General features: G+C 43.6%; 1 protein-coding gene across 1 annotated transcript; it reads right to left on the bottom strand.

Annotated features, from left to right (window-relative positions):
• Positions 1–35,156: 35,156 nt before the first annotated feature.
• On the bottom strand, positions 35,157–71,786 carry LOC148138311 (uncharacterized). Its single transcript, XM_087981624.1, has 2 exons — positions 71,618–71,786; positions 35,157–36,043 (listed from the first exon to the last, which is right to left on the bottom strand). The coding sequence occupies exons 1-2, from the start codon at positions 71,784–71,786 to the stop codon at positions 35,157–35,159; spliced, it is 1,056 nt and encodes a 351-aa protein (XP_087837750.1).
• Between the last annotated feature and the right edge of the window lie 303 nt (positions 71,787–72,089).

Raw genomic sequence — 72,089 nt, 5'->3', positions numbered from 1 at the left:
GAGAGGTGACCTGATCGAGGTATACAAGATAATGAGAGGAATGAACAGAGTCAATAGCCAGAGTTTTCCCCAGGGCAGGATTGGCTTGTACAAGGGGTCATAGTTTTAAGATGTGTGTACAGTTCAGTTCGTCACATTACCAAAAGGATGTGGACACTTTTGAGAGGGTGCAGTGAATGTTTACGGGGATGTTGCCTCATATGGAAGATGCTAGCTGTGATGATTGTTTGAGTAGCTTAGGTTTATTTCCAATGGAAAAAAATAGATTGAGGGGTGACTTGATTGAGGTTTACAAAATCATGAAGGGTATACACAAGGTGGTTAGAGACAAACATTTTCCCAGGGTTAAGTATTCCATAACGACAGGTTACACTTTCAAGGTGAGAGGTGGAAAGTTTAAGGGGGATACACGCAGCAAGTACTTCACACAGAGGGTAGTGGGCGTTTGTTACGCATTGCCAGCAGAGGTGGTAGAGGCAGGCACGGTAGATTCATTTAAGATGCGTCTGGACAGAAGCATGAGTAGTTGGGGAACAGAGGGATACAGATGCTGAGGAATTGAGCGACAGGTTTAGATAGTACATATGGATCGGCTCAGGCTTGGAGGGCCGAAGGGCCTGTTCCTGGACTGTAAATTTTCTTTATATTATGAGGAAGGTACAGAGGAGACGTCAGAGGAAGGTTCTTTATGCCGAGAGTTATGAATCCATGGAGAACATTGCCAGTGGAGGTGGTGGAAGTAGATTCATTAGAGACATTTAAGTGACTGCTGGATATGCAAATGGATGGCAGTGAATTGAGGGGTGCGTAGGTTAAGTTATTTTATATTAGGATTAATTCTCGGCACATCATGGGCCAAAGACCCTGTTCAGTGCTATACTTTTCTATTTCTATGTAATGACAGATATGGTTCTTTTATCACTCAACCGAATATTCGTGATGAAAGACAGCAACCACATCTATCAGTGTAGTTGATAAGTCATGAACAAGGTATCAAGCATCTGTCAGTTAGTTACTTGGACATAGAGTCATAGAGTCAGAGAGATATAGAGACGTACAGTATGGAAACAGACCCTTCTGTCCAACCCGTCGATGCCCACCAAATATCCCAAACCAATCTAGGCCCACCTGCCAGCACCAGGCCCATATCTCTCCAAACCTCTTCTATTCATATACCTATCCAAATACCTTGTAGGCTTACCAGCCTCCTCCACTTCCTCTGGAAGCTCATTCCATACATGTACCATCCATTATATGAAAGATTTGCCCCTTAGGTCACTTTTATATCTTTCCCCGCTCACCCTAAACCTATGCCCTCTAGTTCTGGTCTCCCTGACCCGAGGGAAAAGACTTTGTCTATTTATCCTATCCATGTCACTCATGATTTTGTAAACCTCTTAATGGTCACCCCTCAGCCTCCGACGGTCCAGGGAAAACAGTCCCAGACTGTTCAGCCTCTCCCAATAGCTCAAATCCTCCAACTCTGGCAACATCCTTATAAATCTTTTCTGAACCCTTTCAATTGCATGCAATATTCCAGCAGTGGCCTCAGAAGTTTCCTGTACAGCCACAACATGAACTCTCAAATCCTGTACTCAATACACTGACCAATAAAAGAAAGCATACCAAACACCTTCTTCACTATCCTATCTACCTGCAACTCCACTTTCAAGGAGCTATGAACCTGCACTCCAATGTCTTTTTGTTCAGCATCACTCCCTAGGACCTTACAAATAAGTGTATAAGTTCTGCTAAGATTTGCTTTCACAATAGAACATAGAACATAGAAGAATACAGCGCAGTCCAGGCCCTTTGGCCCTCGATGTTGCGCCGATCCAAGCCCACCTAACCTATACTAACCCACTATCCTCCATATACCTATCCAATGCCCGCTTAAATGCCCATAAAGAGGGAGAGTCCACCACTGCTACTGGCAGGGCATTCCATGAACTTACGACTCGCTGAGTGAAGAACCTACCCCTAACTTCAGTCCTATATCTACCCCCCACTTAATTTAAAGCTATGCCCCCTTGTAATACCCGACTCCATACGCGGGAAAAGGTTCACACTGTCAACCCTATCTAACCCCCTAATCATCTTGTACACCTCAATCAAGTCACCCCTAAACCTTCTTTTCTCTAATGAAAACAGCCCCAAGTGTCTCAGTCTTTCCTCATACGATCTTCCTTCCATACCAGGCAACATCCTGGTAAACCTCCTCTGCACCCGTTCCAGTGCCTCCACATCCTTCCTATAGTATGGCGACCAAAACTGCACACAATATTCAAGATGCGGCCGCACCAGAGTCTTATACAACTGCATCATGACCTCAGGACTCCGGAACTCAATTCCTCTACCAATAAAAGCCAGTACGCCATATGCCTTCCTCACCGCACTATTTACCTGGGTGGCAACTTTCAGAGATCTGTGTACATGGACACCAAGATCCCTCTGCTCATCCACACTACCAAGTATCCGACCATTAGCCCAGTACCCCATCTTTTTGTTATTCTTCCCAAAGTGAATCACCTCACACTTAGCTACATTGAATTCCATTTGCCACCTTTCTGCCCAGCTCTGCAGCTTCTCTATATCCTGCTGTAACCTGCCACATCCTTCCTCACTGTCAACAACTCCTCCGACTTTCGTATCATCTGCAAACTTGCTCACCCAACCTTCTAACCCCTCTTCCAGGTCATTTATAAAAATGACAAACAGCAATGGTCCCAAAACAGATCCTTGCGGAACACCGCTAGTGACGGCACTCCATGAAGAAACTTTGCCATCAACTACTACCCTCTGTCTTCTTCCATCCAGCCAATTCCTAATCCAAACCTCCAACTCACCCTCAATGCCATATCTCCGTATTTTCTGCAGTAGCCTACCATGGGGAACCTTATCAAATGCCTTACTAAAATCCATATATACCACATCTACCGCTTTCCCCTCATCAACCTCCTTCGTCACCTTTTCAAAGAATTCAATAAGGTTTGTGAGGCACGACCTGCCCTTCACAAAACCATGCTGACTATCCTTGATCACATTATTCCTATCCAGATGTGCATAAATCCTATCCCTTACAATTCTCTCTAAGACTTTGCCCACAACAGAAGTGAGACTCACCGGCCTATAGTTACTAGGGTTATCCCTACTCCCCTTTTTGAACAAGGGAACCACATTTGCTATCCTCCAGTCTTCTGGCACTACTCCTGTAGACAAAGAGGACATAAAAATCAAGGCCAATGGCTCTGCAATCTCCTCCCTTGCTTCCCAGAGAATCCTAGGATAAATGCCATCAGGCCCAGGGGACTTATCTATTTTCACCTTTTCCAGGATTTCCAACACCTCTTCTCTACATACCTCAAAGCCATCCATTCTACTTATTTGTGACTCAGTATTCACATCGACGACAATGCCCTGTTCCTGAGTAAATACTGAAGAAAAGTATTCATTCAGTGTCTCCCCAATCTCTTCCGCCTCCACACGCAACTTCCCACTACTATCCTTGACTGGACCTATTCCTACCCTAGTCATTCTTTTATTCCTAACATACCTATAGAAAGCCTTAGGGTTTTCCCTAATCCTACCGACTAAGGACCTTTCATGTCCCCTCCTTGCTGCTCTTAGCTCTCTCTTCAGGTCCTTCCTGGCTACCCTATAACTCTCAATCGCCCCAATTGAACCTTCATGTCTCATCTTGAGATAGGCCGCCCTCTTCCATTTAACAAGGGATTCCAATTCCTTATTAAACCACGGCTCCCTCGCACGACCCTTTCCTCCCTGCCTGACAGGTACATAATTATCAAGGACACTCAATAGTTGCTCCTTGAACAAGCTCCACATATCATTTACACTCTTGCCTTGGAGTCTACTTTTCCAAGCCACACATCCTAAGTCATGCCTCACCGCATCATAATTTCCCTGACCCCAGCTATAACTCTTACCCTGTAGTACACACTTATCCCTCTCCATCACGAGAGTAAAAATCACCGAATTATGGTCACTATCCCCAAAGTGCTCACCTACCTCTAATTCTAACACCTGGTCTGGTTCGTTACCCAGAACCAAATCCAGTATGGCCTCACCTCTTGTTGGCCTGTCTACATATTGTGTCAGGAAACTCTCCTGCACACATTGAACAAACACTGACCCATCTAACGAACTTGAGCTATAGCTTTCCCAATCAATATCAGGAAAGTTAAAGTCCCCCATAACAACCACCCTATTACTGTCACTCATCTCCTGAATCACCTTCCCTATCCTTTCTTCAATGATTCTAGGACTATTAGGAGGCCTGTAAAAGACTCCTAACAGGGTGACCTCACCTTTCCTATTCCTAACCTCAGCCCAAACTACCTCAGATGTCAAGTCCTCATCCATCGTCCTTTCCACCACTGTAATACTATCTTTGACAAGCAATGCCACACCTCCCCCTCTTTTACCCCCACCTCTGACCCTACTAAAACATTTAAATCCTGGAACCTGCAACAGCCAATCCTGTCCCTGTTCTAGCCATGTCTCCGTAATAGCCACAACATCGAAGTCCCAGGTACCAACCCACGCTGCAAGTTCACCTACCTTATTTCGTATACTTCTTGCATTGAAGTATACACACTTCAAGCCACTTTCCTGTTTACAGACACCCTCCTTGGAAATCGATGCCATGTTCCTAACCTCCCTACACTCCAGGTCCTGCACCCTAAAGCTACAGTCTAGGTTCCCATGCCCCTGCAGAGTTAGTTTAAACCCCCCCCAAGAGCACTAGCAAACCTCCCCCCAAGGATACTGGTGCCCCTCAGGTTCAGGTGTAGACCATCCTGTTTATAGAGGTCCCACCGTCCCCAGAAATAACCCCAGTTATCCAAAAACCGGAATCCCTCCCTCCTGCACCATCCCTGTAGCCACGCATTTAAGTGTTCTCTTTCCATATTCCTTGAATCTCTATCACGTGGCACGGGTAACAAACCAGAGACAACAACTCTGTTTGTTCTAACTCTGAGCTTCCAACCTAGCTCCCTGAAAGCCTGTCTAACATCCTCGGCACTCCTCCTACCTATGTCGTTGGTGCCAATATGGACCACGACTTCGGGCTGCTCCCCCTCCCACTCCAGGACCCGGAAAACACGATCAGAGACATCACGTACCCTTGCACCTGGGAGGCAACATACCAAACGTGAGTCTCTCTCGTTCCCACAAAACCGCCTATCTGTGCCCCTAACTATCGAGTCCCCAATTACTACTGCTCTGCTCTTCTTCACCCTTCCCTTCTGAGTAACGGGGACAGGCTCCGTGCCAGAGGCCTGAGCCCCGTTACTTGCCCCTGGTAAGTCATCCCCCCCACAAGTATCCAAAACGGTATACTTGTTCTTGAGGGGAATGGCCGCAGGGGGTCCCTGCACTGGCTGCTTCCTCCCAGTCCCCCTCACTGTCACCCATCTATCTGCCATCTTTGGAGTTACTACTTCCCTATAACTCTGATCTATGACCCCCTCTGCCTCCCGAATGATCCGAAGTTCATCCAACTCCTTTGTGCTTTTAAAGGGGGAAAAAACCTACCCAGGTAAGCTTACACTAACTGCTTCCGGGTCTCGGCTGCCCCTCTGGTCGTCGTCACTTCCCCCTGGTGCTCCCGCTCTTTCTGTGAAGAGAGAGTGAAAGAGAAAAAAAAAACACCGCTGCCCGCTACCGGTAAGCACTTTTAAAACCAAACGGTCTTACCTTCGCTGCTGCTCGCACTGGAAATATGCAGCACCTCACATTTATCTGAATTAAACTCCATTTGCCACTTCTCAGCCCATTGGCCCACCTGGTCAAAATCCAGTTGAAATCTGAAGTAACCTTCTTTGCTGTCCACTACACCTCCAATTTTGGTGTCATTTGCAAATATACTAATTGTACCTCTTATGCTCGCATCCAAATCAGTTGTATAAATGACAAAGAGTAGAGGAGCCAGCACCGATCCTTGTGACACTTCACTGGTCACAGGCCTCCAGTCTGAAAAACAACCCTCCACCACCACCCTCTGTCTTCTACCTTTGAGCCAGTTCTGTATCCAAATTGCTATTTTTCTCTGTATTCCGTGAGATCTCAACTTTCTAAACAGTCTTCCACAAGGAAATTTGTCGAACGCCTTACTGAAGTCCATATACATCACATCTCCCGCTCTGCCCTCATAAATCCGCTTTGTTACTTCTTGAAAAAACTCAAGCAAGTTTGTGAGACATGATTTCCCATGCACAAAGCCATGTTGACTATCTCTAATCAGTCCTTGCCATTCGAAATACTTGTACATCCTGTCCCTCAGGATTCCCTCCAACACCTTGCCCACCACTGACGTCAGGCTCACTGGTCTATAGTTCCCTGGCTGGTCCTTACCACCTTTCTTAAACAGTGGCACCACATTAAACAACCTCTATTCTCCGACACCTCACCTGTGACTATATATTATACAAATATCTCAGCAAAGGGCACAGCAATCACTTCTCTAGCTTCCACAGAGTTCTACGGTACGCCTGATCACGTCCTGGGGATTAATCCAACTTTATGCATTTCAAGACATCTAGCACTACCTCCTCTGCAATATGAACATTTTGCAAGGTGTCACCATCTATTTCACTACGTTCTGTATCTTCCATATCCTCTTCCACAGTGAATGCTGATGCAAAATACTCCTTTAGTATCTCCCCCATATCCTGCAGCTCCACACAAAGGCAGCCTTGCTGATTTTTGTGGGGCCGTATTCTCTCCCGAGTTACCCTTTTGTCCTTAATGTATTTTTAAAAACCCTTTGGATTCACCTTAATTCTATTTGCCAAAGCTATCTCGTTTCCCCTTTTTGCCCTCCTGATTTCCCTTTTCAGTATACCCCTACTGCCTTTATACTCTTCCAAGGATTCACTCAATCTATCTTGTCTATACCTTACACATGCTTCCTTCTTTTTCTTGACCAAACCCTCAATTTCATTATCAACCAGTATACCGAATACCTACCAGCATTTCCTTTCACTCTAACACAAATATACTTACTCTGGATTCTAGTTATCTCATTCCTGAAGGCTTCCCATTTTCCAGCCGTTTCTTTACCTACGAATATCTGCCTCAAATCAGCTTTTGAAAGTTCTTGCCTGGTATCGTCAAAATTGGCCTTCCTCCAATTTAGAACTTCAACTTTTAGATCTTGTCTATCCTTTTCCATTAAATCTCATGGAAGTATGATTTCTGGCCCCAAAATGCTTCCCCGCTGACACCTCAGTCAACTGTCCTACCGTATTTCTCAAGAGCACGTCAGGTTTTGCACCTTCTCTAGTAGGTATATCCACATACTGAATCAGAAAATTGTCTTGTACACACTAAACAAATTCCTGTCCGTCTGAAACTTTAACACTCTGGCAGTCCCAGTCTATGTTTGGAAAGTTAAAATCCCCTACCATAACCACCTTATTATTGTTACAGATAGCTGAGATCTCCTTCCAAGTTTGTTTCTCAACTTCACTCTGACTATTAGGGGGTATATAATACAATCCCAATTACGTGATCATCCCTTCCTTATTTCTCCGTTCTACCCAAATAACATCCCTGGATGTATTTCTGGGAATATCCCCCTTCAGTATAGCTGTAATGCCATCGCTTATCAAAAAAAACACTCGCTCTGCTCTCTTGCCTTCCTTTCTATCCTTCCTGTAGCATTTCTATCCTGGAACATTAAGCTGCCAGTCCAGCCCACCCCGAGCCTTATTTCTGTAATTGCTATGATCTCCCCGTCCCATGTTCGTAACCATGCCCTGAGCTCATCTGCCTTCCCCTTTAGGCCCCTTGCATTTAAATAAATGCAAATTAATTTGTTAATCGTACCTTGTCCCTGCCTGCCCTGACTGTTTGACTCATTTCTGTTCTCAACTGTACCAGTCTCAGATTGATCTCAATCATCACTATCTCCCTGGGCCCCCCCAACGCCCTCACCTTACTAGTTTAAAGCTTCCCGAGCAGCTCAAGCAAATTTCCCTGCCAGTATATTAGCCCCCTTCCAATTTAGGTGGAATCCGTCCTTCTTGTACAGGTCACCTCTAGCACAAAAGTGATTCCAAAGATCCAAAAATGTGAATCCTTCTCCCATACACCAGCTCCTCAGCCATACATTCATCTGCTCTATCCTCCTATTCCTGCCCTCAGTAGCTCGTAGCACCAGGAGTATTCCAGATATTACTACTCTGGAGGAGCTCCTTTTAAAAATTCCTGCTTAACTCCCTGGAATCACGCTTCAGAATCTCAATATTTTCCCTTCCTCTGTCGTTAGTTCCAATGACCTCTTGCTGGCCACTCTCCCCCTTGAGAATATTCTGCACCCTCTCTGAGACATCATTGAACCTGGCACCAGGGAAGCAATGCACATTCTGATTTTTCGCTTCTGGCCATGGAAACATCTGTCTGTACCTCGGACTAGAGAATTGCCTTATACAATTGGAAACCAACGTAACCCTCATTGCATTAGAGCCAGTCTCAATACCAGAAACTTGGCTGTTCGTGCTGACAATCCATCACCACCTACATTTTCCAAAACAACATACTTGTTTGAAATAGGTATAGCCACAGAAGACTCCTTCACTCGGTGCCTACATGTCTTAACTTTCCTGGAGTTAACCCATCTATGTGACTGTATCTGTGACTTTCCCCCTTCTTTTCACTGCCATCCATCACATACTGTTACTGTTGCAAATTCCTGATTGCTTCTAACTGTCACTCCAACCGATCCATTCAATCTGATTAGATTCGCAACCAATAGTATTTATTGCAGATATAATCCGCAGTTGGCCCAAATCCCGCTACACCCTTCGTATTCATATACCCATCCAAATGATTTTATATGTTGTAATTGTACCAGCCTCTACCACTTCCTCTCGAAGCTCATTCCAAACAGGCACCACCCTCTGCATGAAAACGTTTCCACTTAGTTCCCTTTTAATTGTTTCCCTCTCACACTCTAAACCTACGCCCTATAGTTCTGAATGGGCAGAAGTACGTTGTTGTTGAAAAAAAGAGTGAGATGTCACTGAAAGAAAATACAACTTCATTGCTGGTTCTAATGTTTAACCTGTAACTGACGCAATCAGAATTGTTCAGTCTTTCAAGTTTTCCAGCTCAAATTAGTAGCAATGTTTTGTATCTCAAAACGGGCTTAATGTGATGTCGTAATCTGTTTGTTCACCGAAACTAATTGCCCAATGTTGAAATATTTAGAGTCACAGTATAAAAGACAGGTTCTGGTAATGTATCAGCTCAGAGTTTGACACAGAGAGATTGCTAAAAGCACTGAAGGACAAGTCACTTGACAGTTGAAAATGCGTGCAAGCTTTCATGGTGTTGAGAAAATATGCTATCTGATTCTCGCTGTTATTGGTGTTCCCGGTAAGTTATTCTAAGCACACAGTGAAAAGAAAGAGTCAGCGTTCCAGTTATGTTTAGTTAAAATCGATTCAAGTTGATAATTGCACACAGGCATCTGACACCTACCATGAAGTAGCACAATTTTATAAGATTATTCAATTTTCACAAGTGAATATGAAGTGTTGTTTCTTTATAATTTACAGATTCTCTATATTATCTAGCATTGTCTCGAGTAGAACATTGCAAATGGTACAATTAGAAATCGCTGCATATATATTTCAGATAAAGATATTATTAGGTTTGCTTGTAAATCTATATTTATATATAGTGTGGATCAGAAAGTGAAGTGCAATTTCTGAGTCAGTAATGATATATTACAGTGACAATGCGTCTGTATAATACATCCTAGAATCTAAATTGTGTCCCAGTTTCTGTCACTGTTAGTCCCGTCATTGGCTACAGTGAACACAGCACCCTCTACCATTTCTGCCTATCCAGCTTTTACAAAACAGACAGGGAGGAGGCTGGAAGAACACAACAAGCCAGTCAGCATCAGGAGATGAAGAGGTTGACGTCGGGTTACAGCACCAACGAGAATTCTGCTCCTCGCCCAATTTACCCTTTTAATTACAATGCACTGATTTTGACAATCAAACCCGACGGGCACAGTTTTCTGCATACAAACGTATTCTCATACTATTGCTTTTAACTCCTATATTCGCAATCGATACATATATACTGCATGCGAGCGATCCAACGATTTCCTATTGCTGCTTCCTATTTGCAACGATTTCCTATCGCTGCTGACAATTCGGTAACAGCATTTTCTGCTCACGTACACGTTGCCTATACATTTAGAGAGAACAAAATGAAAATTCAGCTTTTAATTTTACGACTGTCCAATCAGTTTGGAATGCAGATTCTAAAGTGGACTGCTAAAGTGAACCATTGTCTTTTCCAGTCTAAATCGGACTTCCATTTTGACAACTCAAATGTATTAACCAAAACTAAGTATGAATGCCACAATAGTTGTTCCGTGAGCCAAATTATTTTCTTAGGTGGCCAATATTGAAAGTAAGCGTGAGGAAATAGTCAACAGAAAAGTTTTTTTTTAAAGCCAGTCTGTGTTGGTAATTGAAAATGGAAACAGTAATTATCATTGCAAATGAAAGTGGATGATGATGGTGTTCGGATTTACAAATTCATAAAATATAAGCATTTAGAAGGATGCAAAATAATATTAATATCATAGCGACATACCCAGCATGACAACCTTCCTTTCTACGTCACTGTTCATAAGTATTGGAGTCTACTAATTTTACTGCACATTTAAGAAAGCTGTTGCAGAATAACTACTTCTTATTTCTCTGATTTCAAGTTCAGTTTCTTTTATTGCCATTTTTTTTACCGTATCCCACCATCCATTTCTTTTGTTAAAGAGTTCTTGTATTCCACTGCATTATATAACATGGAGATCCCTTACAAATGGCATTGTCGGTAAACCCGAATCATTGATTTTTTTCTCTGTGCTGCAAGACACCAGGTGATTAATGCCCTCTGAAGTCCAATTGGTGATGAACAGACACTGAATCAACAGTGCTAAAACTATGAATATATAAAAGTCAACTTCTGATAAAACCATGGCTTGCAGAATTTTGTTGCAAGCATCGTGTTTTACTCTGATGCATACAAGGAGAATGTTTGATAATTCATTTGCAAAAAAAAAAATTCCTTTCACTCTGTTGCAGTAAATTTGCTGGCGATTGGTATCCTGTCCCAAGGAAAATGTGATCTTTCTACCTGCACAGCACGCTATCTGGTGGCTATGGCAATATCAGATCTGCTTGTCATTTTCACTGAGGTCATACTCTGGTGGATCAGTAATTACTATTTTCTGGAGTCCTTCCTTAAAATTACGCCTGTATGTAGTGTCATCATTGTCCTGAGCCGGGGAGCTACGGACTGTTCTGTCTGGTGTACCGTTGTGTTCTCCTTTGATCGAGTTGTTGCAATTTGCTGTCAAAAGCTGAATATAATTTACTGCAGGGAGAAAACAGCCGTCATGGTTATCACGACAACTTGCATTCTACTCTGTTTAAAAAACATACCTTTCTACTTTCCACAGGAACCTGGACAGATAATTGACAATGTACAATGGAACTGTTTTATGAAAAGTAGTTATTATACTGAGATAGGATGGATTGTATTTGATTGGTTTGATACAGTTCTAACACCATTGCTGCCATTCACATTAATTTTGTTGTTCAATGCTCTGATGGTCAGACACATTTTAGTGGCCAGTCAAGTCCGTAAGGCACTGAGGTCTCAGAACAAGGGAAATATCTTGGGTGATCCAGAGATCAAGCGCAGGCGGAAATCTGCAATATTGCTCTTCACAATATCTGGCAGTTTAATTCTTCTTTGGTTGACAACGGTCATAGAATTCATATACTATACCGTCAAAGGAATTGACCCAATGGACTACACCGATTCTGAGTATATATTTCAAAAAGTAGGGTGGCTGTTCCGTAATTTCAGTTGCTGCACAAATACTTTTATTTACGGAGTGACTCAGTCTAAGTTCAGAGAACAGGTAAAAGGTATGGTGACATATCTGATTGCCTCAATTGTTGCATCATTTCATAAATATAATTAAACCGAAGATTGTCCCAATGCCTCCATTGTGCAACACGGACTAAGTATAGCAGTGCACCTTTGGGTAACAGATGAAGACTGGGAGTAGGTAATTTTTAGGGACACGGAGGGAAGCAGAACAGCCCATGAATGACAGACATGTGGTCAGGAATGCTGTCTTTTTGCAAGCTGCAGTGATTCTATTCTTATAGACTCATAAACTCAAATCGTGCAGACAATGTCTTGTTTCCCCATTGATTCTGCACTGACGTAATGACTACTCGAACTGGGATAACCCCGATTTCTGCACTTGACAGTTATGGTATTTGAAAGACTCATTCTATTTTATTTTTTAAATTTGCAACTATTCCAGCCTGCATTACATTCTCAGGCAGTGCTTCCCAATTCTCACCAAACACAGAATGAAAATGACATTTTTTTGTCAAATCCGCATTGAATTTCTTGCCTCTTGCCCTAAAGCATGCCCTCTCGTGATTGAGCCCTCAACCAAGGGGAACAGTTGCACTTTATTCGTCTTGTCCATACCCCTCAAAATCTGATATACCTCCACCATGTATCCTGTCAGAATGCTGTGCTCTGAAGAAAACATTCCAAACTTATGACGTTTCTACTTATAACTCTATTTCGTCACCTGAGGCAAAGTCCTGATGGACACGCTCGGTACCTCCTCTCGTGTTATCACAGCCTTCCTGTAGTGAGGTGACCAGAACCAGTCGTGATCTCACAACCCTCTCTCCAAGACCAGAATAACCTTCTTGTCCTTACACTGTATGCCACCACTAAAGAAAAAAAGTGTCCCATATTCCTTCTTAACTATACTATTCACGTGTCTTCTGACATCAGAGATATGTGAATAATTATTGCAAGATCTTTCCGTTCCTCTAAACTACCGAACGTCCTGCCATTTATTAAATAATCACACATCTGTTTTGTTTTTGAATGTGCTTCACCCTGACCTTATCAGAGTTAAATATCATCTGCCAATAGTCTACCCATGTGATCAACCCATGTCTATCTTCCTGTAACTTCCAGCCATCTACATTGTTATTAACAACTCGTCTGCTAAATTTCCTAACATCTCTACATGTTTTCAACGATATCGCATGTGTATGTAACAAAGAAGAAGGGCCCCAGTGCTGATTCGAGTGATATATCGCTGGACAGCGGGCTCCAGTTGCACAAACAACACTTTACTAGTACTGTTCTGTGCTATTACTTATCCAGCTTCTGATCCATCTCGCCATGTTTCTCTCAAATCCAAATGTTTTAACCTTCTCAATCAATCTCAATTTGAGACATTGACAAAAAAATCCATACAAACTACATCACCTGGACTCCACCTCCCCCCAACCCCTCATCCACACCCTCGATCACATTTCCAAACAAATTCTAACAAAAGTGTTAAGCATGAACTCTCCCTGACAAGACCATGCTGCATGACCCGAATTGACCCATCCCATTCCAAATGGGTATTAACAAGCTCCTTGAGAACTTTCTTCAATCATTTCCATACCAATAACTTGAGATTCACCAGCCTTAATTTCCTCGTTCATGTCAATCACCCCTCTGAAAAAGGGGAACCATATTAAACATGCTCCAATCTCCCTCACAACTATTGCACCAAATTTTGTTATGCAGTAATAAACCCATTTAAGAATGAAAAGCTTTAAATTATTTTAACATGTGATTTTTAAATTTAGTCTATCAGGCACATTTTTGTCCATTAGACACCACTTGAACTTTCTCGGTTTCTGCCATCTGCCTGGTGTTCTCCATCAGATGACCCGAAAAAGACCTTTTCATACCTTGGTAAGTTGATCCAAGTGGACTGCCCTTAACCTGTAATAAGAAGTGATACAGAATGTGGAAATAGGTGTATTCCCTTTTCATCTCAACTTCATTCCAGTCAGTTTCGTTTCCCCATCTTTGCTGTAACAAAACGGTTCTTCTTAAAGGCGCAAATTACATGATGTGTATCTGTTTTGAAAATAAATGATCGCAACAACTCGACTTTCTCGATCGGATTGCAGTTTTTGACACTGTTCACGACACAACTCTCCTTCAAAATCCCTCCACAAATTAGTTCTGTTACTAATTTCACAGATCTAATGCCTCAAAATATATCCAGGCTTGAACTTCAATCTTATTTTATTTCTCCCTCGGTAATGAAATCTGTATTAAAGCAAATCCTGCAGTTGCTTCCAGGAAGATGGCGGTGGAACAGGGATTCTGAGCCGAGGGCTCGTTCACTGGCTCCAATTGTCTCTTCATTTCTTTTCTTTTTATTCCACCTTCCTTCTCGTTCTATCTTTTTTTAAATATTCATTTATACTTATCTCTCACTGAAGCGCTCGTTCGCTGTGATAGCATCAGCTGCAGTAAGTCAGCCCAGCACAGACCACTGGCAGTCAGTGAGCGAGCCAAGTGAGGACACGAGTGAGCCCAGCGTGTACACCAGTGGGCCCAACGTGGATTTCCTTTTGGATCAAGTGTTTTAAGTTAGCTTTTTAAAGTTCAAAATTTGGAATGTCAGACAACAAGATGAATTGAGACCCAGGGTCAGAGCCCAGCAGAAAGCAATGAGTGAAATCATATGTCAGCCACATTGTGGAGGAACCCATTGGATATTGAACTCTTGAAGCACATCCTGTGGGAGACGGGTTACACTTAGCGGTTATAAAATGCTCAATTCTGAACACGGGCAATCAATCCGATTGAGATTTCAGGGACATAGTGTGAGGATTGCTTGCTTAGGTGCTGGTTTCAGGGCCTGAGAGAGTAGTATCAGAAGGGAGATAGTGTGAGTAGTTCTTAATTTTGGAGTTTGGAGTTTGTTCGGAATATGGAGGGGGAAAGAATTGTGCGTGTGTGAGAGATAGACAGAGATATGCTCAGATATAGAGACGTGGATAGAGACGCTGACTTGATATGGTGGATAGGATTTGAACAATTTATTCCTAATTTATTGTTTGTCATTACTGAGGATCACAACGGTATGAGAGGAGGAGAATTCAGGTCTGTGGAATGCTCCTCTTGCATGATTTGATACATCAGGGACAGTTCCAATAGCGAAGTGTCCATGCATGCAGCAAATATGTTTACCTGTAGTTCCTGATTAACTAGATGGAACGGCTGGAACTGAAGATAGGCTCAATATAGAGCACCTGTAATACCGAGAACCTCCGGGACAGAATGCTTCGGGAGTTTGCAACACCACAATAAGGGCTATACAAGCAGAAATGTGCTGAGTGACCACAAGTAAGATGAGCATAGAGGACAGGTATCCCACTGTGAATCAAATATATCGTGTTGGATCATATTGGGGGATACAAAGTTATAAATCATACAACAACAGGTTATACTCCAACAGGTTTAATTGGAAGCACACTAGCTTTCGGAGCGACGCTCCTTCATCAGGTGATTGTGTCTTCATCAGGTGATCACAACCACCTGATGAAGGAGCCTCGCTCTGAAAGCTAGTGTGCTTCCAATTAAACCTGTTGGAGTATAGCCTGTTGTTGTGTGATTTATAACTTTGTACACCCCAGTCCAACACCGGCATCTCCAAATCATATTGGGGGAGGCATGACCTGTCAGGGGAAAGCAACAGCAGCCACGCTTGTGGCTCCATGTTTGGCTCTGCTTCACAGCAGGTGTGGAAAAAGAAGAGGAATCTTAAGTGATAAAGGTCACCATTGTAATGGGTACTGGTTCACTAATGCTTTTTAGGAAAGGAAATCGCCATCCTTATATGGTTGGGGTTACATGTGATTTCAGATCCAAAGGATTGTGGCTATTTCTCAGTTGCCCTCTGGGCAATTGTGAATGGTCAATGATTGCTGGTCTAGGCAGCAACACCTTCATCCTGCGAATGAATATTAAAGGACAATGGTCTATGGCTGCAGCAAGACTCTTGAATGGTTCTTTGACTCTCTTGTGCTAAGGTCGGGGATGTCTCACAGCAGCTGCAGGGAATTCTTAAGAGAATGGGTAACAGCCAGCAGTTGTGGTACAGGTCGGTAACAGCAATGAGTGTTTTAAAAAAAAAGTGAGATCCTGCAAGAAGATTTCAGAGAATAGGAAGTGCAATAAAGAGGAGGATTACTAAGTTTATAATATAGAGCCCAGAACATAGAACAGAGAACAGTTCAGCACAGTTAGGTCCACGATATGGTGCCGATCATTTATCTTAATCTAAGATCAATGTAACCTGCACACCCCTCAATTTACTGCCATCCATGTGCTTGTCCAGCAGTCGCTTAAATGTCCCTAATGTCTCTGACTCTACCAGTACTGTTGGCAGTGCAATACACACACACCATAGAACATTGCAGCGCATTGGATGCCCTTCTGCCCTCCAATGTTGCACCAACTTATGGAATCAATCTGAAGTCTATCTATCCTACGCTATTCCATTTTTGTCCATATGTTCATTCAGTGACCATTTAAATGCCTTAAAATTTGGAGAATCTACTATTGTTGCAGCCAGAGCGTTCCATACCCCTGCTACTCTCTGAGTAAAGACGCCACCTGTCCTATATCTATCATCCCTCATTTTAAGTCTATTTCCCCTTGCGCTAACCATCACCATCCGAGGAAAAAGGCTCTCACTGTCCACCCTATTTACCCTCTGATTATCTTATAAGTCTCAATGAAGTCACCTCGTAATTTTCATCTCTCCAAAGAAGCAGCCTCATTTCCCTCAGCCTCATCTTGAGACCTCCCCTCCATACCAGGCAACATCTGGTAAATCTCCTCTGCACCTTTTCCAAAGCTTCCACATTGTTCCCATAATGCGGTGACCAGCACTATATGCAATACTCCAAATGTGACCACACCGGAGTTTCACACCATCTAGAATTGATTGCACCTCCTCCTTACTGACGTCAACCCTTTCAAGTCTAATCCCGTCTCCACACGATCCACACACAACTGGCCACTTCTGTCTTTTACAGGCCCTATTCCTACACCTGTCATCTTTTATTCCACACATGCCTATGGAAAGCTTTACGGTTCTCCTCTACTCTACCTGCTGAAGACTTCTCATATCACTTCCTTGTTCTTCTTAATTGCCTCTTTAAATCCTTACTAGCTACTCTGTAAGTTTCCATCAACGCATCTGAACCATCTCGTTTCATTGTCACATAAGCCTCTCTCTTCCACTTAACAAGAGATAAATTTTCATCAGTAAAACCCGGTTCCCCAACCTTATCCCTTACTCCCTGCCTGACAGGGACTTATCTTTCAAAGACATACAATATCTGTTCCTAAAACCTGCTCCACATTTTGATTGTCCCCATTGCTGTATTTTGCTACCCCATTCTGTGCCTCCTAAGTGTTGCCTAATCGCATTGTAATTGCCCTTCCCCCGTCTATACCTCTTGCCCTGTGGCTTGTGCCTATCCTGTTTCTTCATTAAACTAATTGTAACCGAATTATTGTCACTCTCTCCTAAGTGCTCACTTATCACTGAATCAATCACCTGGCCTGGTTCATGACCAGGTGTCAGACCCAGTGTGGCTTCCCCTCTTCTCGGCCGTTTGACAAACTGTGTCAGGAAACCCTTCTGCACACATTGGACAAAAATAATCTATCAAAAGTACTGGAGTTATAGCATTTCCTGTTAATATTAGCGAAGTTAGAATCTCCCATATTGGCCACCCGTTTCCTTTCATTCCTGCCCAGAATCGATTTGCCAATCCTCTCCTCCACATCCCTGGAACTCTGTCGAGGTCTATAAAATGCTCCCAGCAGTGTAACCTCTCCTCTCCTGCATCTAACCTCAACCTATACAACCTCAGTAGACGAGCCCTCATCAAACGCTTTTTCAGCCACCATTATACTATCCTTGACTAACAAAACCATGCAACCCTATCTTTTAATGCCTTCCCTGTTCTTAATGAAAGTTCTCAATCCAGGGACCTGCAGCATCCATTCCTGACCTTGCTCTATCCATGCCTCCGAAATGGCCACAACACTGAAGCCTCACATTTACCAAGATTGAATTCCATTTGCATTGATCAGACCACCTGACCAGCCTTTATTATTGTACTTGTAGTGGAACGCTACAGTCCTCATTATTAACCTGCCTACCGATGTTTGTGTGCGCAGTCAACTTACTGATCAGCACTCCTGCTTTCAATTCTAACGACATTTTTTTTAAAACCACAAACAAAAAGAGCTCCAACACTAACGCCTGTCCGACTCCCACTGGACTCTGATGTCCAGTAAGAAAAGCATCCTTTATTCATGTCCTCTGCTTCCTGCCACTTCGCCGATTATGGATCCAAATGGACAAATGCCCTTGCTTCCCATGGGCTTTAAGTTTTGTGATCAGTCTCCGGTCTGGGATCTATGAAAGAAAAAACGTTGCTGAAGTCCCAGTAGACGGCGTCCAAAACGTGCCCTCATCTATGCCACTGTCATGTCATCAAATAAGACAGTCAGGGTGGTCAGAAATCACCTCCCCTTAAAATAAAATACAGACTGTCCTTGATTAACCCCTGCCTCTTCAAATGCAGTGTAATTCTGTCCCTCAGAAGTGCTTCCAACAGCTTCTTTACCACTGAGTTTAGACTGATCAGCCAGTTGGTTTCTGCTTCATCACTTCCTTCCTTCACGACTGAAGACACCAAATCGGTTGTTCTCCAGGACGTTGGCACATCTCCTCTGCCCAATGCAAGTGAAACTGTTTCCCTTTCTTCCCTTGAGTACACTCAACAGTATAGGATATATTTCATCTAGCTTTTAAGCCTGCCAAACCACTCAGAATCACCGCTGTGTCTGCGCTAACATATTTAATTGTATCACAGATATTTGCCTTAAATTCTGTACCTACATTGACTCGTGAACAACTATCCAACATATTATTCCACACCGACCCGCAACCCACCCATTTACCCCTTCACCTAACACTACAGGTAATTTAGCATGGCCAATTAACCTAACCTGCACGTCTTTGGACTGTGGGAGGAAACCCACGCAGACACGGGGAGAACGTGCAAACTCAACACAGTGAGTCGCCTGAGGCGGGAATTGAACCTGGGTCTTTGGCGCTGTGAGGCAGCAGTGCTAACCACTGTGCCACCGTGCCGCCCACATATATTCCGCTTTTATGGACAATTTACTGCTGTGGTTAAGGATATGCCCCATTCAATTTCCAGTTATTCTTTTAGCGCTAGTGTATCCTAAAATACAACTTTTGATTTTCTATCATTTGCAGCCGCCAGTAACATTTCATATCACTTTTTAACATCCTGAAGTTTCCATTTAGATACCCTCTTGCACATTTCATATTTCTCCTCATTCTTTTGCTGTTTTGAGAGCTCAGTATCTGTCATAAGCACCCATTTTGCTTTTAATCTAATCTTGTGCATACGTTAACATTCTGAGTTGCTGGTACATAATGTCTTATTCCTTTTCTTCTTGGAATGTTTCAGTCCTATATTCTGCATATTTCCTTCTTGATTGCATCCCACTGCACTGAGACAGATTTATATGAAGGTTTCTTAAAATGTATAAGCTTTATGATACTGTACAACAGGTAATCAAGAAACTGTTGGAATGTTAACACAGTTTAAGACAATGAAGTGACAGAGTATGAAAGTCTTATCGCAATTATCTAAGATACTGGTGAGGCACATCAGAAGTGCTTTGACCAGTTTTGGTTCTCTTAACTAGCCCAGTTTGATAACATCATGAAAGGCATCATTCCACTGAAGTCCATTCAGAGAAGGTTCTCGAGGAGAAATTCCAGTTTGGAGAGATTGTCTCCTGAGAAAAGTTTAAATAGGTCGGTTTAAGTGATTTTAATTGATGGAATTTGGAAGAATGGGAAGTGTTCCAATTGAAACATACAAGGTACTGGATCTCGTCCATTTCAAGTTGAAATGGTTGTTACCCCCATGGGAACGTCGAGGAGCAGGAAGCATTGTTTCAGAATAAACAGACATTTCTTTAAAACTGAGGACCATCTTCTCTCAGAGGTTTGTGATTTCATTCAATCTCTTGCACAGGGAGCTGTGTGGACAGAGTCTGTGTTCAGAATTGAAGATGAGATACATTTACTTTTAATAAGTAGGGGAGTCAAGGATTATAGGGAAAGAGCAGGAAAGTGGACGTGACAAGTGTCGGAAGAGCCAGGGTCCCATTGAATGGTGGATCAATCTCTAGTGACCGAACCTCATACACTTATTCACATTACTTTATGTTGCAGAATCTTTTGAAATTTTCGTATTTTCATTTGAATTAGACTCTAATCGCATGTTAGATTATGAGTAATGACAGATTTGGTTCTTTTATCACTTAACTGAATGTTCATGATGAAAGAGAACAACCACATCTCTCAGTGTAGTTGATAAGTCGTGAAAAAGATATCAAGAATCTGTCAGTTAGTTAGTCATGGAGTCATAGAGATGTACAGCATGGAAACAGACCCTTCGGTCCAACTCGTCCATGCTGACCAGATATCCCAACCCAATCTAGTCCCACTTGCCAGCACCTGGCCCAAATCCCTCAAAACCCTTCATGTTCTTATAGCCATTCAGATGCTTTTAAATGTTGTTCTTGTACCAGCCTCTACAACTTCCTCTGGAAGCTCATTTCAGACAGGCACCCTCTCTGTGTGAAGAAATTGCCTCTTCGTTCCCTTTTAAAGGTTTCCCTCTCTCACCATAAACCTATGCCACATAGTTCTGAATGGGCAGAAGTACATTGTTGTTGAAAAAATAAAGAGGGCGAGATGTCACTGAAAGAAAATGCAACTTCATTTCTGGTTCTAATGTTTAACCAGTAACTGATGCAATCAGAATTGTTCACTCTTACAAGCAATCCAGCTCAAATACGTAACAATGTTTTCTATGTCGACATGAGCTTAATTTTTTGTCGTAATCTGTTTGTTCACCTAAAATAATTGCCCAATGTTGAAATATTTAGAGTCACAGTATAAAGGAAAGGCTCTGGTAAGATATAAACCCAGAGTTTGACACAGAGACATTGCTGAAAGCACTGAAGGACAAGCCACTTGACACTTGAAATTACGTGCACGTTTTCATGGTGTTGAGAAAATATGTTATCCCTGTTATTTCTGTTCCCAGTAAGTTATTCTGAGCACACAGTGAAAATAAAGAGTCTGTATTCCAGTTATGTTTAATTTATACTGATTCTAAATGGATAATTGTACACAAGGATCTGACAGCTAATATAAAATAGCATAATCTTATAAGATTATTCAATTTTCGCAAGTGAATATGAATTGTTGTTATTCTATAATTTACAGATTCTCTGAATTATCTAGCATTGTCTCAAGTAGAACATTGTAAATTGTACAATTAGAAATATTTGCATATATATTTTGGTTGAAGATATTATTAGATTTACTTGGAAATCTATATTTACATATGGCGTGGATCAGAAAGTGAAGTGCAATTTCTGAGTCAGTAATGATACATTACACTGGCAATACGTCTGTATAATACTTCCTACAATCTAAATTATGGCCCAGTTTCTGTCACTGTTCTCCCCTCCATCGGATACAGTGAACACAACGTCCTCTGCCTTTTCTGCCTTTCCAGCCTTTACAAAACAGACAGGGAGGAGGGTGGAAGAACACAGCAAGTCAGTCAGCATCAGGAGGTGGAGATGTCGATGTTGGGTGACAGCACCAACTTGAACTTCTGATTCTCGCCCACTATACCCTTTTTAATTATAATGCACTCATTTCGACAACCAAACCGACGGGCACAGTTTTCTGCACACAAGCGTTTTCTTGTAATAGTGCTTTTAACTCCCCTATGTGCAATCGATACACATATACTACTTCCGATTGCTGTTTCCAAATTGCAATGAATTCTCATCGCTCCTGACAATTCGGTCACAGCATTCTCTGCTCACGTGCAAGTTGCCGATACATTTAGAGAGAACGAAATGAAAATGCAGCTTTAATTTTATGACTGTTCAATCAGTTTGGAATGGTGATTCTAAAGTGAACTGCTAAAGTGACTCACGGTCTTTTTCAGTCTAAATCCGACTTCCAATTTGACAAATGAAACGTATTAACCAAACCTAAGCGTGAAAGTCACAATATTTATTCCGTGAGCCAAATTATTTTCTTTTGTCCCCAATATTGAAAGTAAACTCGAGATTACACACGACAGAAAATGTTTTTTTTAAGCCAGTCTGTGTTGATCATTGAAAATGGAAACAGTACAATCGCTGCAGGTGAAATTGGATGATGATGGTGTTAGGATGGACAAATTCATAACATATATGCATTCAGAAGAATGCAAAATAATATTAAGATCGTATGCACCCGCCCAGCACAAAAACCTTTCTTTCTACATCACTGCTCATAACTATTGGAGTCTACTTATTTTACTGCACATTTATGAAATGTCACGCCCTATGCATGTATTCCAGAATAACTAGTTCCTATTTCTCTGATTTCAAATTCAGTTTCGACGAATGTCATTTTTACTGTATCCCAATATACATTACTTTTGTTAAAGAGTTTTAGTATTCCACTGCATTATATAATATGGAAATCCCTTACAAATAGCATTGTCGACACACGAGGATTATGGACATTACTCGGCGATGTTGGACAGCAGCTCATTAATGCCCTCTGAAGTCAAATTGGAGATGAACAAACAGTAAATCAATTGCGCTGAACCCACGAATGTATAAAAGTTTACTCCGGACAAAAGCACAGCTAGCCGACTTTTGTTGTCAAAATCGTGTCTTACTCTGTTGCACACAAGGAGACTGTTTGACAATTCATTGACAAAAAATATCCTTTTAATCTGTTGCAGTAAATTTGCTGGCGATTGGCATCCTGTCCCAAGGAAAATGCGATCTTTCTACATGCACCACACGCTATCTGGTGGCTATGGCAATGTCGGATCTGCTTGTCATTTTCACTGAGGTCATACTCTGGTGGATCAGTAATTATAATTTTCTGGAGTCATTCCTTAAAATTACGCCTGTATGTCGTGTCATTATTGTCCTGGATCAGGTAGCCACAAACTGTTCTGTCTGGTGTACCGTTGTGTTCTCCTTTGATCAAGTTGTTGCAATTTGTTGTCAGAAACAGAAAATAATTTATTGCAGGGAGAAAACTGCAGTTGTAGTTATCACAACAATCTTCATTCTACTCTGTTGAAAAAAAACATACCTTTCTACTTTCCACAGAAACCTGGACAGATAATTGACAATCCAGGCAGCATCCGAGGAGCTTCCTGAATTGCTGTGCTCTTCCAGCACCACTGTTCCAGAATCTGGTTTCCAGCATCTGCAGTCATTGTTTTTACCACCTAGATAATTGACAATGTACAATGGAACTGTTTTATGAAAAGTAGTTATTATACTGAGATAGGATGGATTGCATTTGATTGGTTTGATACAGTTCTAACACCATTGCTGCCATTCACATTAATTTTGTTGTTCAATGCTCTGACGGTCAGACATATTTTAGTGGCCAGTCAAGTCCGTAAGGCACTGAGGTCTCAGAACAAGTGAAACATCTTGGGTGATCCAGGGATCAAGCGCAGACGGAAATCTGCAATATTGCTCTTCACAATATCTGGCAGTTTAATTCTTCTTGGTTGACAAGTGTCATAGAATTCATATACTAGACCGTCAAAGGAATTGACCCAATGGACTACACCGATTCTGAGTATATATTTCAAAAAGTAGGGTGGCTGTTCCGTAATTTCAGTTGCTGCACAAACACTTTTATTTACGGAGTGACTCAGTCTAAGTTCAGGGAACAGGTAAAAGGTATGGTGACATATTTGATTGCCTCAATCATTGCATAATTTCATAAATATAATTAAATGAGGATTGTCCCAATACCTCCATGTTGCTACACGGATAAAATATAGCAGTGCACCTTTGGGGAGCAGGTGAAGACTGGGAGGAAGTCATTTGAAGGGGCATGGGGAGAAGCAGTGAAGCCCATGAATGACAGAGATGGGGTCAGGAATGCTGTCTTTTTGCAAGCTGCAGTGATTCCATTCTTATAGATTCATCGTTTCATATCGTGCAAAACAAGTCTTTTTCCCCATTGAATCTGCGCTGACGTAATGACTACTTGTAGTAGAATAACCCCAATTTCTGCACTTGACAGTTATGGTATTTGAAAGACTCATTCTATTTTATTATTTAAGTTTGTAACGATTCCAGCCTCCATTACGTTCCCAGGTAGTGCTTCACAATTCTCACAAACACTGAATGAAAACGATATTTTTCCTCAAATCCTCACTGAATTTCTTGCCCCTTGCCCTAAAGCATGCCCCCTCGTGATTGAGCCCGCAACAAAGGGGACCAGTTGCACTTCATTCGCCTTGTCCATACCCCTCAAAATCTGATATACCTCTACCATGTGGAAGGAAGCATTCCAAACTTATGCAGCCTCTCTCTATAACTCAATTTCGACACCTGAGGCAAAATCCTGATGAAAACCCTCGGTACCTCATTTGGTGCTATCACAGCCTTCCTGTAGTGAGATTACCAGATCCAGTCGTGACCTCACAACCCTCTCTACAACACCAGCATAACCACTTTGCCCTTATACTGCATGCCATCATTGAAGAAAGCAAGTATTTGATATGCCTTCTTAACTATCCTATTCACGTGTCTTCTGACATATGTGAATAATTATTCCAAGATCTTTCCGTTCCTCTAAACTACCGAAGGTCCTGCCGTTTATTAAATAATCACTCATCTGTTTTGTTTTTGAATGTGCTTCACCCTGACCTTATCAGAGTTAAATATCATCTGTCAATGTTCTACCCATGTGATCAGCCCATCTCTAACTTCCTGTAAGTTCCAACCATCTTCTTTGCTATTAACAACTCCCCTGCTAATTTTCCGAACATCGCTACATGTTTTCATCTATGTCGCATCTGTCTGTAACAAACAATAAGGGTTCCAGTACTGATTCGAGTGATATGTGGTTGAACAGCAGGCTCCAGTTGCTCAAACAACCTTCTACGAATACTTTTCTGTGCCACTACTAAGCCAGTTTCTGATCCATCTCGCCAAGTTTCTCTCAAGTCTATATCTTTTAAGCTTCTCAAACAGTCTCCCATTTGAGACATTGACAATACATTTGCGAAAATCCATATAAACTACACCAACTGGACTACCCCCACCCAAACCTTTGATGACATTTTATAACAAATTCTAACAAATTTGTTAAGCATGAACGCTCCTTGACAAGGCCATGCTGGATAATCTGAATTAACCCATCCCATTCCAAATGGGTATTAATTCGCTCCTTGAGAATTTTCTCCAATAATTTCCGTCCCACTAATTTGAGATACACCAGTCTTAATTTCCTCGTTCATCTTTATCACCCCTCTTAAAAAGTGGAACCATATTAAACATTCGCCAAATTCCGTAACACCTATTGTATCAACGTTTCTTATCCAGAAATAAACTATTTCAGAAGACAAACGCATAAATTATTTCAATGTGATCATGTTTGGTTAGTCTAGCAGGGACATTTTTGTCCATTCGTCATCACTTTATCATAGTCGGTTTCTGCCATCTGGCTGTTGTCTCCATTAGATGACCGAAAAGGTACTTTTCATATCTTGGCAAGCTGATACAATGGATTGTCCTCAATCCGTAATAAGAAGACACACAATATGTGGAAATAGATGCATTCCCTTATCATCTCAACTTCATTGCAGTCAGTTTCGTTTCCCCATCTCTTCTGTACCAAAACTGTTCTTCTTAAAGTCGGAATATGCATGATATGTATCTGTTCTGAACCTAAATGACAGCAACTCGACTTTCTCGATTGGTTTGCTGTTTTTGACACTGTTCCCGACATAACTCTGCTTCAAAGCCTCTCCATAAATTAGTTCTGTTGCTGATTTCACAGATTTAATGCATCACAATATATCCAGACTTGAACTTCAATCTTATTTTATTTCTCCGTTGGTAATTAAATTTGTATTAAGACAAATCCTGCACATGCTTCCAATAAGATGATGGTGGAGCAGGGATTCTGAGAGAGTGGCTCGAACGTATGTGGGGACTTCCTTCTCCAAAGTATGTGGGAACGCCTCATCTTCACCATGGATATCCAATCCCTCTACATCTCCATCCGCCATGACCAGGGCCTCCAAGCCCTCCATTTTTTTCCTCTCCCAACGTCCCCAACAGTACCCTTCCACTGACACTCTCATTCGTTTCGCCAAACTGGTCCTCACCGTTAGCAATTTCTCTTTAGAATCCTCCCACTTCCTCCAGACCAAAAGGGTAGCCATGGGCATACGTATGGGCCCCAGCTATGCCTGTCTCTCTTTGTTGGCTATGTCGAACAGTCCATCTTCCGTAATTACACCGGCACCACTCCCCACCTCTTCCTCCGCGACATTGATGACTGCATTGGCTCCACCTTGTGCTCCCGTGAGGAAGTTGAGCAATTCATCAACTGCACCAACACATTCCACCCTGACCTTAAATTTACCTGGACCATCTCTGACACCTCCCTCACCTTCCTGGACATCTCCATCTCCATTAATTACGACCGACTTGACACTGACATTTTTTACAAAACTACCGACTCCCACAGCTACCTGGATTACACCTCTTCCCACCCTACCTCTTGCAAAAATGCCAGCCCATATTCCCAATTCCTCCGCCTCTGTCGGATCTGCTCCCAGGAGGACCAGTTCCACCAGAGAACACACCAGATGGCTTCCTTCTTTAGAGACTACAATTTTCCGTCCCAACTGGTTAAAGATGGCCTGCAACGCATCTCGTCCACATCCCGCACCTCCACCCTCAGACCCCACCTCTCCAACCGTAACAAGGACAGAACACCCCTGGTGCTCACCTTCCACCCTTCGCATAAACCAAATCATCCGTGGACATTTCTGCCACCTCCAAACAGACCCCACCCCATGGAGAAATTGCCCTCCCCACCCCTTTCAGCCTTCCGCAAAGACCGTTCCCTCCATAACTACCTGGTCAGGTCCATGCCTCCCTACAACCCACCCTTCCATCCTGGCACTTTCCCCTGCCACTGCAGGAATTGCAAAACCTGCACCCACATCTCCTCCCTCACCTCCATGCAAGGCCCTAAACGAGCCTTCCACATCCATCAAAGTTTTACCTGCATATCCACTAATATAATTTATTGTATCCGTTGCTCCCAATGCAGTCTCCTCTACACTGGGGAGACTGAACGCCTCCTAGCAGACTGCTTTAGGGAACATCTCCAGGACACTCACACCAATCAACCACACCACCATGTGGCCCAACATTTCAACTCCCCCTCCCACTCTGCCGAGGACATGGAGGTCCTGGGCCTCCTTCACCACCGCTCCCTCACCACCAGACGCCTGGAGGAAGAATGCCTCATCTTCCGCCTCGGAACACTTCAACCCCAGGGCATCAATGTGGACTTCAACAATTTCCTCATTTCCCCTACCCCCACCTCACCCTAGTTCCAAACTTCCAACTCGGCACTGTCCCCATGACTTGTCCTACCTGCCGATCTTCTTTTCCACCTATCCACTATACCCTTCCGCCCCGACCTATCACCTTCATCCCCTCCCCCACTCACCTATTGTACTCGATGCTACTTTCCCCCACCCCCCACCTTCCTCCCACTTATCTCTCCACCCTTCAGCCTCTCTGCCTGTATTCCTAATGAATGGAGTATGCCCGAAACGTTGATTTTATTGCTCCTCGGATGCTGCCTGAACTGCTGTGCTCTTCCAGGGATTCTGAACCTAGCGCTCGTTCACTGTGCTCGATCATCTCTTCATTTCTTTTCTTTTTATTCCCTCTAACTTCTGGTTCTTTGTTTCTCTTTTTCTATACATTTATATTTACCTCTGGATGATGCGCGAAGTCAGTGTGGTTGCATCAACTGCAGTGAGTTGGCCCAGAACAGACTGTTCACAGTCAGTGAGTGAGACCAGCATGGACACGAGTGGGCCCAGTGTGTACGCGAGGGGGACCCAACGTGGTTTCCTTTCGAATGAAGAGGGTTGCCTTAGCTTTTTATGTTCATAATTTGTTAGGTCAAACAACAAGATGAATAGAAACCCCGGATCAGGGTAAAACATAAATCAATGAATGACATCACACCTCATGTGGAGGCACTCACTGGATATTGAACACTTGAAGCACAACCTGTGGGAGACAGGTTACACTTAGCGGTTATAAAATGTTTAACTCTCAACACGGGCAATTAATCAGATTCTCATGATAGGGACATGGTGTGTAGATTCGTTGCTTTGGTGCCGCTTTCAGTGACAGAGAGGAGAATTGGAAGGGAGATGAAGTGAATAGTTCTTCATTTTGGGGATTGTAGTTTGTTAAGAATATGGGGAGGGAAGGGAGTGTGTGTGAGGGAGTGACGGAGATATGCTCAGATATCGAGATGGCGATACAGATACTGACTTGGTCTGCTGGATAGGATTGAACGGTTTGTTCCTAATTTATTGTTTGTCGTTAGTGAGGATGACGGCGGTATGAGAGGAGGATAATTCGGGTCTGTTGAATGCTCCTCTTGCATTGTGTGACAAGTCAGGGACACTTCCAATAGCGAAGTGTCCATGCATGTAGCAAGTATGTTTACCGGCAGTTCCTGATTAACTATATGGAGTGGCTGGAGTTGCAGATGGGCTCAATATAGAGCACCTGCAATACTGAGGACTTCCTGGATGGAATGCTCAGTGAGTGTGCACCGCCACAATAAGGGCTATACAAACATACCTGCCACACCCTACAGGAGGATCGAGCAACTGCCCTAACATCAATTCCCATTGTTCTGAATTCCCAAGGAGATGATTGAAAAAACTAGTAACCTTACAAATCCAGCGGACAGAAATTTTTCGTTTGGTTGGAGGAGGAGGATAGGTGAGACACTATGTATGTAGTAAGGCAACTGCCCAGATATGTAACCTCACTTACTCAGCAGTCCCGTGTCCACTTCACCTATTCATGAGGTCAGTTTTTAATGAAGGAGTTTACTTTCCCAGCAGCCCCCCCGGCCCTCACCCTCACCGCACCCACTGCTGCATCTGTATTACATCCAGTGCCACACACGACAGAATGAAGGAACAGGTGGATAGGTCAGTTGGTCGTGTGGGTGAAGGGTGCATGGTGTCGCTCTTAGGATTTTGGATCATTATCGGGTGGGACTGGTACCTGTCAGACGATTCACACCACAGTGAACATGTGCCTAATGTACTTTCTGGGAGATTTGATCGTGCTGTTGGGCAGCTTTTAAACTAATTGTGATGGGTTTGGGAGAGTGAGGAGATATAAATCTGGATTCATACCTTAATGCTAATTCCACCATATGTTTGGCTCGCTGCTTCTCCATATTTGTTCTACATCAGGTTTTCCTGTTCTCGTACTCCACTATATCGGACCATCCACAAAATAATAGAAGGCTTTCCTGATTTCCTTGGGTTGTCCCCATTTTTTTTATGATCAAAGTCCCTTCCTTTCGAAACTTAGCTTTTCGGCTAAGAAGGTGGATACTTTGGCACGTTTTTCAGTAACGTCAGGGCCTTGAAGTATCAAGTTCCAGTGCACCAGGCAATTGAGTCTCACCATACTGTCTTTTATTTGGCCGCCCAACAATAGTCATGTCCGAGTATTTTTCGGTGAGAAATGTTGGAACCAGTTGTCTAGACCTGGAGGTATTCCTCATCCATGCGAAACCGTGCCGAACTGGGAATAAAAGTCACTGGCATAGGCCATTGCTCCAAGCCTCCTTGGTGCTCTGGAAAGTGCACAGTTGTGAGGGTAATATCCATGGCAGCTAGTTCTTGTGCGACTGGGTGTTTGGTGTTTGGTATCTGCAGTTTAGGACCTTTCCCAGGGCCTGTTCATTTATCTTACCTGTCTTACTCCTTCCATTAAAATAAGAATACTTCAGACAACCATTAATACCATGCTAATTAATTGTTCCTGCTTGTTCTTTCCAATGAATTACTCGATTTAATTTTTGAATTTTCCTCAACCAATTTACTTGATAACCTAGTTTTCTTGTTCCCATATCCCTGCCTCACTAGGATCATAGGATCACGGTGGCTTAGTGGTTAGCACTGCTGCCTCTCAGTGCCAGGAACCTGGATTCGACTACAGCCTAGGGCTACTGTGTGTCTGACGTTTCCATATTCTCCTCGTGTCTGCGTGGGTTTCCTCTAGGTGCTCCAGTTTCTTCCCACAGTCTATTGTCTATTGTCACCGTCCAAAGATGTGTATGTTAGATGAATTGGCCATGGGAAAATGTCCATAGTGTTCAGGGATGTGTAAGTCATGTGCATTAGTCAGGAGTAATGCTGAATAATAGGGGAAGGGGAATGGGTCTTGGACAGATACTCTTTGACCTACAATGCATCTCATCCACATCACACACCTCTGCCCTCAAACCCCACCCCTCCAATCGTAACAAGGACAGAACCTTGCTGTCCTCACCTTCCACCTTACCAACCTTCGCATTAACCGCATTATCCGCATTATCCGCTGGCATTTCCGCCACATCAAAATGGACCCGACCACCAGGGAAACATTTCCCTCCCCACTCCTTTCCACTTTACGCAAAGACCGTTCTCTCTGTGAATACCTGGTCAGGTCCACGCCCCACAAGAATCTTCTTCTGCCATATCTGGGACACCAGTACCCACCAACACCCCCCACCCCGTGGCTGAATATTCCAACTCTCCCTCCCAGTCCATCAAGGACATGCAGGTCCTTGGGCCTCCTCCATCGCCAAACCGTTACCACCCGGTGCCTGGAGGAGAAACGCCTTATATTCCGCCTTGGGACCCTGCCAGCACACGGGATCAATGTGGATTTCACCAACTTCCTCATTTCCCCTCCCTGGCATTATTCCACTCCCATACCTTCAACTCGGCACCGCCCTCCGTACCTGTCCATCACTGCCACCTCTGACCTTCTCCCTCACCTTCATCCAACTATCTCTTTCTCAGTTACCTCCCCCAACTCTACCCACTTCCCACTTTTCTCTTAGAGCCACTGGCCCACAAGCCTCATTGAGGAGAAAGTGAGGTCTGCAGATGCTGGAGATCAGAGCTGAAAATGTGTTGCTGGAAAAGCGCAGCAGGTCAGGCAGCATCCAGGGAACAGGAGAATCGACGTTTCAGGCATAAGCCCTTCTTCAGCATCTGCATCTCCAGCATTCCTGAACAAGGGCTTATGCCCGAAACGTCGATTCTCCTGTTCACTGGATGCTGCCTGACCTGCTGCGCTTTTCCAGCAACACATTTTCACTTCAAGCCTCATTCCTGATGAAGGGTCTATTCCCAGAATGTCGATCCTCCTGGTCCCTGGTTGCTGCCTGACCTGTTGCTTTTTTTCCAGCACCACACTCTCAACTCTGATCTCCAGCATCTGCAGTCCTCACAGTCTCCCTTAACAATCTGGTATGTTTCAATCAGATCACCTCCGTTTCTCTCTTCCTCTCTATGTTTCTCTGTCTCTTTCCTTCTGAGTGTGTCTCTCTCGGTTTATCTTTGTCTCAAACTCTCACACATGCACACACATACACACAGAGCCCATCTCTCTGCCTAGGTGGTAAAAACAATGACTGCAGGTGCTGGAAACCAGATTCTGGATTAGTGGAGCTGGAAGAGCACAGCAGTTCAGGCAGCATCCAAGGAGCTTCGAAATCGACGTTTCTGGCTAAAGCCCTTCATCAGGAATAAAGGCAGTGAGCCTGAAGCGTGGAGAGATAAGCTAGAGGAGGGTGGGGGTGGGGAGAAAGTGGCATAGAGTACAATGGGTGAGTGGGGGAGGGGATGAAGGTGATAGGTCAGGGAGGAGAGGGTGGAATGGGCATGTGGAAAAGGAGATAGGCAGGTAGCACAAGTCCGGACAAGTCATGGGGACAGTGCTGAGCTGGCAGTTTGGAACTAGGGTGAGGTGGGGGAAGGGGAAATGAGGAAACTGTTGAAGTCCACATTGATGCCCTGGGGTTGAAATATTCCGAGGCGGAAGATGAGGCGTTCTTCCTCCAGGCGTCTGGTGGTGAGGGAGCGGTGGTGAAGGAGGCCCAGAGTGTCCTCGGCAGAGTGGGAGGGGGAGTTGAAATATTGGGCCACGGGGCAGTGTGGTTGATTGGTGTGGGTGTCCCGGAGATGTTTCCTAAAGCGCTCTGATAGGAGACGCCCAGTCTCACCAATGTAGAGGAGACCGCATCGGGAGCAACGGATACAATAAATGATATTAGTGGATGTGCAAGTAAAACGTTGATAGATGTGGAGGGATCCTTTAGGGCCTTGGATAGAGGTGAGGGAGGAGTTGTGGGTGCAGGTTTTACAGTTCCTGCGATGGCAGGGGAAAGTGCCAGGATGGGAGGGTGGGTTGTATGGGGGCGTGGACCTGACCAGGTAGTCACAGAGGGAACGGTCTTTGCGGAAGGCAGAAAGGGGTGGGGAGGGAAATATATTCCTGGTGGTGGGGTCTGTTTGGAGGTGGTGGAAATGTTGGCAGATGATTTGTTTATGCGAAGGTTGGTAGGGTGGAAGGTGAGCACCAGGGGCGTTCTGTCCTTGTTACGGTTAGAGGGGTGGGGTCTGAGGGCGGAGGTGCAGGATGTGGACGAGATGCATTGAAGGGCATCTTTAACCCTGTGGGATGGGAAATTGCGGTCTCTAAAGAAGGAGGCCATCTGGTGTGTTCTGTGGTGGAACTGGTCCTCCTGGGAGCAGATATGGCGGAGGCGGAGGAATTGGGAATACGGGATGGCATTTTTGCAAGCGGTAGGGTGGGAAGAGGTGTAATCTAGGTAGCTGTGGGAGTCGGTGGGTTTGTAAAAAATGTCAGTGTCAAGTCGGTCGTCACTAATGGAGATGGAGAGGTCCAGGAAGGTGAGGGAGGTGTCAGAGATGGTCCAGGTAAATTTAAGGTCAGGGTGGAATGTGTTGGTGAAGTTGGTGAATTGGTCAACTTCCACGCGGGAGCACGAGGTGGCGCCAATGCAGTCATCAATGTAGCGGAGGAAGAGGTGGGGAGTGGTGCTGGTGTAATTACGGAAGATGGACTGTTCTCGTAGCCAACAAAGAGAGACAGGCATAGCTGGGGCCCATACGTATGCCCATGGCTACCCCTTTGGTCTGGAGAAAGTGTGAATTTCTCTGTCTCTCTGTCTCTCAGTGTCTATCTCTATTTCTTTTTCTCTCTCTCTGTCTGTCTCTCTATGTCACGCTCCATCTCTGTTTCTCTCTCTCTCTTTCACACACACACACACAGCCCACCTCTCTGTCTCTCTGTGTCACTCTCCGTCTCTGTTTCTCTCTCCATTTCTCTTTCTCTCTCTGTCCCTCACCCCCCTCCCTCCCCGCTCCCCATTCCCCCAATGATTACTCCCCATGTCTGTGTGAGTAGTATGGGATTTGGCAGGGTAAGTCTGAAGCGGTTATGTGATTTAATGAGTAGCATTAAATGTTGGCTGTGTATTACCTGTCGACAGAATTGATCTGTTTGTAGTAAGCAGCCTTTTCTGTTCAGTACAGACCCCTGCTCTGTGTTTGCTGGTGTCTGCGGTTTTTCTGAGCAGTAACTCGGTTGTCTGTTTCTCCTTTACTGATGTGTTTCAGTTCGTGCTGGCTCTGGGAATCACAGGGACTTGTTTCCCAGTGCAGTGTCCCACGAGACAGGACACTGCCATATCTCTGTCAGCCTCTGGGTGTCAGCTGAAGCCACTTCTGTCTTTGCTGCTCTCCCTCCAGCTCAAACCTATCACTTCACAACAAATCACCATCTGAAAGCCCTTCCACCCTTCTCCGTCCTCACAGTCACCCTTTCTCTCTCTCTCTCTCCTCCTTTCTCATTCACTCTCCCCCTTTCTCTGTCTCTCTCCTCCCCTCCCTCTTTGTCTTATTCTCTCTCTCTTCCTGTCTCTCTCTCAGCCATTCTCTCCCACTTTCTGCCTATCTGTCTCACTCTCTCCCACTTTTTAAACTTTCTCTCTCTCTTTCTCTCTCTATCTCACATCCCTCCACCCGACAAGTTCTCCCATTTTCTCTCCCCCTCCTCTCTCACACTCTCTCCTGCCTTCTAACTCCTCTCCCCCTTTCCTTATTCGCTTTATCCCAATCTCTGACTCATTGTCTCAGCTTGTGCCTATCTACTCTGTCCAGCCCCCACCCCTGATTTTGCAAATCTCTGTCAGATCTCCCTCTCATCGCATCTTCAATCTTCATCCTCATCAACGACGTTCCTCATCCCTGGAACCATTTTTGGAGATTGCTCCGAAACTCTCTCTCCAACGTGTTCACATCCTTCCCATAATGTGATGGCCACACTGTACCCAATTGTCCAGCAGGGTTCTAACCAGGGTATTGTACAATTTCCACTTCACCTCCCTACTCTGAATGGTCTGGGAAGAGTGGATGTTGGGGAGATGTTTCCATTGAGAGGAGAGACCAGGACCCGAAGGGACAGCCTTAGAGGAAAGGGAAAACCTTTCAGAACAGAGATAAGGAGAAACCTCTTCAGCCAGATTGTGGGGAATCTATGGAATTCATTGCCACAGAAAGCTGTGGAGATCAGGTCATTGAGTATATTTAAGACGGAGATAGATAGTTTTCTGAGTACCGAGGGGATCAGGATTGTAGAAAGTGGGAGAATGGGGTTGTGAAACACATCAGCCATGATTGAATGGTGGAGCAGAGATGATGGGCTGAATGACCTAATTTCTGCTGCTATGCTATCTCTGATGATTTTAAAACTGAGCCATTGCTTTCCATAATTCACTCCCTTTTCAAATAGCAAAACGAGAGCGGTGTTTCCTGGGTACCTGGTAACAATCAGCTGTTAAACTGCCTTGCTGAAAGGAGGAAATTTGCTAATAACTATCACTGTCAAGTGGATGTTATTTGCAAATTCTGCATTTTTATCATTAACTTCAGTTTCAATTTCAGTGTGACTCAAATATTGGTACAGATTTCAGATGTCTGTCTGCTTCCAAACATCAACAGATTCAGTAACTCGGATAGTTTAATGAGAGATTCCTGGGTTTATTCGTTCTTTTTCAGTGAAGTTTCCCTTCAATATTCGATCAAAAAACAAAAACTGAATTCTAAATCCATTGCATTTTGGCAGATTTCTATTGTGAACTAAAACATTTGCCATTTAGTGAAGAGATATTTGATACCACGTTTTAACTCTGCTCTGAATTTCCTTTGGGTTAGTCCACAGATGCATGTGTTTGTTGATGAACTGAGAATCTGTAGCATGTATCCAACCTGCTGAACAATGTAAACTGGTGCATTAAAATGTTTGTTTTGGTAATTAAAATTCATCAATTGCCAGGTCAATGAATGCACAAGGTTTGTCATCCATAACAGTACGAAGTTGGCTGATATTGCAAACAATAAAATCATAGAATTTCTCCGGTTTTTCATTTCGGGATAACAGCCATTTCTGTCTCTGTTCCAGAGTTCTCTGCGCACTTTATTTTTTGCTATAATGTGCATGACAGTTAAAACATTGAAGAGCAAGATCAAACATATCGGGAATAAAGGGTTGACAATGCTTTCAATGCATTCATATGTCCTCCAGAAAGAAGAAGTCCAGTAGTCAGGTTTACCAATGCAGTACCACGGAACATTGTTAATCACAATCATAGGCGTATATACAAAGAAAATAGGAATGCTCCGCAAACAACTTCCCATGAAAACAGCTGATAGTCCGGTAATTACTGTTCCCTTGTTAAAGTACCTGCGTTTAATGTTTGAATAACAAATAGCTGCACATCTATCGAAGGTAAAAGCTGCTGTAAACCATACACAGCAGTCAATAGACACAGAGTACAGAACATGTCTGAGAGAGCAAACAGGAGTTAAAAACAAGAAACTAATTGGGAAATACATATTATTAATGCGGTGTAGAAACACATCAGTCACCATCACAGCGAGATCAGCTCCTGCCATAGCCAACAGGTAGTACGAGTTACATTCAGAGAGACCACACTTGATGATAGAATTCTCAATAATTGTTCTGGCTGGAGGAACGTTGTCAGTTCGTGAAATTATTGAACAGCTGGAGTGTTTCTGAGTATGGATGCAGGTCAGCTCGTTGAGCTGGAAGTTTCATTTCCAAACGTTTCGTCACCCTACTGGGTATCACCTTCAGTAGGACTCAGGTGAAGCTTTGACCGGGACACACAGAAGATGTTACCTAGGATGGTGATGAAACGTCTGGAAATGAACCTTCCAGCTAAGCGAACAAACGTACATCCAGAACCTCAACCTGAGCTACAAGTCTTCTCAAAACTCGCTGTTCGTAAATATGGCAAAGTAGAACATTATGGAGGGAACTGGGACCTTATCCACTTTCGCTGAAATACTAGAAACTAATTCTGTGTTTTGAATGAACATAAAGAGCCCAATGATACAAATCCAAGTGAACCACAGCCAATGGATTCCATCTATGGTGCGCAGTCCTAACACATCCAATCGGGAGTGGTGGTGGACAATTAAACATCTCAGCAAAGGAGGTAGCTACACTAATATCCCCGCCCACAACGATGGAAGAGTCCAAAACCTTCATGGAAAAGATAAAGCTGAAGCATTTGGGAGCAATCTCCAGCCAGAAGGACAGGGACGATGCACCAATTTGGCCTCCCATAGTTATCCCCAGGCAGATTTCAGCAAGTCGTCTTACGCTGTGAAAACTAGAAAGGTTTGGAGGCACTTGAAAATATATTCTACACCGGGACTTCGGAGAACTAGGAAGAAGGCTGAAAAGCAGAACGTCCAGGGTGGTTATCTCCAGTTTGCTTCCAGTTCCTCGGGCTGGAGAGGACAGGAACAGGGAGATAATGGAGTTGAATGTGTGGCTGGGGAACTGGTGCAGGAAGCAAGGATTTAAATTATTGGATCACTGGGGCATATTTAGCGGTAAAGATAAATTATACAAGAGGGACGCGTTGCACCTTAATAGGTGGCAGACCAGCTTTCTGGCAGTTACGTTTGCCACTGCAACACAGCTGCGTTTAAACGGGGGGAGAGGATCAAACTGGAAGTTTAAGAAGGAAATTGAAGGGAAAGTTAGAACAAGAGAAGTCAAGAAAGACAACAGAGTCAATGGAGCAGAAAACTCAGAAAAGGGATCATGCCGTAAGGTTGAGTGAAATAGGGATTGATAGGAAGGTTGAGGGGAATAACAAATTTAAAATATTATATATGAATGCACGAAGCATTAGAAATAAGGTGGATGTGTTTGAGGTTCATTTGGAAATTGGCAGTTGCGATGTTGTGGGGATAACTGAGACGCAGCTTTAAGTGGACAGGGCCTGGGAAATGAATATGCAAGCTATACGTGCTATCATAAGGACAGACTGACTGGCAGAGGGGGTGGGGTGGCCCTGTTGGTAAGGAATGATATTCGGTCCCATGCACGGGGGGACTGAGAATCAGAGGATGTAGTGTCAATATGGATAGAGTTGAGAAATTCTAAGGGTAGAAAGACTCTAATGGGAGTTATCTACAGGCCCCAAAACAGTAGCCTGGATGTAATGTGTAAGTTTAATAAGGAGCTGAAATTGGCCTGTCGCAAAGATATTACTACAGTTGTTATGGGGGATTTTGATATGCAGGGAGACTGGGAGAACCAGGGTGGTACTGGACCCAAAGAAAGGAATTTGTGGAGTGCCTCCGAGATGGATTCTTGTGCTGGAACCGACCAGGGAGAAAGCAATTCTGGATCTGGTGTTGTGCAACAAACCGGATTTGATCAGGGACCTCGAAGTGAAGGAGCCATTAGGAGGTAGTGACCATAATACAATAAGCTATAATCTGCAGTTTGAAAGGGGGAAGGTACAATCGGAAGTGACAATATTTCAGTTGAATAAGGGGAACTATGGAGCTATGAGGGAGGAGCTGGCCAAAGTTCAATGGTGCAATACCCTAGCAGGGATGGCAGTGGAACAACAATGGCAGGTATTTCTGGGTATAATGCAGAAGATGCAGGATCAGTTCATTCCAAACAGGAAGAAAGATCCTAAGGGGAGGCAGCGGAGGCCGTGGCTGATGAGGGAAGTTAAGGACCATATAAAGCCAAAAGGGAAAATGTATAACATAGCAAAGATGAGTGGGAAATCGGAGGACTGGGAAGCTTTTAAAGAACAACAGAGGACAACTAAAAAGGAAATACGCAAAGAAAAAATGAGGTACGAAGGTAAACTGGCCAAAAACATAAAGGAGGATAGTAAAGGCTTTTTTAGGTATGTGAAAGGCAAAAAAAATGGTTAAGACTAAAATTGGGCCAATGGAGACAGAAACGGGTGAATTTATTACGGGGAACAAAGAAATGGCAGAAGAGTTGAATTGGCACATTAGATCTGTCTTTACTGAGGAAGACACGAGCAATCTCCCAGATTCAATAGTGGCTGAAGGACCAGAACTGAAGGGAGTTTATATTAGGCAGGAAATGGTGTTGGAGAAACTGTTCGGTCTGAAGGCTGATAGGTCCCTGAGACCTGATGGTGTACATCCAGGGTACTGAAGGAGGCTGCTCGAGAAATCGTGGATGCGTTGGTGATCGCTTTCCAATGAGGATTGGAGAGTGGCTAATGTTGTCCCGCTTTTTAAGAAAGGAGGGAGAGAGAAAACAGAGAATTATAGACCAGTTAGTCTGACCACAGTGGTGGGAAAAATACTGGAGTCAATTATAGAGGACGAAATTACAACACATCTGGATAGCAGTAAGAGGATAGGTCAGAATCAGCATGGATTTATGAAGGGGAAATCATGCTTGAATAATCTTCTGGTATCATTTGAGAATGTAACTCTGAAGATGGACAAGGGAGATCCAGTGGATGTAGTATACCTGGACTTTCAGAAAGCCTTTGATAAAAGCCCACATAGGAGGTTAGTGAGCAAAATTAGCGCACATGGTTTTCGGGGCAAATTACTGACATGGATTGAAAATTGGTTGGCTGACAGGAAACAAAGGTAAAAACAATGACTGCAGAAGGTGGAAACCAGATTCTGGATTAGTGGTGCTGGAAGAGCACAGCAGTTCAGGCAGCGTCTGAGGAGCAGGAATGTTCACGTTTCGGGCAAAAGCCCTTCATGAGGAATACCTGGTGTTCCTGATGAAGGGCTTTTGCCCAAAACGTCGATTTTACTGCTCCTCGGATGCTGCCTGAACTGCTGTGCTCTTCCAGCACCACGAATCCAGTGACAGGAAACAAAGAGTAGTGATAAACGACTCCCTTTTGGAATGGCAGGAGATGACCAGTGTTGTGCCACAGGGATCAGTGCTGGGACCGCAGCTTTTTACAATGTACATTAATGATATAGATGAAGGTATTAAAAGTAATATTAGCAAATTTGCTAATGACACAAAGCTGGGTGTCTGGGTGAAATGTGAGGAGGATGTTACGAGAATACAGGGTGACCTGGACAGGCTAGGTGAGTGGACGGATGCATGGCAGATGCAGTTTAATGTGGATAAATGTGTGGTTACCACTTTGGTGGCAAGAACAGGAAGGCAGATTACTACCTAAATTGAGTCAAGTTAGGTAAAGGGGCAGGAGAAAGAGATCTGGGTGTTCTTGTACATCAGTCAATGAAGGTAAGCATGCAGGTACAGCAGGTAGTGAAGTAGGATAATAGCATGCTGGCCTTCATAACAAGAGGAAAAAGTGCAGAAGCAAAGAGGTCCTTCCGCCGCTGTACAGGGCCCCGGTGAGACCACACCTGGAGCACTGTGTGCAGTTCTGGTCTCCAAATTTGAGGAAAGACATTCTGGCTATTGAGGGAGTGCAGCATAGGTTCACGCGGTCAATTCCCGGAATGGCGGGACTATCTTACGCTGAAAGATTGGAGCGACTGGGCTTGTGTTCGCTTGAGTTTAGAAGGCTGAGAGGAGTTTGAGGCGTATAAGATTATTAAAGGATTGGACACTCTGGAGGCAGGAAGCATGTTTCCGCTGATGGGTGAGTCCTGAACCAGAGGACACAACTTAAAAATAAGGGGTAGGCCACTAGAACAGAGTTGACGAGAAACTTCTTCACCCAGAGAGTGGTGGGTGTGTGGAATGCTCTGTCCCAGAAGGCTGTGGAGGTCATGTCTCTGGATACTTTCAAGAAAGAGTTGGATAAAGCTCTTAAGGATAGTGGAATCAAGGGTTATGGGGATAAGGCAAGTACAGGATACTGATTGAGGATGATCAGCCATGATCATAATGAATGGTGGTGCTGGATCGAAGGGCAGAATGGCCTACTCCTGCATCTATTATCTATTGTCTATTGTTTATCGTCATTTATTGTATCCATTGCTTTCGATGCGGTCTTCTCTGCAATTGGGGAGACTGGACACCTCCTCGCAGAACATCTCTGGGACACCCACATCAATCAACTGCACCGATCCGTGGCCCAATCTTTTAACTCCCCCTCCCACTCAGCCGAGGACATGGAGGTCCTGGGCCTCCTTCACTGCCGCTCCCTCACCACCCGATGCCTGGAGGAAGAACGCCTCATCTTCCACCTCGGAACACTTCAACCCCAGGGCATCCATGTGGACTTCACCAGTTTCCTCATTTCCCCTGTCTCCACCTTACCCCAGTCCCAACCTGTTCTACCTGCCAATCTTCCTTCCCACCTATCGACTCCACACTCCTCTCTGACCTATCACCTCCATCCCCACCCCCATCCACCTATTGTACTCTTTGTTACATTCTCCTCAGCCCAACCGCCCTCCCATTTACCTCTCCACCCCGGAGGTTCCCTGCCTTCATTCCGAAACGTCGATCTTCCAGCTCCTCAACTGCTGGCTGTGCTTTTCCAGCACCACTCTAATCTAGACTATGATTTCCAGCATCTGCAGTCCTCACTTTTGCGTGCATTGCTAATTGTTAATCCATCTAGCCTGTACAACTTTGGGTGGTTGGTGATGCTCCAGCGGCCCACGACAATGTTAAAAACAAGACAACTTGGGACATGTTTATCAAACAAAAGATGGCTGAAAGGATATGATAGTTACATACAGATGGTCGCAGCTAGACTTGTCTCCATGTAGATACACTGGATAAGATGAGATTCTCTGCAGAAAGAAACGTCATGGAAATTCATCAGGTTCGAAACTTATAAGCATTCAAATTAAGGACATTTTTGTCAGGCCTAGTTTAGCCACAATTCTATGCTTGTTGTCGAGTAAAATGTAGAAGGAAAAGTCTGACCAAACAGGATTCTGAACTACTTACATTAATTGTAAAAATCAAAAGTGTCTTGGATAAGTGTGTGTATAAAATGGTTAAACATGGTTAAGAGAAAACTTGACTACAGCAATTTACTGAAGTGTGGGTGTTTGTTAACATCGAACATTCCAACGTAGTACAGGCCTTTCAGCTCTCGATGTTGCGCTGGCTCGTGAAACCAATCTGAAGCCCATCTAACAAATACTAATCCGTTCTTGTCCATATGCCTATCCAATTATTATTTGAATGCCATGAAAGTTGGCAAGTCCATTACTGTTGCAGGTAGTGTGTTCTGTAACCTTACTACTCTCTGAGTAAAGAAAATACCTCTGACATCTGTCCTATGTCTATCACCCTCAATTTAAAGGTATGTCCTCTCGTGGTAGCTATCACCATACTTGGGAAAAGGCTTTCATTGTCTGCTTTATCTAACCCTTTGATTATCTTCTATGTCTCAAATAAGTCAACTCTCAACCTTCATCTCTCCAGTCCCTCAGCTTTTCCTGGTAAGACCTTCCCTTTATACCAGGCAACAACCTAGTTACTCTACTCTGTAATCTTTCTAAGGCTTCCACATCCTTCTTATAATGCGGTGACCAGAACTATAATCAATACTCCAAATGCGGCCGCACCAGAGTTTTGTACAGCTGCAGCATGACCTCATAGTTCCTTCCCTCGATCCCTATACTAATAAAAGCTAACACTCTGTATGCCTTCTTAACAACCTTATCATCCTGAGTGGCAACTTTCAAGGATCTATGTACATGAATATCGAGATCTCTCTGCTCATCTCCACGACCAAGAATCCTATCATTAGCCCAGTATTCTGCATTCCTGTTACTCCTTCCAAAGTGAATCACTTCAGATTTGTCCCCATTGAACTCCATTTGCCACCTCTCAGCCCACTCTGCAGCTTATCTATGTCACTCTGTCACCTACAACATCCTTCACCACTATCCACAATTCTACTGACCTGAGTGTTACGTGCAAATTTACTAATCTATCCTTCTATGCCCTCATCTAGGTCATTTATAAAAATGTCAAACAGCAGTGGTCGCAAAATAGACCTTTGTGGTACCCCACTCGTAACTGAACACCAGGATGAATATTCCCCATCAGACACCACCCTCTGTCTTCTTTAAGCTCGCCAATTTCTGATCCAAACCGCTAAATCACCTTCAATCCCATGCCTCTGTATTTTGTGCAATAGCCTACTGTGGGGAACCTTATTAAATGCCTTACTAAAATCCATAGTCATCACATCAACCATTTTACCCTTATCCACCTGTTTGGTTACTTTTTCAAAGAAGTCAGTAAGATTTATGATGCACAACCTACCCTTCACAAAATCGTGTTGACTATCCCTAATTGATTTATTCCTTTTTAAATGATTATAAATCCTTTCTATTAAAGCCCTTTCCAACACTTTATCTCTATTATCTGTCTCATTCTTGGACACAGGCATCTCCATCAAGGATGAACACCTCAGCACCTCACTCTACCTCAAACCCACAGATAACCTCATGATGCTACACTCCTCCAGCTTCCACCTGAAACATATTGAAACTGCCGTCCCTTACGGACGAGTCCTGCGCCCACACAGCATCTGTTCAGATGAAGAGGAACATGGCGGGCACTTAACAATACTCAAGGATGCCCCCATAAGAATCGGGCAGGATGCTCAACTCATTGACCACCTGTTCCGACCTGCCACAGCACAAAACTGTAATGACCTCCTCAAGAGATAGATACAAGCTGCAAGCGACAGGGTAACCTTTATTGTCCAGTACTTCCCAGGAGCTGAAAAACTACGCCATGTTCTTCATGATCTGCAACACATTATCAATGAGGTTAAGCACCTCACCAAGACCTTGACCCACACCTCCACTGCTTGCATTTAAACAACCGCCAAACCTCGAAAAGATCATTGTTTGCAGCGAACTGCCCAGCTTTCAGGACAACACCATGCAACCTTGTCATGATTGATGCTGTAACACGTGTCAGAGTGTGGACATGAATACCACCATTACGTGTGGGACAGCTCCCCCCATGTCCGTGGCAGGTACTCAAGTGACTCGGCCAATGTTGTCGATCTCATCCATTGGGAAAACTGAGCAGAGGCTACAGCAATGGATGAATGGGCGCAACACAGCAATCAACAGACAAGAGGGTTCCCATCCAGTCGGAGAATACTTCAGCTATCCGGGACGTTCGAGCCCTCACACGTTTGTGTGACTATCCTCTAAGGCAGACTTCAGGGCAGGAAACAGCGAGAAGTGGCTGAGCAGAGGCTGATAGGTAAGTTCGGTATTGGTACACGTTAGGATGGTCTCAAAACGAACCTTGAGCTCATGTCACTCGACAGTTGACCCCACTGCACTCCACACACACACACACACACACACACACACACACACACACACACACACACACACACACACACACACACACACACATATATACACACACACACATATATACACACACACACACACTCTTGCAGACCCTCTGTCATACATAAACTCACTCTCATCCGGTCACACAAACAATCCCACACTCACACACACTCTCTCACAGATACACATAACCTCCCATCACACACACACAGCCACATGCAAACACTCACATATAAGTTTGTGGGGTGAATTTGCACCTGTGGAATTACATTTTGTTCAAAAACTACATGAATCCGTGCAAGATTCTGTAAATCCCTTTTGTACATTAGAATCAGTCTGAACATTGGGGCACAGACTGCCTTATACATGAAACCTCACACGTTCAATGAATTATCTTGGCCGACATGGCACCTATTGTTAAAGTTCACTTGAGAATGTAACTTTAAGGAAGTTGTGGAAGTTACATATGAAAGAACAGAAACCAACATGCTCATTCTAAGAGATGAGAGATTTAACAAACAATCCAGGACTTTTACATGATAAACTTTCAGTTAAATCACACTGTAAACTTTAGTTATAAATTCTGTGTCCGACACAACCACCTGATGAAGGAGCAGCGCTCTGAAAGCTAGTGCTTCCAAATTAACGTGTTGGTCTATAACCTGGTGTTCTGTGATTTCGAACTTGATTCTATAATTCCCAGGGTTGTCTCTGCTCCCTCTCTTGAACAAGGGGGCAACATTTGCTACCCTCAAGTCTTCTGGCACTATTCCAGTAAACAATGATGACATAAAGATCAAAGCCAAAGGCTCTGCAATCTCCTCCTTGGTTTCCCAGAGAATCCGGGGATAACTCTCATCTGGCCCGAGGGATTTACCTATTTATACACTTTCCAGAATTGCTAACACCTCGCCCTTGTGAACCACAATCCTATATAGCCTAGTAGCTTATATCTCATTATTCTCCTCAACATTTCATTTTACCGGTGTGAATACTGCTGAGAAATATTCATTTAGCACTTCCCCTATCTCCTCTGACTCCATGCTCAACGTCCCATTGCTGTCCTTGATTGGCCCTAATCTTACTCTCGTCATTCTTTTATTCCTGAATTACCCAGAGACAGCCTTAGGACTTTCCTTGATCCTATCCGCCAACAACGTCTCATGTCACCTCTTGGTTCTTATTAAGTAGTAATAATGATCTTAGTCAGAGTCGTAAATGGAGAAGGAAGGAGAAAAATCAACAAGTCTCACAACCTGCTGCTCGTTGGGGCCCCCTCGATTGATGGCTCATCTGGACGGTTAGGTTTGTTTCTGGCACCTTTCCTCATGCTGGTGTGAGGTAAAGTCCAACTCTTGAAATGAAACTCTCTCTGTCTCTTATACAGTGTAACAAACAGCTAGCGCAGGAAACAACTATCAAACAAAACCAAACCGAAGGTGCTGTCTTCGGCCCGTAAAGGAATGTTCACATGAATCCTTCAAGGTCATGCGACTGTCAAATATCATCATTACCATTCCGAACTTATTTTTAGGATTTGTTCCTTCCCGAGTTGAACTTTCTACATACTGCTTGACGAAACTTTCCTGGATGCATTTCACAAATTCCACTCCATATCAGTCCTTAACACAATGTCACTGCTGATGATATTTGACGGTGCGCGTTACAACTCCAAATGCAGGCACAAATCAGTGATAGCTGCATGAGAACGTATACTGAAAGCATGTAACCTACACCAGAAAATTAAAAACTGCAATAAAAATAACCGTCATCAAGATGAATAATTTTAAAATACGGTGCATGATGATATTACTGACTACAGTGGCCTGTTTCGTGAGATTAGGTTCAGCAGCTGCCAACTGATTAATCATTCGCAGAAGCTTCTATGCATAATAAATGTACATGGTTCTACAAGGCCAGTTGTTTGAGGACAATAAAGAATGTGGAACATCCAATGGATCCCACTACCTCCAGCCCATTGCTATACCTGAGATCTGTAAAGTGTGAGGCAGTGTACAATTTAATTTCTGATGGTTCACCATAGCAGGATATCAACTGTTCTAGTCCCTTAACAGTGTTACTCTGATTTGTTTTGGTTGTTGGAAAAGCTAAGATTAGCCCAGCCTAAGTGTCCACCATGGTTAGCAGATCCTAATATTGTTATTGTAATGGTAATGAGCCAACATATTCAATCTGCCAGATATGAGCAGGATGTTCCTTCCACAGGTGTAAGGAACATTTGGAGCATCTGGCATAATTGTTCAATCAACTTCAGGACACAAGTTTGATGATAGAGCTGGCAAAAAATGAGTTTGCAAAAACCCAAGTCATGTTACTAGGTCGTAACATTGGACATGGATAGATAGCCATATAGGATGTGAGAACAAATCTTATTGAAGAGTTCCCCATACCGTTCACAAAAATTGATTTGTGCAATTGGCTTTTTTTGGCAGTGGTACATGTTTTGCCTCTTGTCATTGCTCACACTGTCAAAAAGTCTCAATCTTGCTGATGGAGACGAACTATTAGAGTTACTTCCGGTGGTAGGTGAACCTTTAAAAGCAAGGTTTAGTGGGCCTTATCAAACTGAAATAAAACTGAATGAGGCTAATTATTTGATTCCCATGTAACATAGAAGGAAAACTCACACAGAGTGTGTTGTGTGATTTTGTTCAAATGGTATTTTGATGGGGAAGGATACCAAATGCAAAATATGTTAATTTTTGCTACATAGCGTGAAGAACTAAATTCAGAAGATACTGATTTTGGCATTGCTAGAATTAAATCAGACAATGTGGCTCAGGGATGAGCAGGACTGGCAGCTTAATGTTCCAAGATACAAATGCTGCAGGAAGGATAGAAAGGGAGGCAACAGAGGAATGGGGGAGGCATTTTTGTTAAGGGACAGTATTAAAACACTGCTGAGGAAGGATATTCCCGGAAATACATCCAGGGAAGTTATTTGGATGGAACTGAGAAATAAGAAAGAGATGCTAACCTTATTGGGATTGTATTATAGACCCCCTAATAGTCAGAGGGAAATTGAAAAACAAACTTGTAAGGAGATCTCAGCTATCTGTAAGAATAATAGAGTGGTTAGGGGAGGGGATTTTAACTTTCCAAACATTGACTGGGAATGCCACAGTGTTAAGGGTTAGATGGAGTGGAATTTGTGAAGTGCGTACAAGACAATTTTCTGATTCAGTATGTGGATGTACCTACTGGAGAAGGTGCAAAACTTGACCTACTCTAGGGAAATAAGACAGGGCAGGTTACTGAGGTGTCAGTGGGGGATCACTTTGCCAGCGACCATAATTTTATTAGATTTAAAATAATAGTGGAAAAGGATATGCCAGATCTAAAATTTGAAGTTCTAAATTGGAGAAAGGCCAATTTTGACGGTATTAGGCAACAACTTACAAAATCTGATTGGGGGCAGGCGTTTGTAGGTAAAGGGACGGCTGGAAAATGGGACGCCTTCAGGAATGAGATAACGAGAATCCAGAGAAAGTATATTCCTGACAGGATGAAAGGGAAGGCTGGTAGGTATAGGGAATGCTGGTTGACTTAGGAAATAGAGGGTTTGGTTAAGAAAAAGAAGAAAGCATATGTCAGGTACAGGCAGGAAAGATTGAGTGAATCCTTAGAACAGTTTAAAGGAAGTAAGAGTATATTTAAGAGGGAAATCAGGAGGGCAAAAAGGGGACATAAGATAGCTTCAGCAAATAGAGTTAAGGATAATTCAAAGAGTTTTTACAAATACATGAAGGGCAAAAGAGTAACTAGGGACAGAATAGGGACCCTCAAAGATCAGCAAGATGGCCTTTGTGTGGAACCACTGAAATTGGGAGAGATACTAAATGAGAATTTTGCATCAGGATTTACTGTGGAAAAGCATATGGAAGTTATCGATGGTAGGGAAATAGGTGTCGACCTCTTGTAAAATGTCCAAATTACAGAGGAGAAAGTGCTGGATGTCTTGAAATGGTTGAAGGTGGATAAATCCCCAGGAACTAGTCAGGTGTACCCTAGAACTCTGTGGGACGCTAGAGAAGTGATTGCTGGGCCTCTTGCTGAGATATTTGTATAATCGATAGTCACAGGTGAGGTGCCAGAAAACTGGAGGTTGGCTAACGTGGTGCCACTGTTTAAGAAAGGTGATATGGACAAGCCAGGGAACTATAGACCAGTGAGCCATTATGTCGGTGTTGGCAAGTTGTTGGAGGGAATCCTGAGGGATAGGATGTACATGCATTTGGAAAGGCAATGACTGATTAGGGATAGTCAACATGGCTTTGTGCGTGGGAAATCATGTCTCACAAACTTGATTGAGTTTTACTGAGGAATTAACAAAGAGGATTGATGAGGGCAGAGAGGTAGATGTGATCTGTATGGACTTCAGTAAGGCGTTTGACAAGGTTCCCCATGGGAGACTGATTAGCAAGGTTAGATCTCATGGAATACAGCGAGACCTAGTCATTTGGATAGAGAACTGGCTCAAAGTTAGAAGACGGAGGGTGGTGGTGGAGGGTAGTTTTTCAGACTGGAGGCCTGTGATCAGTGGAGTGCCACAAGAAACGATGCTGTGTCCTCAAGTTTTTGTCATTTACATAAATGATTTGGATGCAAGCATAAGAGGTACAGTTAGCAAGTTTGCAGATGACACCAAAATTGGAGGTATAGTGGACAGCGAAGAGGGTTACCTCAGATTACAACAGGATCTTGATCAGATGGGCCAATGGGTTGTGAACTGGCAGATGGAGTTTAATTCAGATAAATGTGAAGTGCTGCATTTTGGGAAAGTAAAACTTAACAGGACTTATACGCTTAATGGTAAGGTCCTAGGGAGTGTTGCTGTACAGAGACCTAGGAGTGCTGGTTCCTTGCAAGTTGAGTCACAGGTAGGTAGGATAGTGAAGAATGTTTTTGGTATGCTTTCCTTTATTGGTCAGAGAATTGAGTACAGGAGTTGGGAGGTCATGTTGCAGCTGTACAGGACATTGGTTCAGCCACTGTTGGAATATTGCATGCGATTCTGGTCTGCTTTCTATTGGAAAGGTGGTATGAAACTTGAAAGGGTTGAAAAAAGATTTACAAGGATGTTGCCAGGCTTTGAGGATTTGAGCTATAGGGAGAGGCTGAACAGGCTGAGGCTGTTTTCCCTAGAGCGTCTGAGGCTGAGTGGTGACCTTATAGATGTTTATGAAATTATAAAGGGCATGGATAGGGTAAATAGGCAAAGTCTTTTCTCTGCGGTCGGGCGTCCCAAACCAGAGGGCATAGGTTTAGGGTGAGAGGAGAAAGATATAAAAATGACCTACGGGGCAACGTTTTCACGCAGAGGGTGGTACGTGTATGGAATGAGCTGCCAGAGAATGTGGTGGAGGTTGGTACAATTGCAACGTTTAAGAAGAATTTGGATGGGTATATGAATAGGAAGGGTTTGGAGGGATATGGGCCTTGTACTGGCAGGTGGGACTAAATTAGGTTGGAATATCTAGTCGGCATGGACGGGTTGGACCGAAGGGTCTGTTTCCATGCTGTACATCTCCATGACTCTATGTCTCTTATCAGAAACTGGAATAAATTGTTGAATTCACTTCCAGACGAAAATCAACACGATCAAAAAGAGCTAGGAGAATATCATGGATTCCTCTGTGGGAGTACTACATTTATCTGAATTTATCTGAACTGGGAAGTACTAAACTGATTGTGCATGATGTAGATATAGGGAGTGCTTTTCCAATTAAGCAACATCCGTAAAGGCTTAACTCTCTAAAATTCACACATGTTCCAAAAGTGATTGGAAGCATGCTCACTGGTGACATAATCAAAGTGAGTTGCAGTGAATGGAGTTCACCATAAGGGATCCAACAGTTGTGTGTGGACCTTTGAAAATCCAAAGCATTTGTCACCTATGTACATGAATTGAAGAATGTATTGAGAAGGGTAGGAAAGCGACTTACATTTCTCATGTTGATTTAATCAAAGGATGGTAACAGGTAACTTTATCTGTAAAAGCGAATGATATTCCATGCTTCATGTCACCAAATGGACTTCACCAGTTTTTAGTCAAGCAATTTCATATGAAAAATGCACAAGCCACATTTCAAAGATTAAGTATTAAGGTAAATTTGGAATTAATTGATCATATGGTGTCCATCAATGATCTGGTGATTTTTGGTCACAGATGGAGGGAACATTTGGAGCATCTGGCAGAATTGTTCAATCAACTTCAGGAAACAAGTTTGGTGGTAGACCTGGCTAACAATGAGTTCGCAAAAACCCAAGTAACATTCCTAGGCCGTACCATTGCACATGGATAGATAGCCCTGTAGGATGTGATAACAAATCTTATTGGAAAGTTCCCTACACCGTTCATAACGATGTTCCACTGACTGTCGATTTGAAGAAATGCAGAAATTTTTAGTGGATGAATAAATGTGAGGATGAATTTCAAAGCCTAGAATCTGTTTTCCCCACTGCCCTGTGTGAGCAACACTCAATTGTGCAAAGCCATTCATGTATTCGATGACCATTGATGCACATGACGTGGGTGTTGTTGCTATAATCTTACAAGAAGATGGCAAAAGAGAATGGAGAGACTTAATTTCATGTCGAGGCAGAACCGCTCACGACATTTAAGCAACTCTTGGATAGTCACAAGGATGATAGTAAATTGAACGGTATGTCAATTTGTTCCATCTTATAGCAGGATAAAGGATCGCCACATCAAGGGTCAAAGGGTCTGTATTGCGCTGTATTGTTTTATGTTCTATACTCAATTGAGACCGAATATCTCCTAATTCTGATGGTTCGTTTTTCATGGTCTCCTTTATATTTCGTCCGAATAAAAGTGTTGTGTTAATAATTCAAATTATTCATGCCTTTCTAGCTCTGAATTTCAATGCTACATCCAGTGCACTTGCCATGTCAATCAAATGCATCTTTCACAGTTCACTTAAATCTACCATTTGCTGGGATTTCTTTGCTATTTCCATTGCTTTGTTTTCAACAAGCTCAGAATCTATTAATATTCTTTGAATATTAAACCATATATTAATATTAAACCAGGACCCTCATCTGTTAGTTTTCTTTGTGTGTGTTTATAATACCACATCTGCATCCTCCTTTCCCCTTTCTCAATTCTTGTATTTAAACCAATCTGATCCAATCTATTCCAAACATAACTGATACCAATCCAATCTAAGTCAATCCCATCTCAGCGAAAGTGAGGACTACAAGACGCTGGAGATTAGAGTCAATTGTGTGGTGCTGGAAAAGCACAGCAGGCCAGGCAGCATTCAATAAGCAGGAGAATCGACGTTGTGGGCAAAAGCCCTTCGTCAGGAAATCACATCCAATATAACCTCATCTAATACAATATAATCTAATCAAGTCCTAAATCGACCTAATCTGATCTAATCCAATCCATTTGAATCCAATCCTATTCCAGATGAAGAGCGCACTTGACCCTGTCATGATCTATGAGGCAGTGCTCTGGAGATCAAAGCCGTCAGGTCGGGCAGCACTTTTAGACAGAAGCAGAAGCAGAAGGTGCTGAAAATGATCTGATTCCGATGGCCTTTCGTCTGAATGTTAACTCTGATTTCTCTTCACAGATGCTGCCTGACCTGCTGAGCTTTTCCAGCACGATTTGTCTTTGTTTCTGATTTACGGCACCTGCAGTTCTTTCAGTTTTCACCTTTCGAAAGGCAACTAGTGGAATTGCATGTTGTCACAGATGGATCAATGAGAGGCCGTGTCTGTGTTTTGTAGAGTGACACCTTGTTTCAAAATGTGAACAATGAGCCTTTGGAGCAGATCATCCTGGTACGGTCTGCACATAGAGGACAGAAGTCACGGAGAAGACTCAAAGCAATGGGACTACGCCTGCCATTTCTCATCCCCCATTTCTGACACACCAGATCTCCTATCTTCACCCCGTCTTCCGTAACTGATGTAAGACTCTGAGCTGGATCTGCCAGATGTTAACAATGACAGTCAGGCAACATAAGAGAGAGAGAGCTTCGGTATGAAAATGGAAACCGAACGCCCACGGAGGCAAACGACCGTGACTGAAAGTTAATAACATTTACACAAAGAAGCCAGTGGCAGGAGAGGTACGTACTTTCATCTGAACATAAAAAAAGTGACTGAAATAAACATTGGTCCTTTAGAGGATGATGGGGGGATTTTGTAATTAGATATGAGGAAATGGCCAAGGCATTGACCAGGTATTTTGTGTTGGTCTTCACAGTGGAGCACATGAATAACACGCCAGAAATTGACAAAGAGATGAGAGTAAGTGTGGACCTGGAAGCAATCATTATCACGAAGAGATAATGTTGGGCACGTTAAAGGAGCTAAGAGTAGACAAGTCTCCTGGCCCTAATGCAATTCGGGCCAGGGTGTTAAAAGTGATGGTGGGAGAAATAGCGTACGCACTTATTGCATACATATAGCATACAACATTCAGTGAACTCTGGGTCCGTTCTACCAGGTTGGAAACCAGCAAATGTGATGTCACTGTTTAAAAAGGAAGAACGACAAAAGGTGTGGAATTATAGACCAGTTGACATAATGCTTGAGGCTATTGTCAAGGAAGGAATAGCAAGGCATCTGGATATATATTGTACCGTTGGGCAGACACAGCATGGGTTCATAATGGACATGGCATGCTTAACTAATCTTTTGGAATTCTATCAAAACATTACAAACACAATGGACAACAGCGATCCAGTAGATGTACTATGGCTATATTTTCAAAAGGCATTCAACAAGGTGCCCACACAAAAGGCTGCTGCATAAGATAAAGATGCAAGGCATTATGGGCATTTTATTAGCAAGGATAGGGGATTGGTTAACTAACAGGATGCAGAGTGAGAATAAATGAGTTCTATTCTGTTTGCAATCCTTGTCTATTGGTGTGCCTCAGGAATCAGTGTTGGTGCTGCAATTATTCACAATTTGCATAGATGATTAGGTTAGATTAGATTAGATTACGTACAGTGTGGAAACAAGCCCTTCAGCCCAACAAGTCCACACCGCCCCGCCGAAGCGCAACCCACCCATACCCCTACATTTACCCCTTACCTAACACTACGGGCAATTTAGCATGGCCAATTCACCTCACCTGCACATCTTTGGACTGTGGGAGGAAACCGGAGCACCCGGAGGAAACCCACGCAGACACGGGGAGAACGTGCAAACTCCACACAGTCAGTCGCCTGAGGCGGGAATTGAACCCGCGTCTCTAGCGCTGTGAGGCAGCAGTGCTAACCACTGTGCCACCGTGCCGCCCATGATTTGGAGTTATAAGGCCATGTGTATTGAAGTTTGTGGAATACGCTAAGATGAGTGGGCGGCACGGTGGCACAGTGGTTAGTACTGTTGCCTCACAGCACAGTGGTTAGTACTGCTGCCTCACAGCGCCAGAGACCCGGGTTCAGTTCCCGCCTCAGGTGTGGAGTTTGCACATTCTCCCCGTGTCTGCGTGGGTTTCCTCCGGGTGCTCCGATTTCCTCTCACAGTCCAAAGATGTGCAGGTTAGGTGAATTGGCCATGCTAAATTGTCCGTAGTGTTAGGTAAGGGGTAAATGTAGGGTTATGGGTGGGTTGTGCTTCGGCGGGTCGGTGTGGACTTTGGGCTGAAGGGCCTGTTTCCACACTGTAAAGTAATCTAATGAGTCATAGAGCAATGTGTGAGAGGACTGTGACTCTCTGCAAAGAGACATCGGTAGTTTAGGTGAGCTGTCAGATGGAGTCCAATGTTAATAAATGTGAAGTCATTTATTTTGGGAGGAGAAACAGTAAAAAGGACTATTGCTTGACTGGTTAAGCAATATAAAATGATTATATTCATTTTATTTTAGAAGAATGAGAGTGGATATTACGGAAACATATAAAATTATCAAGGGAATAGATGAGGATGTTTCCACTGGCGGGTAAAACTAGGATAAAAGTGCATAGCCTCAAAATTAGTGGGAGCAGATTTCAGACTGAATTGAGAAGGAACTTCTTCACCCCGAGGGTTGTGAACCTGTGTAGTTCCCTGCCCATTGAGGTGGTTGAGACTTTCTCAGTAAATGTTGTTAAAGTTAAGATAGATCATTGTTTGAGCAGTAAAGGAATTAAGGTTATGGTGAGGGTAAAAAACAATGACTCAGGATGCTGTATTCCTGATGAAGGGCTTTTTCCCGAAACGTCAATTCTACTGCTCCTCGGATGCTTTTCCAGCACCACTAATCCAGGTTATGGTGAGGGGGCGGGTAAGTGGAGCTGAGGCCACAAAAACATCAGCCATGATCTGACTGAACTGGGGGAGCAGGCTCGAGGGGCCAGATGGCCTACTCCTCTGCCAGGAATATTTATGTTCCTATTTTCTAAGTAAATTACTTTCTTACCAGATGAAATTAGCTGAAATCCCAGTCCATGGAGGATGAATAGAGACTGACTGTCTGTTCCTGAGCTACCATGGAACACGCAATGAGACATCCACCTAAACCTTTCCCACCTTCGAAAGATCATGCCCGATGCAAACTGATCTTTCTTTTCACTGAGCCACCCTACCCATATCACTGTTTGGTTTCCGATCAAACTTTTCAGAGATGTTTTTATATTGTCCTGGAGCAGTTGGGATTGATCCCACGTCATATGGCTCAGAGACACCGACACTATAAGATGGTCAATAGCTCCAGCTTTATTCCACTTGGTATCCCACAAGATTCCTATTGCTCATCACCCACTATTCTTTCATATATCCGTCATTGTCTGATGAGCACTGCAAATTGTTATTTTCCAGAATTGATGCTAATTCAATTCGAACCCATCAGTTTTAAATGCCCATCGTGAAAAGCAATTATTGTGTCCTTCAAGACCTTTATATCAGATCCACAAGAGATCAGCTTCATTACCTGAAGTTTAATCTTTGACCTCCCCTCCCCTCCTTTTCCGATTAATAAACTGAACAATAAATTTCCGTGGATATTTCACTGAATTCATCACATGTTCTCTGAACTTGGGCAGAGTCACTCCATAAATCAAAGAATTTGTGCAGCAACTTAAATTGCGGAGCATATATGCGACATGTTTAAATGTATATTCACCGTCACTATCCAAGGCAGCATCAGCATCAAAATAATATAAAATGTACCACAACCACAGAAATATGAAATTGGCGGATATGGTGAAGAGTAATATCATTGACTTCCTCCTACTCTCCATCTCTGGGTCCCTGTGATTCTCACCCTTGTTCGGGCACATTAATCACTTACGGACTCGATTGGTCACTAAAATTTGACTGATTGTTAGAGTGTTGAGTAACAAAATTAAAGCAAATGGGAATATTGGAGTTAAAATCTTTTCAAATAATTTATATCCTCTCCACACAGGATCAGCATAATATGCTTTCGAATTAGAACAACCCCATGGTATGTGGTCAATAATCTTTGAATGTCTAAATCTAAAGTAGATGGGAATGTTTTTTAAACAGAGCAGAATGCTTGATGTCGCTAGAACCACAGCCGCAGTTTTCTTGGTACAATACTTCAATTTTAGCTTCTGACAGCAAATAGCAACAAATCTATCAAAGGTGAAGGCGATATTGAACCAAACAGAACAGTCGATGATTGCACGACGTAGGACATAACGTACACGACACACAGAGGTGATGTTCAGGAACGTTGACGGGAAATAATCATTTTCCACTTGGCTGAGTATGATCTCAAAAATAACGAACAGCAGATCTGTTGTTGCCATGGCAACCATGTAATGCCTTGTACAGGTGGAGATTCCGCATTTTTCTCGGGACAGAATCACAATTGCGAATAAATTAACTGGAAGAAACAGAAAGGAATTTTGTTGGAAATTGCTGATAAAATAATGTTCGTTCCTGAATCTAGGTGGCAAATGCTGTACTTTAGCAATTCGAAGTTTTGAGTCGGAAACAAGACTGAATTTAAATAATGATAAACATGATATTAGCGGGCATCACAGCTCACTGGATCATATTCGGCTTGTGTAGAGTTCTGCAGAAAAGCCATATCTGAGCGTAAAAGTTTATCTCTGCTTCTCTCTCTCCACAGGCGCTACCAGACCCGAGCAATTTCTACAGCAGCTTCAGTGCTTCTTTTAAAGCTCCATCATCACAGCATTTTGCTTTTAAATACTTTCTATATAAAAGGGACGTTGGTATAAAATGCTCCCAGGAAGCACAAGTGCAGTATAATATTAGGCAGCAGAACAGAAAAGGATTGATTCCATCTTAAACTCTGATTTCCTCTGTACTGGGGAACTTTTTATCAAATTCACATTACTTTCTCATGTAATAGACCCTTGTCCTTCTAGGATCATTCCCCATAGCCGCAGAAATGGGCGGCACGGTGGCACAGTGGTTAGCAATGCTGCCTCACAGCGCCAGAGACCCAGGTTCAATTCCTGACTCAGGCGACTGACTGTGTGGAGTTTGCACGTTCTCCCAGTGTCTGCGTGGGTTTTCTCCGGGTGTTCCGGTTTCCTCCCACTTTCCAAAGATGTGCAGTTCTAATTGGCCCGTCATGTTAGGTAAAAGGGGTAAATGTAGGGGTATGGGTGGGTGGCGCTTTAGCGGGTCAGTGTGGACTTGTTGGTCTGAAAGGCCCGTTTCCACACTGTAAGTAATCTAATCTTAAAAAAAAGATTACACGTAAATAGATATCCTGGATAGCAAAGCAAGTTTAATGAAACCAGGAAACTCAGAATTGTTTCTTCTGAAATGGTGGGACGATGATTGTATTAGCAGGCTGAGAACAGTACTTAGGCCGTTGATTTCAATTTGCTTTTCACATCAAACAATAAAACAGCAAGTGGAAAGTGTATTGACAAGACTTACTCCCTTTCTTTGAGGTTACACCTTTGGGACAATTCAATGGGTGGTGGATTTATACCATGAATAAGAAAATGCCGAGTGGTGATCCAATTGATCTCTTTAAAATTGTTACCCATTTCCAGAGTCTTGTCTTCATAAATCTACCTTTTGAAGCCTCTGATGCTGCTTGACCAGCTATGTTTTTTCTTCCAGCTGACTCTCCAGTATCTGCAGGACCGTAATTTCCCTTCCCACGTAGTTAAAGATGCCCTCCAACGCATCTCGTCCACATCCCGCACCTCCGCCCTCAGACCCCAGCCCTCCAACCAAAACAAGGACAGAACGCCCCTGGTGCTCACCTTCAACCCTACCAACCTTCGCGTAAACCAAATCATCCACCGACATTTCAGCCACCTCCAAACAGACCCCACCACCAGGGCTATATTTACCTCCCCAACCCTTTCCACCTTCCACAAAGACTGTTCCCTCTGTCACAACTGGTCAGGAACCCCTACAACCCACCCTCTCATCCTGGCACCTTCCCCTGCCACCGCAGGTATTTGCAAAACCTGCGCCAACACCTCCTCCCTCACCTCCATCCAAGGCCGTAAAGGAGCCTTCCACATCCATCAAAGTTTTACCTGCACATCCACCAATATCATTTATTGTATCCGTTGCTCCCGATGCGGTCTCCTCTACATTGGAGAGACTGGACGCCTCTTAGCAGAGCGCTTTAGGGAGCATCTCCGGGACACCCGCACCAACCAACCACACCAACCTGTGGCCCAACATTTCGACTCCCCCTCCCACTCTGCCGAGGACATGGAGGTCCTGGGCCTCGTTCACCGCCGCTCCCTCACCACCAGACGCCTGGAGGAAGAACGCCTCATCTTCCACCTTGGAACACTTCAACCCCAGGGCATCAATGTGGACTTCAACAGTTTCCACATTTCCCCTTCCCCCACCTCACCCCAGTTCCAAACTTCCAACTCGGCACTGTCCCCATGACTTGTCCTGCCTGCCTATCTTCTTTTCCACCTATCCACTACACCCATACCCCCGACCTATCACCTTCACCCCCTCCCCCACTCACTATTTTACTCTATGCTACTTTCTCCCTATCCCCACCCTCCTCTCACTTATCTCTCCACCCTTCCGGCTCTCTGCCTGTATTGATGATGAAGGGCTTTTGACCGAAACGTTGATTTTACTGCTCCTCGGATGCTGCCTGAACTGCTGTGCTCTTCCAGCACCACTAATACAGAATCTGGTTTCCAGCATCTGCAGTCATTGTTTTTACCATCAAATTATGTTACATAGTAATGTGGTAATAAATATAATTACAATTAGATTATATATAGTAATGTTGCAATAAATATAACTTTAAATATATTATATGGTAATGTGGTAACAAATCCTTCTAGATAGAAAACAAAGTTTTCCAACTTCACAATAAAGCAAAATATGGTAGAAATCAGAGATGATCTGAGGACTTAATCTGTGAAAATGTTTACTCTGTGTGAGAATGGGATGGTGATAGATGTACTCTGATAGATCGTACAGGAACCATAAGGAACTGGTTTTGACGCTTCCAGTTTATGCATCCAACTCCACCCAAAACACGTTAAATGGCAAAGTCACACTTTGTAATACAATGTTGTTAGGGTTCAGTGTTAAACTGCATTCTGCCTGGAAATGTATCCCCAAACAAGGAACACCAATGGCGTTTTACAATTTAATCACATAGGAGAACGTGAGGACTGCAGATACTACAGATCAGAGTCTAAAATTGTGGTGCTGGAAAAGCACGGCCTGTCAGGCAACATCGGAGGAACAGAAGTGTCCATGTTTCAAACATAAGCTTTTCCTCAGGAATTGATGAAGAAATTATGCTGATGAACACTTCAGTCATATACACAACTGCACAGAATGAAATAACATGATACCACAATGTAGTAGTGCAGGAGACTGTTGAGGCAACAGAATAAAGATGTACAAAACTAATATATTTGACAATATCCTCATACAAGTTTAGAATTGCTTTTCATTCAACTTTGACAACTATGTCAAGTCACCAGAGTCCTGCTGAGCGATCGGGATAGAGTTTACTGGTGGCGTTTAATTCTGATGATCACTGAGTAATGCCTCAGGGTGAGGGATGTGATTGAGAAGGACAGTTCTTCACATTAACCCCTCCACATGCAGACCCAAAACTGTTGGTATCACCCTGTGTCAAAAAACAGTGTTCCAGCCAACTGAGCCAAGTGACACCCACCACGTCCACACTATTAGTGAGTTGTGTAATGTTGTCACTCACAGATAACAAGAGAAGCTCGATCTAACACAAATTGAAACATCTTATGTTATAATGTGTTTGCAGGAACTTACCAGGAATACCAATCACACCAAGGATCAGATAGAATATTTTCCTGATGGTCTGAATGGGGCGGTGCATCTTCTCCTTGAACTAGGACAAGTAATCGCCCCAAGTTAGATTAGGATCTGTTACATACTGGGTGCTTTAATTATATATGCTGCAGAATCTCCTTGGAGACACAGAGTTGACATATCTGTCAAGTTGTTTTTTTCTGAATTTTTACGTGCGCAGATCCCAAGAGCTGACACTAATCCTGGTGACTAATCGTTGACAGCTGAGATTGAATCAGCCCCATTCCATCCCCTTAAGGATGGAAACCTCTGTTCATATTTAGTATCTTATCAGAGCTGGAAGCTGTTTGCAACTCATCTTATCCTAATTCCAAGATGGACTTCACTTACACGACCATACAACTAACAAAATTCTAACATCAGAGAATCCATTCAGTTTTATTGAAGTCAGATGTTGTGTTTTGTTTTCTTTTTATCTCGGGATGTTCCATTCAACATTTTCCAACAGAGCACTGAACTATTGAACAAGTCTTGTCTGTTTGGGCTCCCTCCAGGAGAAGCTCAGGTGATCTCACTCCATCAGTCTACCCACCTTTGCTCTGTCTCCCATAATTGAATGGTTTATTCAACATGTTTCAGATTCAATAAGTTTCATCACATGATGTATGAAGACATCGCTGATCCTAACATTGTCATCCATTGAAATATATTTCCATCAATTAGCAGTTGATTTTATCATGAATTACCTTGACATGTATGCTCAAACCATCAGGAAATATATAAATGCCAGATTCATCAGCCGTACCCACAAGGTAGAGCAAAACATCACCTGTTCACAACGCAACGCCATCCAGGCTCTCAAAACCAATCACAACATTGTCATCAAACCAGCAGACAGCATTTCCCAGGAGCTGAACAACTTTGCGACCTGCAACACATTATCAATGAGGATGAGCACCTCGCCAAGACCTTCCCCACACCTCCACTGCTCACGTTAAACAATCGCCAAACCTCAAGCAGATCATTGTGTGGAGCAAGCTGCACGGCTTTCAGAACAACTCCATACAACCCTGTCACGGTCAGAATGTGGACATGGATACCACCATTACAGGTGGGGACACCTCCCACCGTGTACGTGGCAGGTACTCATGTGACTCAGCCAACATTGTCCATCTTATACGTTGCAGTCAAGGATGCCGTGAGGCATGGTACATTGGGGAAACTGAGCAAAGGCTATGACAACGGATGAATGGGCACCACACAACAATCCATGGACAGGAGTGTTCCCTCCCAGATGGGGAACACTGCAGCAGTCCAGGACATTCGACCTCGGACCTTAGGGTGACCATCCTCTAAGGTGGATTACGGGTCAGGCAGCAGTGAATAGTAGCCGAGCAGAGACTAATTTAGGGAGGGCCTCAACCGGGACCTTGGGTTCATGTCACACTACAGGTAACCACCTTTGCACTTTACACACACACACGCACACACAACTTGCACACAAACACTCGCAAACAAACACTCGCACACACTCCTACAGACACACACACTCCCACATGCATCCTCTCACAGACTTAGACCACTTCACACTCACACACACCTATATACTCTCTCTCACTGACACTCACAATCCCTGACCCCTCCCCCACTGTCACCCACACACTCCTACAACACACACACACATGCACCCTCTCACAGAGCTGGACACTCTGCAATCACATATACACACATATGCACTTTTTCTCACTCTCACAATCCCCCACCCCAGACAGACAGATACACACATACACACAGACAGACAAAAACCCTCATGCACACATATACACATATGTTTCTGGGGTGAATTTGAATTTGCAGAGTTACATTGTACTTTGCTCAAAAACTGAATGAATCCATGTAAGACTCTGTTAACTCACATTTTAGATTAGAATCGATCTAAACATTATGGCAGAGACAGGGAACACAGGGGGCGAACACCTTCAACATATTATCTGGCTGACACCAATTGTTACATTTAACCTGAGAACGTAACCGTTAAAAAAAGTTTTGTGATTTACAGATGAAAGAAATGAAATTATCATGGTGTTCTGACAGATGAAAGACTCAACAAACAATCAAGGTATTTTCAATGTATAATTTCAGTTACTTCACACTGTAAATTTTTGCTGTAAATTCTGTGTCTTACAACTGTGTCCTCCACAACTACCTGATGATGGAGTGACGCTCTGAAAGCTAGTGTGCTTCCAATTAAACCTGTTGGACTATAACTGGTATTGTGTGATTTTTAACTTTATACACCCCATTCCAACACCGGCATCTCCAAATCACCGTAAGCCACTGTGGGGCAATCATTACCACATCTCCCACTCCTCCTCCACCCACCCTTAACAATCCCACTCTAACCCAATGCACAATGGTCGCTTTCCTAACTAGAGCACATTCAATTTATCTGGCCTCTCCGCAGTAATCGATAAACCTGTTCCCCTGAAGGAGACAGAAAGTCTAGGAGTAGCAAACTTACTTTCCCTGTTTGACCTCAGTATCTGAAGTTTATATCTTGTAGAAATTGAAAGAACTGCAAGTGCTGTAAATCAGACACAAAAACAGACATTTCTGGAAAAGCTCAGTTGGACAGACGGCATCGGTGGGAAAATAAACTGTGCAAAGAAACCACTGAGGAAGGGTCACTCAACTCCAAACGTTAAACCTGATTTCTCTCCATAAATGCTGACTGACTTATGAAGCTTTTCCAGCAATTTCTGTTATTGTTTTTAAAGACAGGTTGATTAGAGTTCAGGAGAGACATGTTCCTGTGAAAATGAGGAATAGAAATGGCAAGATTAGGGAACCATGGATGACAGGTGACATTGTGAGACTAGCAAAGAGGAAAAGGGAGGCATGCATAAGGGCTAGGCGATTGAAGAGGGACGACGCTGCGGAAGTATGTCAGGAATGTAGGACCATTCTGAAACGTGGAACTAAGAGGGAGAAAAGGGATCATGAGATACCTTTAGCAAACCGGGTTAATGAAAAGCCCAAAGCAGTTGATTCATATATAAGGAGCAAGAGGAACTAGAGAAAGAGTTGGTCCACTGAAGGACAAAGGAGAAAAGTTATTTGTGGAGTCAGAGAAAATGGGCGAAATTCTTAATGAGTACTTTGTATCGGTGTTCACCGAGGCGTGGGACATGAGGGATGTTGAGGTTAGTGACAGATATTTGATTACTGCAGGTAAAGGAGTGGGGAGGTCTTAGGTATTCTAAAAGGCATTAAAGTGGACAAGTCCCCAGGTCCCAATGGGATCTATCCCAGGTTACTAAGGGAAGTGAGAGAAGAAATAGCTGGGGCCTTAACAGACATATTTGCAGCATACCTAAACACAGGGCAAGTCCCGCAGGACTGGATTAGATTCCTTACAGTGTGGAAGCAGGCCCTTCAGCCCAACCAGTGCACACCGGCACTCCAAAGCGCAACCCATCCAGACCCATTTCCCTCTGACGAATATACCTAACACTGTGGGCAATTTACCATGGCGAATTCACCAGACCAGCACGTTTTGGACTGTGGGAGGGAACCCACGCAGACACAGGGAGAACGTGTAAACTCCACACAGACAGTCACCTGAGGCTGGAATCGAACCTGGGATCCTGGTGCTGTGGGGCTGCAGTGCTAACCACTGAGCCACTGATTTACTGATGTTGTCCCCTTGTTTAAGAAGTGTAGCAGGGATAATCCAGGTAATTGTAGACCGTTGAGGCTGACGTCAGTGGTAGGAAAGCTGCTGGAGAAGATACTGAAAAATAGTATCTATTCCCATTTGAATGAGCTTATCAGTGGTAGGCAAGATGACTTTGTGCAGGGAAGGTCATGCTTTACCAACCTAATAGAATTCTTAGAAGAAGTGACGAAGTTAATTCATGAGGAAAGGGCTATAGATGTCATATGCATGGCCTTTAGTAAGGTGTTAGATAAGGTGATATTGCATGGGGTCCAGATCTTGCTCGGCAACAGGAGACAGTCAGTAGCAGTGGAAGAGAGTTTCTCAAAATGGAGACCACAGGGATCCGTGATGGCAGCACTGTAGTTTGTGATACACACAAATGATTTGAAGGAAGGTGTAGGTGCCCTGATTAGCAAGTTTGCAGATGTCACTAAGGTTGGTGGAGTAGCAGATTGTAAAGGGTTCTATCAGAGTGTCCGGGCAAATGCGAGGTGATGTATTTTGGAAGATTTAATTCAAAAGCAAGTGTACAGTAAATGGAAAAGTCCTGGGGAAGATTGATGTACAGAGAAATCTGGGTGTTCAGGTCCATTTTCCCCTGAACGTACCAAATCAGGTCAGTAGAGTGATCAAGAAGGCATACAGTACGCTGTCCTTCATCGGACAGGGATTTTAGTACAAGAGTTAACAGGTCATATTACAGATGTATGAGACTTTGGTTTGAACACATTTGGAATACTGTGTACAGTTCTGGTCGCCACATTACCAAAAGGATGTGGATCCTTTGGAGTGGGTGCAGAGGAGGTTCACCAGGATGTTGCCTGATATGGAGGGTGCTATCTATGAAGAGATGCTGTGTAGATTCGGATTATTTTCATTAGAAAGACAGAGGTTGAAGGGGGTACCTACAAAATCATGAGAGGTATGAGGAGGTAGGGGAAGCCCTAAATGAGTTTTTTGCTTCTGTCTTTACTAAACAAAAAGGACCTTGTAGTGAATGAAACCATTGAGGAGCAGGTAAGCGTGCTGGAACAGATAGAGATTGAGGAAGCTGATGTGTTGAAAATTTTGACAAACATTAAGATTGACAAGTTGCCAGAGTCAGACCAGATTTATCCTCGGCTGCTTTGGGAAGCGAGAAATGTGATTGCTTCGCCGCTTGTGAAGATCTTTGCATCCTCGCTCTTTACCGGAGTCATACCTCAGGACTGGAAGGAGGCAAATGTAATTCCTCTCTTCAAGAAAGGAAATAGAGGAATCCCCAGCAATTACAGACCAGTAAGTCTCGCGTCTTTCATCTGCAAGGTGTTAGAAATGATTGTGAGGGATAGAATTTATGACCATCTGGTTGAGCATGGCTTGATTAAAGGCAGTCAACACGGCTTTGTGAGGAGCAGGTCATGCCTCACAAACCTTATCGAGTTCTTTGAGGATGTTACTAGAAAGGTTGGTGAGGGTCGAGCAGTGGATGTTGTGAATAAGGACTTCAGAAAGGCATTTGATAAGGTTCCCCATGGTTGGCTTATTCAGAAGGTTAGGAGGAATGGGATACAGGGAATGTAGCAGTCTGGACACAGAATTGGCTGGTCAACTGAAGACAGCGAGTGGTAGTGGAAGGAAAGTATTCTGCCTGGAATTCAGTGGTGAGTGGTGTTCCACAGGTCTCTGTCCTTGGGCCTCTACTCTTTGTAATTTTTATTAATGACTTGGGTGAGTAGATTGAAGGATGTGTTAGCAGGTTTGCAGACGACACAAATGTTGCAGGTGCTGTTGAAAGTATAGAGGACTGTTGTAAGCTGCAGCATGGCATTGACAGGATGCAGAGATGGGCTGAGAGGTGGCAGATGGAGTTAAACCTGGATAAATGCGAGGTGATGTATTTTGGAAGGTAGAACTTGAAAGTTGAGTACAGGATTAAAGATAGGATTCTTGGCAGTGTGGAGGAACAGAGGGATCTTGGTGTGCAGGTACATGGATCCCTTAAAATTGCCACCCAAGTGGACAGGGTTGTTAAGAAAGCATATGGTGTTTTGGCTTTCATTAACAGGGGGATTGAGTTTAAGAGCCGTGAGATCTTGTTGCAGGTCCATAAAACTTTGGTTAGACCGCACTTGGAATATTGTGTCCAGTTCTGGTAGCCCTATTACAGGAAAGAAGTAAATGCTTTGGAAAGGGTTCAGAGGAGGTTTACCAGGATGCTGCCTGGAAAGAAGGGCTTATCTTACAAAGAGAGGTTGACTGAGCTCGGAAATTTTTCATTGGATAAAAGAAGGAAGAGAGGGGACCTAATTGAGGTGTACAAGATAATGAGAGGCATAGATAGAGTTGATAACCAGAAACTTTTTCCCAGGGCAGAAATTGATTTCAGTCTGAGCTCGATGACTAAAGTCTTTTTCCTTCTGATATCTGTACCATCTTTGATCTACACTGTCATATTTTGCACCTTTTTCACAGATTGTGATTGTCTCCAGAGAATAGACTCTGCAGCAACCTGTACCAAAAATCCCTAATGTACAGATATAATAGGACCAGTTCCAGCAAGTTGGGTTCTGTCAAGGGCTCAGCACAATGTTCCCTGAACCTCCATCTGCTTGGTACGTGTTCTGGCCATGACAATTGACACAACAACACTTGAGGAGTGCCTTTCATAGCTACTTGACCCAGGATTCAAATGAATAAATCTTCCATGAATTGTTCCCAGTGTAAAATTTTTGCTCTTTGAGAGAAAGTGAGGTCTGCAGATGCTGGAGATCAGAGCTGAAATGTATTGTTGGAAATGTGTTTCTTCATTCCTGAAGAAGGGCTTCTGCCCGAAATGTCGATTCTCCTGTTCCCTGGATGCTGCCTGACCCACTGCGCTGTTCCAGCAACACATTTTAGCTAATAATGTTGTTCCTCCAGGAGCAAAGCTATTGCAGAGTACATCAAGTGAAATGAATCCTTATGTGGTTGAAGCGAGTCATCCGAGCTTCATGGTCATTCTCCTTACAAAAAGGCAAACATTGTACTCAGCTTCGTGAATCATTGTGCTACCTACCTGTGCATGTTGTGGGGATAAATGATTAGATTAGATTAGATTGGATTCACTACAGTGTGGAAACAGGCCCTTTGGCCCAACTAGCCCGCACCGACCCTCTGAAGACCAACCCACCGAGATCCATTTTCCCTAACTAATGCACCGAACTCTACAGGTAATTTAGCGTGGCCAATTCACCTAAGCTGCACATCATTGGACTGTGGGAGGAAACCGGAGCACCCGGAGGAAACCCAGGCAGACACGGGGAGAACGTGCAAATTGCACACAGACAGTGGCCCAAGGGTGGAATCGAGCCCGGGTTCCTGGCACTGTGAGGAAGCAGTACTTGCCACTTAGCCATCTTGCTGCCCCTTGCTGGCATACCCAGCTGTTTCTTCCGTGAACATACTGCAGTCTCTAAGAATACCACAGGGTGACAGGCGAGGGTGTCTTGCTCTGGAAGTGAATACAATGGGAACATTATACTGTCAGCAATGATTCAGTATAGTCACAAGGTCAGAACTGTTCCTTTGTTCCATTGACGTCAGGTCACCAACGTGGTAGTGCTGCACTGTTCGAGGATGAGCACTGACAGAGTTTTGTTCTGCCTATGTAATAAGTAGCAATTTCCCGGTTGAGGGTCAGCGCAGAGAGAGTGTGCTTTCCATTTCCAGCCTGTTAAGACCATTCAGGATCTTAACAAACTTCAATCAAGTCGAAACGTATTTCTTTCAAATCTCTCTTGGAAACATATCCAGTCTATCCAAACTTATCTCAAAAGTGCACTCATTCGAAGTCACAATCAAGGACTGTATCTAATGCAACCATATTCTTCCTTAAATAAGGGCACAAAGTATTCACAATGAGGTCTCTCCAATATCCTCGAAAAACTGCCGTATAACCTACTTGCGTTTATGTTTCATTCCTCTTTATATATATGATATAGATTTGAACGCAGTTAAGGTGATCAATAAATTTGAAAATCATGCAAATGTTTGTTGGTGGTAAATTGTGAGGAGGATAGCCTTAGATTACAGGATGATATAGATGGGCTGGTCAGTGATAAATGGAAATCAAATGTGCTAAGTGTGATGCACTTTGGCAGGAAAAACAAGGCAAGGAAACACATGATGAACAAAGAAAGAAAGAGCAGCACAGCACAGCACAGGAAAAGGCCCACTAAGAATGCTCTGACAGCTGATGTCTGTCTGTACTGAATGGTCCAGCCTTGGGAAGCACCAAAGACCAGAGTGATCTCAGTCTGCATGTCTACCAGTCCCTGAAGGTATTAGAACTGGTGAATACAGTAGTTAAGAAGGCATATGGTATACTTGGTTTTAATTGATAGACATAGACTTTCAGAGAAGAAGGAAATGCTGGGAACTACATGCAATGTTGGTTAGGGGAAGCCAATGGTCCTCATGGTATTCTCACTAAACTATTAAATGAAGAAACTCAGCGAATATTCCATGGAACAGGGTTTGAATCTCACCATGACAGATGGTGAAATTTGAGTTCAATAACAAAAGATTTGTCATTAAATATGTACTGATGCCATTGAAACAATTCTCAACTGCCAGAAAAAAAAAACGTTTGGCTCACTAATGCTACCGACAGAGAAGGGAATCTGCCATTCTTACTTGGTCTGGCCTCGAGACCTACACCAATTGTTGTTGACTGTTAACTGCTTTTTGAAATGCACTGCTGTGAACAGTACTCCTGACTGAGCAGGTCAGGTCCGAAAGAACACAACTTCTAGACTGGTTCTGCAGCAGCTGATGAGGAAACCAACAATAGGGAATAAATTAGCTGATCTCTAGCTACATGACAGTAATGATAATATTGAATACTCTGGTCCTTGTGGAGACAAAGTCTCACCTTCACGTTGAGAATAAACACCATCATGTTGTGTGGCACGATCACCGTGCTGAATGGGACAAACTTTGAACAGATCTAACAAGTCAAGATTCTGCATCCATGAAGCAGTGTGGGCCATCAACTCCAGCAGAATTGTACATCAGCATAATGTGTAACCTCAGCAGTTCTGAGTTAGGGTCTCCAGACCCAAAACATTAACTTTGAGTTTTCATCACAGATCCTGCCAGACCTGCTGAGTTTTTCCTGCAACTTCTGTTCTGTTCCTGGTTTACAGCATCTGTGATGCTTTTGGCTTTTTAATTTGTAACCTCATGGTCCAGCATATCCCCAATCAACCATTAACATCAATCCAATGGATCCACGATGGTTCAACACCTCCCCCCTCACCTCCCTCCAAGGCCCCAAGGGATCCTTCCGTACCCATCACAAATTCACCTGCACCGCCACACACATCATTTACTGCATCCGCTGCACCCAATGTAGCCTTCTCTATATTGGGGAGACAGGCTGCCTACTTGCGGAATGTTTCAGAGAACACCTCTGGGACACCCGCAACAACTAACCCAAACGCCCCGTGGCTGGACACTTTAACTCCCCCTCCCACTCTGCCAAGGACATGCAGGTCCTTGGCCTTTTCCATTGCCAGACCATTGCAACACGACGCCTGGAGGAAGAACGCCTCATCTTCAGCCTCGGAACTCACCAACCACAACGGATGAATGTAGATTTCTCCAGCTTCCTCATTTCCCCTCCCCCCAACTTATCTGAGTCCCAACCCTTGGACTCAGCACCGACTTCTTGACTTGCAATCTTCTTCCTGACCTCTCCGCCCCCACCCCCTCTCCGGACTATCACCCTCACCTTAACTGCCCTCCACCTATCGCATTCCCAACGCGACTCCCCAAGTCCCTCCTCCCTACCTTTTATCTTAGCCTGCTCGGCGCACCTTCCTCATTCCTGAAGAAGGGACTATGCCCGAAACATCGATTCTCCTGCTCCTTGGATGCTGCCTGACCTGCTGCGCTTTTCCAGCAACACATTTTTCAGTTCTCAATGGAGAGTTCAGGAGGACATGCCAGGAGCAGCACTAGGCATACCTGAAGATGCAGTGACAACATGGCGAAGCTACAGATCAGGAGTAGAAACAAAGAAAATAGACGCAGGAGTTGAACATTTGGCCCTTTGCGTCTGCAATGCCATTCAATATGATCGTGGCTGATCATACAATCTCAGTATCCCACTCCCGCCCTCTCCCCACCTTGACACCCAGGTCTTGTTGCCCCTCATCTTTACCTAAACTGCCATTATTCAGTAGATCATCTCACATTTATCCATATGTTCTTGCATTTGCAGGTATTTGCTCTCTCAGCCAGTCACCCTGCAGCCAATCAGCATCCTCCACATAGTACACACTGCCACCCAGCTCCGTGTCATCTGCAAATTTGGAGACATTGCATTCAATTCAATTAATCCAAATCTTTAATCTATATTTGTGAACAGCTGGGGTCCCAGCGCTGAACCCTGTGGTACCCCACTTGTCACTGCCTGCTACTCTGAAAAGGAACCTTTTATTGTTGTGGTTCTGTTCGCCGAGCTGGAAATTTTTGTTGCAAACGTTTCGTCCCCTGTCTAGGTGACATCCTCAGTGCTTGGGAGCCTCCTGTGAAGCGCTTCTGTGGTGTTTCCTCCGGCATTTATAGTGGCCTGTCCCTGCCGCTTCCGGTTGTCAGTTTCAGCTGTCCGCTGTAGTGGCCGGTATATTGGGTCCAGGTCGATGTGTTTGTTGATGGAGTTTGTGGCCGGCCGCAATATACCGGTACTGCAGCGGACAGCTGAAACTGACAACCGGAAGCGGCAGGGACAGGCCACTATAAATGCCGGAGGAAACATCACAGAAGCGCTTCACAGGAGGCTCCCAAGCACTGAGGATGTCACCTAGACAGGGGACGAAAGGTTTGCAACAAAAATTTCCAGCTCGGCGAACAGAACAACAACAACGAGCACCCGAGCTACAAATCTTCACCCAAACGAGGAACCTTTTATTCCAACTCACGGTTTCTTGCCTGTTAACCTGATTTCCATCCACGTCAATTACCTCTGATGCCATGACTTCTAACTTTAGATCATAGAACATAGAACAATCCAGCGCAGAACAGGCCCTTCGGCCCTCGATGTTGCGCAGACCTGTGAACTATTCTCAGCTCCTCCCTCTACACTACCCCAAAATCATCCATGTGCTTATCTAAGGATTGTTTAAATCTCCCTAATGTGGCTGAGTTGACTGCATTGGCAGGTAGGGCATTCCACGCCCTTACCACCCTCTGGGTAAAGAACCTGCCTCTGACATCTGTCTTAAATCTATCACCCCTCAATTTGTAGTTATGCCCCCTTGTACAAGCTGACGCCATCATCCGAGGAAAAAGACGTTCACGGTCTACCCTATCTAATCCTTTTGTATGTCTGCATCAAACCCCCTCTGAGCCTTCTTCTTTCCAATGAAAACAGACCCAAGTCTCTCAGCCTTTCCTCATAAGACCTTCCATCAGACCAGGCAACATTCAGGTAAGTCTCCTCTGAATCTTTGCCAATTCTTCCAAACCTTCCTGAAATATGGCGACCAGGACTGTACACAATATTCCAAGTGTGGCCGCACTAGCATTTTGTATAGCTACAGCATGATATTGAGGTTCTGGAACTCAATCCCTCTCCAAAGGAAACCTAACACACCGTATGCCTTCTTAACAGCACTATACACCTGGGTGGCAACTTTCAGGGAACGATGTACATGAACTCCAAGATCCCTCTGCACATCCACACTACTAAGAATCTTTCCACTGACCCAGTACTCTGCCTTCCTGTTATTCTTCCAAAAATGCAGCATCTCACATTTAGCTGCATTGAACTTCATTTGCCACCTCTCAGCCCAATTCTGCAGTTTATCTAAGTCCCCCTGCAATTTGTAACAGTCTTCCACACTGTCTACCACTCCACCGACTTTAGTGTCATCTGCAAATTTAATAATCTATCCACCTATGCCTGCGTCCAAGTCATTTATAAAAAATGGCAACCAGCAGTGGTTCCCAAAACAGATCCTTGTGGCACACCACTAGTAACTGGACTCCAGACTGAATATTTTCCATCAACCACTACTTTTTGCCTTCTTTCAGAAAGACAGTTTCTAATCCAAACTGCTAAATCACCCTCAATTCCATGCCTCTGCATTTTCTCCAATAGCCTACCATGTTGAACCTTATTAAAGGCTTTACTGAAGTCCATGTAGACCATGTCAACTGCCCTACCCTCATTTACATGCTTGGTCATCTTCTCAAAAAACTCAATAAGGTTTATGAGACATGACCTGCCCTTGACGAAACCATGTTGACTATCTGAAATCAAATTGTTGCTTGTTTGATGATTATAAATCTTATCTCTTATAATCCTTTCCAAAATCATTCCTGTAACAGAAGTATGGCTCACTGGTCTATAAGTATCTGGATTAACTTTCCTCACTAATCTGTTATGTGGAACTTTGTCAAATGTCCAGAAAAACAACAGCCACTGATTCACTCTTTTCCATGCTACTGGTTACATCCACAAAAAAGTACACAAGATTTGTCAGGCACGGTTTCCTGTTAGTGAAACCATGCAGACTTCTTCTGATTCTGACACAGCTTTCCAGATCCTCTGTTATGACATCCGTAATCTTTGACTCCAACATTTTCCCCATCACCTGTATCAGGCTAACCTGTCTGTAATTGCCTGTTTTCTCCTCTTTGTTTATGAAAGATGGGTCTGGGATACAGAGCATCAGACCCTGGGGACGTATTGGGTTTTAATTCCATCAATTCCCCAATACCATTTCCTGACAGTTAAGGATTTCCTTTAATTCCTCCTTCATGTTTGGTCCTTTATCCCATAGCATTCCTGGAAGATAATTTGCTTCGTCCATGGTGAAGACTGGCCCAAAGTATTTGATCCACCGGTGTGCCATCTCTTTGATTTCCATTATAAATCCACATGACTCTAACGGCAAGGGACCCATACGTGTCTTCACCAGCCTTTTTCTTTTCACATATCGACAGAAACTTGTGCAGTCAGGTTTTTTAAAATGTTTTCCACAAGCTTACACTTGCATTCTATTTTCTCTTTCAGAATTAAATCCTTTGTACTCATCTGCTGGAATTTAAATTTCTCCAATTCCTTAGTTTTGCTGATTTTTTTTCTGAACAATTTGTACGCCTCCTCATTTTCTTTCACACAATCTGTGATTTCCCTTGTTAGCCATAGTTGAGCCATGTTCCCAGATTTATGCTTTTCAACATAGTGGTGCACAATCGTTGAGTTTCATCCACATGTTCTACAACTGTTTGCCATTGCCTATCCACCATCAAACTCTGAAGTATCCTTGGCCAGTTGATCCCAGCCAATCCATGCCTCATTCCATCAAAGTTAGATCTCTTTAAGTTCAAGAGTCCAGTCTCATATGTAACTGTGTCACTCTCTATCTTAATGAAAAATTCTACCATAGTATGATCGTGCTACCCCAAAGGATCTCCCATCACAAAGTTGCTAATTAATCCTCTCTCCTTAAACCACACC

This window comes from Chiloscyllium plagiosum, unplaced genomic scaffold (genome assembly GCF_037043375.1).
Source record: "Chiloscyllium plagiosum isolate Xiang-an unplaced genomic scaffold, Cpla_swu_hap1 HiC_scaffold_40, whole genome shotgun sequence".
In the NCBI taxonomy this organism is placed as follows: Eukaryota; Metazoa; Chordata; class Chondrichthyes; order Orectolobiformes; family Hemiscylliidae; genus Chiloscyllium; species Chiloscyllium plagiosum.
Note: the sequence above shows the minus strand (reverse complement) of the source record. Positions and strands in the feature narration are given on the sequence as shown.

What these genes read in the sequence shown, in the direction of transcription:
- LOC148138311 (XM_087981624.1), bottom strand. Translation starts at nt 71,786, where the DNA reads ATGGCTCAACTATGGCTAACAAGGGAAATCACAGATTGTGTGAAAGAA. An exon ending in AGAGAAAATAGAATGCAAGT is followed by an intron (nt 36,044 to 71,617) that starts GTAAGCTTGTGG and finishes ACGTTCCTCCAG; the next exon opens with CCAGAACAATTATTGAGAAT.